General features: G+C 43.7%; 1 protein-coding gene across 1 annotated transcript; it reads right to left on the reverse strand.

Moving 5' to 3' along the window:
- Window positions 1–8,215: 8,215 nt before the first annotated feature.
- LOC139255730 (hyaluronan-binding protein 2-like) lies at window positions 8,216–52,568 on the reverse strand. The gene is made up of 11 exons (XM_070873980.1): window positions 52,446–52,568; window positions 51,636–51,696; window positions 42,225–42,341; window positions 39,119–39,343; window positions 36,120–36,291; window positions 31,752–31,846; window positions 29,724–30,003; window positions 15,769–15,911; window positions 15,529–15,663; window positions 15,221–15,363; window positions 8,216–8,842 (listed from the first exon to the last, which is right to left on the reverse strand). Exons 1-11 carry the CDS (start codon window positions 52,566–52,568, stop codon window positions 8,687–8,689), a joined length of 1,650 nt encoding a protein of 549 aa, XP_070730081.1. The 3' UTR covers window positions 8,216–8,686.
- Between the last annotated feature and the right edge of the window lie 19,521 nt (window positions 52,569–72,089).

Below are 72,089 nucleotides of genomic sequence, written 5' to 3' on the forward strand. Positions count from 1 at the left end.
GAATTTTCAGCTGCAGAATTTTATGCAGAAACAAAAGCCTGTCAATCCAGCTATGTAGGACACAGTTTTGGAGGAAAATTACTCAAAGGAATGTGAAAAAGGTTTGTTTTATTGAACCCAGGCCCTGAATATTTTGGTAATCTCTGTTGTGGACAATTGTCAGCACATTTCATGTGGGGGTGGACTTTAGCAAACATGCAAACCAGGACACTAAAGGACTGAAAGAATCAATGCTGTGTCAATGACTCACAGAGCCCGGTGATGGGTTCAAAAGAAGTTGCACAAATGAAAGAAGAACACAACAATAAGCTATGAATATTATTGTAAAGTAACATCAGAGATACATGTGGACACGTAGAAAAGTAACAGAAATACATATGCAAAAGACAGTGAAATACTAAAAAGTAATAACTATTACAATTTGAGTCATCTGCCAACACTCTTTACTTGTGATCACTGCCAATGGTATCTTCCATAGACACCTGTGAACTGGAAATTTAAGCATGTAATGCAATGTGCCTCAGGACTAATGGTGTATCCTTTTATTGCTAGGTTATAAGGGAAATAATACGGGATGCCCAACATATACTCCTGACTTTTCTAGTTGGTGGAACAACGGCAGGTTGATTGACCATGGGACCTCAATTCAGCCTCCCGAAAAGGTCCCTTACCGTTGAAAAGCGGTGGCCAAGTGACGGAGTCGAGTAGCCGCCAATTTGCGGTCGAATGGCTGCCACCAGCGAAATTCACCTAATTGATTTTTCCGGCGGTCCCCATTTCCACCCCGTTGCTGCCAACCCCTCCTAAGTGCATCTTCAAAGAGCACATCGCCGATCTCCCGCACCTCCATCGAAATTCAGCTACAAAAATCTTCGGGCTGCTGACAGCTTTTTCTGTCGGTGCATTGTGTTTTCAGTGTGTGCAACACAGCTGTGCGGCGGCCATTCAAGGGGAGGGCTCACTTCGGCGGCCGCCATTTTTTATTTTTTTGTCAGCTGACTGCCAAGTCGGCCCAACATTTATGCCCACAGGTTCGGCTGGGTCACCAACAGGCAACCTGGCACCCCCTCTTGGGTGCCAGACTGCTGGCCCAGCTGAAACCCTCCATAGTGGCCCAGTACACCTAACTAAAATAATCGCAGAGCTCGCAGCGGCTCTCCCCTTTAAGTAAATGGTGATGCATACACGTCATGATGTCATCAGCACTAGGCTGATGACTGACCGCGGCGGAGACTCCGTCCTGCCTCCACTTCCGCCCCTCTAGAATGCTCACCACTGTACTTCCACCCCAATTATGACCGACTTCTGGCTCGCTCCCCAAAAAATGCTAAAGTGCTAAATTTCGCGCAGGAGACCGCCTCATCCAAAGCGGCGGTGAAAACACATCAGAAGCGGTAGGGCCAACCTGTTTCAGGTAGCGCTGAATTTCTACCCCCATGTATTTCAGGCTAAACTATAAATTGATATTAATGGTAATTTATAAAATTAAGCAGAAGCAAAGATAAATTAGCAGATAAAATAACAATACGGTACTTTATTTACACTGTTACTTAAACTGTTTCCGAGAGCAAAATAACAAAGGATTTCAGAATGTTTATGGAGTTTTTTTCTCAGGGATCTTATAACTCTAATCTGGAAATATATAACATGGGGCCTTCATATTCCATGGAGTTCTATCTTGCTGCAGTGACATAAACATGTGATTCAAACAAGCAAACTAAAGAAACTAAGGTTGCAGTTCAGACATACCTGCTCCAGAGAAATTCTTGCACTTCAGACCATGGACAAGTTCTTCCATAGCAATTACATCATTTTAGTGGTATCAATGAGGCAGACATGGGTGGGAGGTAATCGGCTGGAAATCTGTTCTGCCATTTCTCTCACATGCATGTTACCCACCCAAGTATGGGCAAGCACATTCAAAGTAGGTGGTAATGATGTCATATGCCACATTTCCCATCATTACTGCCATAGCAACAGTGAACGCAAGTAATGTCAGCACGTTACAGGTGGCCAGTGTTATTAATGTTATAAAATTTAAATCCCTGCGGGAGTGGAGATGATCGTGGGGCAATTGAATCACTCTGGGCCCCACGAACTGTAATTTTATTTTAAATGACCCCCCTCTGGCAATATTGTTGGTCCTGCAGCAGCCGTTTCAGGCCTGAAGCACCCATATTGGATCCCCATCTATGGTGGGCTCCTCATTGCATGTGGGAATATCACGAGAAACCTGCCTGCAATATGTTAATGAGACTGACCACGTGAAATTCACCAGTGTCAGTTGCAGAGAGAGCGCCCTGCTGCAAAGCCCACCATGACAGCCTTTGAGTCCCACTCCAGAGTCTAGGGGAATCAAGGGATATGGTGATCAGGCGGGAATGTGGAGTTGAGGTTGATGATCAGCCATGATTTTATTGAATGGCGGAGCAGGCTCGAGGGGCCATATGGCCTACTCCTGCTCCTATTTCTTATGTTCTTATGTTCTTCTTAACCCAAACACCCATCAAAGGAGAAAATCCCTCTCAAAGAGACTTTTTCTTACTATGCAAGTTTCTTGGATGAAACCTCAGATTATTCACAACAGGCAAGAAAACACTTTTTAAAATTATGGCATAAAAATTATACTTTGACTGCTCCTGATGTGTGCTAGAAGTGCAGCAAAATCTTTACCCCTACATTCCAAGTAGATACAGCAGGCAAGTATCACCTCGCCCCTCCATCTGCTTAATTACTGGATCGGTTGCTCTGGCCTGTTTTCCCATAAGCAGCCTGACTAGTGTATCAAATATTGATCAAGCGTGTCTGCATTTATGATTTTAGAGACAAGAGGCTAGAAATTTGGGTATTAGCGATTTCGCCCGTTTTTGGGGCGATAATCATGGAGTTATTTTTTTTAGCGCCGGGGTAGCGTTATCGCTGGGTGTCGCAAAATTAATCTAACGGTGACCACGACAGCGATAGCACTAAATCCGGCCTTGCATGATAAAATTTGTGTATCGGAGCCGAAATTTGCGGGAAAAAATGGACCTCCTTTGCATGCGCAAATTTTTTTTCTCCGATTTTTTTCTTCTTCCCGCGATTCTGGTCAGCTGTCAGGGTGTGCCCGCACATGTGCAGTACATCCAGGGCTGAAGCATATATTTTTGACAGACCAAGCAGCCACCATGGACAGGGGCTCCAGCAGGTAGAGAGCTCAAAAGCAAATGAGGCCCTGATTGCAACTGTGCAAACCAGATGGGAGGAATTTAATAGGAGGGGTGCTGGTAAACCTCTCCCAGCTGTGCGAAGGCGATTGTGGACCAGCGTGGCTGAGGAGGTTACCTCAGTCGATAATACCAAGAGGGATCATCACCAATGTAGGAAAAAGTTCAATGGCCATTGCAGGATCGTGAGAGTAAGTAATATCTTTTTCATGCACTCCTTCATTACTTAAATTGTAAATCTGACACATGTTGGTATAGGTAGGCTTAGTGTTACACCTTATTTGCCATGAATGATCATTACACATTAGTAAGACTGCATTTTGACATCTTAAATGGTATTTTTGCACTTCGATGTCTTCCTCATGAACCACGTGCAACTTCCAGGGACATTAAACAGAGGACTGTATTAAATGCACACAGTATGGTATAAGTGCTTTGATGCCTATTTGTGTGTGCCACAAGAGCAGAAGGGCACTCTGGTAACCATTCCAATTGTCTCATAACCGCCGGGAGCAGCGGCGCACAGGCGACGGTCCACCCCAGACACTGCCGTTAACGGACCTGGAGGAGCGAGTGACAGCTCAGATTGGTGCCTCAGGGAGGTCAACTACCTGTGGGGGGTGCTGACCCCTTGTTCAAAACTGAGGGTAAGTCCTGCAAAATCCCTGGGCGGCGTTGGGGCAATGTACTGTAGTGTCTGTGGACTAGGGTTGGGGCAATGTGATGCAGTGTTTGTGGACTAGGATTGGGGAAATGTAATGTAGTGTCTTTGGGTTAGGGTTGGGACAATGTCATGCGGTGTCTGTGGGATAGGGTTGGGGCAATGTGATGCAGTGTCTGTGGGTTACATATAATGCAATAGCGCCGATCCTTCAAATGAGCCTGTGTTATGTGACCCTCCTCATGTCACCCTGTCCCCTCCCCCGTTGCTAACCACTCATCTGTTGTTTCCTATTTCTAGATGAGGAGGCGCCAAATCCGCCAATGGAAGCCTCCACCTCAGCCCATCATGTGGGGGTGGAGGAAGGGGACCACGAGGATACTGAGGATAAGGAACCTCCATGGGAGGAGGAAACTCAGAAAGCTATTCCGGGGGGTTGGGGGGCTGATGCAATTGACGCTTCTTTTAGCTGCGGCCAGTAGCTCTGACCAGGAAGACACATTCTCGGGCTTTAGCCAATCCGAGGCCCCGGGTCCAAGTGGTGTGCAGCCACGCACTCCCAGGGTTGAATTCCATATATCATCTCTCCGCCTCTGAGTCAGAAGGTTGTGGGTTTGAGTCCCACTCCAGATTCTTGAGCACAAATCTAGTCTGACTCTCCAGTGTAGTACTGAGGGAATGCTGCTGCACTTTTGGAGGCTCCATCTTTTGGTTGAGACATTAAACCAAAACCCCAGGTGGACGTAAAAGATTCTGTGGCACTATTTCGAAGAAGAGCAGGAGGAGTTTTCCTCAATCTCCCGGCCAATATTCATCACTCACCCAACATCACCAAAAGAGATTATCTGGTCATTATCTTGTCCTTGCTGTTTGTGGGAGCTTGATACTCCTGCTACAAGAAGAACTGACAAAGACATTTTTCATTTGAAACGAGATGGATCCAGGTTTCCACAGCAGTAGCAAACAAGGTCATAGAAGTTCATTACGCAAATTACATTATGGATGCTATGATGGGACTGCATGAAGGAATCTCTATGGGCCAAATCACTCTGTCTAAATATCTAATGCTTGAAGGCTAACTTGTATATAATTAGAAGTCACAACACAGAGCAAGTGGTAAATCTGATGGAACAACTCAATCCTTGTGAGAAATCTATTGGGGAGGGTGAGCTTGGAAGGTGTGGACTCCTGAAGGATAGGGCAGAACCTGTGGTATGTACAATATTATTAAAATATTGTATGATTTGCACAAGATGTTATAACCATCTGTCTATACACAGTGGTTGCTCACAAGCATGTAATAGTGTATGCAATGACAATGTAGCACTCAAAAGGATCATTTAAAAAGTTTAACTTACCTCATTTTAAGCAGTCTGCAGTGGTCCCTTTAAGGACCATTGGTTAGGCCACTCAATGCATTACCATTGGGCAGGGTATGGGTGGCCCGCAGCTTAGAGGGAACGTTGCTCTTTGCCCATTGATACATGGGTAATATTGACATCATAGGAACTTGAGTTGCATGGGTTAGTGAGGTGTCGCCTTTTTTTGGTGGGCATTTGGGCCGCCCATTTATAAACTCCAGCCATAATGGCAGACATCAGCAGGAATGGGGTAGTAAGTTTTGAGCGCTAGCTTTCCTGTATTACCACCTTGTTCCCACCCAAAAATGGATGAAAATCGGCCCCATATAAATGATATTGCACAGATGGAGGGCATTTGGCCTGTTGTGTCTGCTAGCCCTCTCACGGGCTATGCATTTCGTCCTATTTCCCTGCTCTTTCTGTTTTAAATGTTTTCTTTTTCAAATATTTATTCGCTTCCCTTTTAAAAGCTATTATGGATTCTGTTTCCAACACTGTTTCCGATTGAGCATTCCATGTCCGAATAGCTCTTTGCGTAAAAAGAAATCTCCTAACCTCTCTCTTCATTCTTTTGATGATTATCCTAAATTTATGTCCTCTAGTTATTGACTGACCTACCAATGGAAATCATTTTCCTGATTTACTTCATCAAAACCTCACAAAACTTTGAACATCGCTATTAGATTTCCTTTCAACCTTGTTTGTTCTAATGAAAAGAGCCACAGTTTCTCTAACCTCTCTTCATAACTAAAGTTTTCATCCCAGATATTATCTTCAGCACGATCTCCCTGGCCTTGATAACTTCCCTAATGTAAGGTGCCCAAAGCTGGACATTATACTGGACCAAGCAGGAGCAACTCAAAGAAATGCATACCATATGAGGTAAACACATTGGCAAATACATTAAAATGAAACATCGTTATTTTTGTACAAGCAAATGAAATTAATTCACTTTTACTGTATCATGTAGTCTGTGGTTGTGCAGAAATTAAAGCATCATAAAAACCACTCAAACAAATCACAACCAGCAGTTATTGCAGCGGAGATGCTGATTCCGAATGAACTTGTAGCTCACATTTAAGTCAATTAACAACTTGACATGGCACCTTTTATATTACTAACAAGCTACTTTATTCAGCTACAATGGCAACATTTTATAGCACAGTTATCAACCTGATCATCATAAGCGTAACAATAAAACCCAACCTTCAGAATTACAGTGGCACAGATTTAGATATGGTCAATTTAATGTAACATAAAATGACAGAATCTAGGCTCTGTAGTCAGAGCAAAGCATACAACTATCACTATTAACACTGTAAGTCATAACACAAAAGCATACAATCTCTTTAAATTAAATGCTATAATTTAATGGTCAATGTAGTTCTGGCCTATTCTAGCAGCAATGAATGATTGATATGGTATGGCACAAATTCAAAAATCATTTCTGTCTCTTTGTAATTCAAACCAAGTTGTGTGGCTGTTACCGCTACGAGTCTGTATTCTCTTCCAAACAATCACGTTTCAATGCATTGGGTCTGGTTTAGTCTCCTTCTCCAAGGTTTCAAAAGGAGAGGTAGATCAGGTGTAGCACGATTTGTCTTCAGGCTGTCATTTCAGAAGTAACATCAGATGGTATAGCCAACTATGGATCCGAGTATCTACTTTTATACCTTTCCTACAATAACAAAAGTTGTTAAAGGCTATCTGGAGATCACAATTACCACGTTCTCTGGATATATTTCTGAGAAAACACTTTGCTTGCACTAAAAGAAATGAATCTCTTTACTTTGCTTCATTTCCACATAGTTGACAGAAACTGTGTTGCCAGAACAACTGGGAAAAAGATAAAATTAACTCCTTATATATCTTTTCGGACATAATACTGATTTTACAACTCAACTCTTGGGCTAAATTTCCGTAAACAAGTATATTTTCTCTCTTTTTCTACTTATAATGAAAATGTTGGTATGAGTATAAAGCGGTGTTGCAACAGTGCTGACTGGCATTTGCCTATCCTACTTTAGTTTTATACAATGTTCACTTGTCACTGATTAAACCAACAATTTGATTCCTTCTTCTACAGACTGTGGTGAACTTTGAACAAAAACTTCTGGACCTCCATTTCACATCCTTTATCGGGTTGCACCATAAATAATCAAAGTTCTTGAAGACTCAGAGGTAGATTTTCACCTTCATCACCTCGAGAGTGGATCACTTGCCATTTTTAGACTCCACCTGACTTTCAGTATATTGATATCAATAGAAAATGGGGCGAGTTCTATAAATGCCAGGGTGCCAGCAGTGACAAACGCAGATGTTGACCAGCGGTGGCACAAAGGTCATGTCTGGCGTTTTGGGTCTAACCTCTCTGCCTACCCACATAGGCCAATTCTGCCACTGACTTCAATGCAACTGAAAATTGAGAGAGATGTATAACAGTAGGCTGAATCGCGGAGGAATTCACGCACAGGCATCTTCCACCCTTTAAAAAGGTCTGGAAAGTCAGGACAGAGACTGTAGACCCTGCATTGGTCTCATCAATCACCTGATAACTCATATTAGTGTGGAAGCAAATCATCCTTGACACCGAGGGAATGCCTAAGAGAGAGAGAGGCTGTATCGATATCGCCCGATTTACGCTGTCACCCAAAATCAGAATTACCCCCAGTTATGCTATTGCACTATAAATTAAATAACCAGCTTGCATCCACATTGTTCATACCTTTCAGTACTTTAACATTTTGGATCATATAAATGTTTATAAATGGTGTACTTACCAAATCTACTGACCATGTGCATCACAGAATGTGTTATGGCTTAGGGAATTATAAATATATATTTTTAAACTAACTAACCTAACCTAAAAGCTAAATTTTGAACCAAGAAGTTAATGTTCCCAGACTTATATCTGATTTACTAACTATCATCTATGATAATCATAGTTGTTAACTAACTCATCTTTGAAATAATTTTAAAAGTAGCCATTTGAGGATCAACAAAACAGATAATTGTATTTAATCAATTATATATACTCAAATTGTACATTACCACGTACACAGGTTACAAAGACATTATTGTATGTAAGAAAGTCTGTAGTTCTGATTTGTTGATTAAAATATGAAGCAACAGGAATGGCATTCAGCTTGGTGAGGGTTGTGGACCAGAATTATTATCATGGAAGTTCAAAACCAAAGGCACGTTACAAATGCAATCAGTAAGTACGCGACACAGTTATACTTCTCATTGAAGAATGATATTACAGGAATAAAAAATGAATGATAATCAAAATCAAAATCAGAATTGATATTAAGATGGTGTAAGTGTCATTAAAGTTGAGGTAATGATATATTTGAAAATCCTTAATGTGGTTTTCTAGAAATAATGGATATGTTAAATATTAATGTCAAGCATCCTTTTTATATTCCACAACAATCCCATATGTTAAAACGCTGCACTTAAGTGGCTCGTGTTTTAATCCATTTAAGGAATGTAGTGACACGGACATAAACACCAGGTTTATTCTTCAGTCCGCAACGATCACCCCAGCTCACTACTCCATAGATCTGGTAACGTCCCTCTTTCACACAAGTCAGTGGTCCTCCAGAATCACCCTGAATGTAAAACAAAAGATGCAATTTTAGAACATATTTCATTCAAACCTTTGGCTGTGAAAAGGTTGCAATTGGGACATTTCTTTCGTGTACCCTTCCACTGAGTAATGCTTGTTCACATAGAATCATAGAATGATACAGCCCATTGTGCCTTTTGGTAGAGCTATTCGTCCAACTCCCTGCTTTTTCCTGGTAGGCCTGTAATATTTTTCCCTTCAAGTATTTACCCAATTCCCTTATTGAATCTGCTTCCATCTCCTTTCAAATAGTGCAACCCAGATCAAAACAACTTGCAGCATAAAAATGTTTTCCTCATGTCGGGTCTGCTCCTTTTGCTATTCACCTTAAATCTGTGTCCTCTGGTTACTGGTTCTTCTGCCACTAGAAACAAATTCTCCTTATTTACTCTATCAAAACCCTTCATGATTTTGAAAACCTCCAGCAAATCTCCCTTTAACCTTCTCTGCTCCAAGGAGAACAATCCCAGCTTCTACAGTCTCTCCACATAACTGATATCCCTCATACCTGATACCATTCTAGTAAATCTCTTCTGTACCCTCTCTAAGGCCTTGACATCCTTCCTAAAGTGTGGTGCCCAGAACTGAACACAATACTGCAGCTGAGGCCTAACCAGTATTGTATAAAGGTTTAGCATGATTTCTGGGCTTTTGTAATCTATGCCTCTATTAATAAAGCCAAGCATCACAAAAGCTTTGAGCAGCCTTTGCAGCTTGTTCTGCCACCTTCAAAGACCTCCAGGTCTCTCTGTTCCTGCATCCCCTTTAAAATTGTACCATTTAGTTTATATTGCCTCGCCTCATTCTTCCTACCAAAATGTATCACTTTACACTTCTCTGAGTTAAATTTCATCTGCCATGTGTCTGCCCATTTCACTAGTCTGCCTGTGTCCTCCTGAAGCCTGTTACTGTCCTCCTCAGTGTTTACTACATTTCTGAGTTTTGTGTCATCAGCAAACTTTGAAATTGTACCCTGTATACCCAAGTCCAGGGGGTAGAAATTGGCCTCTGCCTGAAACGGGACGCACCTACCGTTTTTAAAAAGTTGTCTCCGCCACAGTCCATGGGGCGGAGATACCGGAGAAATTCAGCACTTTGTTTTTTTTCCCCGTGGTGCGGTGTTCCGGACGGATGCGGGGCGGAAGTGTCCTCGCAGTGGGTCTGCCATCCCAACCAGTCATCAACGCGACACCAACATCTCTCCCCTTCAGTTAAAGGGGAGAGCTGCTGCAAACTCTGAAGCCACTTCAGTGGCACCCATTGGGCCACCAGGGAGGGTCGCGGCCATGCCAGCGACTTGGCACCCAAGAGGGGGTAACAGGCTGCCTGTTGGCGGCCTGGTCGAACCCGAGGGAATAAGTGTCGGGCCAACAAAAAAAACATAACATGGCGGCTGTGGCAGTGCGCCCTCCCCTTTAAGGGCGGCCGTGCCGCCATTCCACAGAGACGGCACCAACAGCAAAATCTGCCGGGGGCCACCGGCCGGTGGTGGGGCCGCTCCCGCAGGGTAATTTCGGGTAAGGGCAATTTCAGTAAGGCAATTTCGCAAAGAGGTCTCCACCAGCTGGTAATGGTTGGCGTTTGCACGTTGCGGTGGGAAAACGAGCGGAGTGGTCCCTCCGCTCCTGAGGAAGGGTAATTTCTAAAATGGCGGCCCCTCCACGGAGAGTCGGTGGTCATTCCGTGCCGCCGCTTCCTGCCGGTCAGAGGCCCAATGTAAAGGGACAATTTCAGCCTTCAGGTCATTAATATATATCAAAAAGAGATGTGGTCCCAATACTGAGCCCTGGGGAACATCGTTGTATACTTCCCATAGTCTGGAAAACAACAGTTAACCACTACTCTTGTTTTCTGTTCTTTAGCCAAATTCCTATCCACATGGGCTTTAATTTTGGACTTCACTGCTATATGGGCTTTAATTTTGTTAACACGTCTATTATGTGGTACTTTATCAAACACTTTTTGAAAGTTCATATGCATAACAACCGCACTACGCACATCACCCTCTCCGTTACTTTATCATCTCACAAATCTGTGCTGATTTTCAATTATTAGCCCACAATTTTTCAAGTGCTAATTAATTTTGTCCCAGATTATTAGGCCCAAGTTTCGAGCCACGCCTAGAACAGTGCAGTCCCGAACTGGACGCCCGTTTTTCGCGCCACAAAGTGCGCCTAAAAAAACCCTCTGTATTCTCCACCTCCCTGCAGGTCCTCTGGCCCTCGGCGCGGCGCAGCAGGAGCTGTAGGGGGGGCGGAGCCAGGTCCCTGCACTGAAAACAGTGCCGGACCTCTGCACATGCGCGCTGCAGTGGGCACGCAAGTGCAGTAGCTCCAGGCGCTCGAAACTATGTGGGAGAGGCCCGAAGCACGCAGCCCCTAGCCCTGGCCGAATGGCCTCACTGGGGCTGCGTGAATAAGGCTCCTCCCACAGCCAGCTCCTGCTTCCTCCCGACTCCCGCTCCTCCTTTCCCCCCCGCGCCCCCCCCCCCCCCGGACCGGACCCGACCCGCCTGTCGCTGCCGCTCCTGCTCCCCCCCCCAACCCCCGGACCCGACCCGACCCGTCTGCGTCTGCCGCTCCCACCCGACTCGACCAGACTCTACTCCCGCCCCCGCCCCCGGACTGGATCCGACCTGACCTCCCCCCGCCTCCCCTCCCCGACCTGACCTCCCTCCCTCTCTCTCCCTCTCTTCCTCCCTCCCCCTCCCCCCCGCCGACCCGAACCGAACCTCTCTCCCCGACCCGACCCAACGCCACCTACCTCTGGTGCTGGGGACAGGCCCTGCCCGAAATCTTGGCCCGGCCCGTTCAGCCTTCGGTCCCGACGGCAAACCACTTCCTAAAGGCCTGCGTGAAGAACTTTCACACAGGTAGGAACATGGTTTATTTAATCTTTTCTTTGCTTATAAATTTTTATTCAGGTTGGATTTATTTGTATAATATTTCTATAAGTATAACTAAGGATTTATTGTAGAATTTAATGACTCCCCCCCCCCCCTCCTCATTCCCGACGCCTAATTTGTAACCTGCCCCTGATTTTTTAATGTGTAGAACAGGTTTTTTCAGTTCTACAAAAATCTTCACTTGCTCCATTCTAAGTTAGTTTGGAGTACGTTTTCACTGTGGAAACTTTGAAATCAGGCGTCAGTGGCCGGACACGCCTCCTTTTGAAGAAAAAATTCTGTTCCAAAGTGGAACTGTTCTACCTGACCAGAACTGCAGAAAAAAAAATGTAGAGAATTGCAATTTCTAAGATAGTCCGTTCTCCACCAGTTGCTCCTAAAAATCAGGCACAAATCATGTGGAAACTTGGGCCCATTGTCTCTAAAAGTTCCCCATCACTGACATTATGCTGACTACCTTGTAATTGTCGGGTTCATCCATCTCCCCTTTTTTTTGAACAGGGGTGTAACATTTGCAATCATCGAGTCCTCTCGCACTACCATGATATCTAAAGAGGATTGGAAGATTGTGTCCAAAGCCTCTGTAATTTCCACCCTTACTTCCCTCAGTAATCTAGGATGCATCCCATCTGGACCGGGTGACTTTTCTATTTGAGTACTGCCAACATTTTAAGTACCTCCTCTTTGTCTATTTTTATCCTATCCGATATTTCCACTGCCTCCTCCTTTACTGCTACATTGGCAGCATCCTCTTCTCTAGTGAAAACAGATGCAAAGCAGTCGTTTGGTTCCTCAGCCACAACCTCTGCCTCTACAAGAGTATTTCCTTTCAGGTCCCTTTTATGTCAGCCCTAATCTATTCTCATAATCTCTCTTTGCTCCTCTTATTCCATTTTTTTAGATCTCCTCTGTACTTTCTGTATTCAGCTTGGTTTCCTACTGTATTATCAATGTTACATTTGTCACATGTCTCCTTTTTCTGTTTCATTTTATTCTCTATAGCTTTAGTCATCCAGGGAGCTCCAGCTTTGGATTCCCTTCTTTTTTCCCTTGTGGGAATATGTCTACTCTGTACCCCAACCATCTCTTCCTTGAAGGCCTCTCATTGTTCAATTACTGTTTTGCTGCCAATTTTTGATTCCAATCCACCTGGGGCAGATCCCTTTTTAACTCACTGCAATTAGCCCTCCTCCAGTTAAGAATTTTTATTCTTGATTATTCCTTGTCCTTTTCTAAAACTATTCCAAGCCTGATATTATGATCACTGTTCCCTAATGCTCTGCCATTGAAACATACTCCACTTGGCCCACTTCATTCTCCAGAAGTAGATCTAGCACCTCTTCCTTCCTTGTTGGGCTGCGAACACACTGATCAAGAAAAGTTCTCTTGTACACATTTTGGGAATTTCTCCCCCTCTTTGCCCTTTACACTGTTATTATCCCAGTCTATATTAGGATAATTGAAGTTCCCCATTATCACAACTCTATAGTTTTTGCATCTTTCTGTAATTTGCCTTCAAATTTGCTCCTCTATCTCCTTCCCACTAAGTGGTGGTCTATAGTATAAACCCAGTAGCATAATAGCTCCTCTATTTTTCCTTAATTCTAACCAAATAGATTTGCCTTTGACCCCTCAACTACATCATCCCTTTCCAGTGCTATAATAGTTTCTTCGATCAATACTATCTCTCCCCCCTCCTTATCTTCCTTCCCTATCTTTTCTGAATACTTTGTAGCCAGGAAAACTGAGGAGAATTGTAATGCCCAAGAACAGGTGGGTTTGGGTGGGATGGGATGCGAAAGTTTTAAAAATCTCAAACCTGCTCCCAACCTGCCTTGAACCTGCCCACTTCCGGTTTTAATGGAGGTGGGATGGGGGATCGGCAATTAACCCACTTCTTGGAGACGGGTTGCTCATTTAAATGTTTTAATGAGGCTGCGTCGCTCATTTTTTATCTCTCTTCCAGGTTTAACCCTGGCTGGCTGGTTTGCCCAGGCTTCGGGACCCTTGGCACTTAAAGAGAGACGAGGACTTCTGCGAGTAATAGGTAAGTGCTTTTCCAGCACTTCTTGTGGGCAGGGAGGAGCAGGAGTCCATCCTCCTGGCACCCCCCACAAACAAATGTGTTCTTCTCTCCCCGCAATTGTAATCCCCCATGCATGATCACCGAGCCCCCCCCGCAATCAACGATCCACCTGTGAACGGACCCCCCACCCCCCTGCGATCACTGATTCCACCCGCCCTCCTCCCCCACAATCAGACCCCACTGTAGTGACTGAGTTCCCACCACGATCCAACTCCCCCAATCCCCCATCTCTGCCCGACCCCCTGTGATCACCCTCCCCTGCGTCCGCCATCGACCCTCCAAGCCATGCTGCACCACATCAACGCACCCCACCTGCCCCCACTCGCCATTTCTACTCCAGCAGCAGGAAACCTACCTGCTCCTGGGCTGTGACCTCTACTGCACCATTCCCTGTCCGTCAGGGAGCCAAGCCTGTCAATCAGGCTGACTTCTGCGCGGAGATCCGGCTGGAAAAAAACACCCACGCCACATCGTTCGGGGACCAGAGCTCCTCCACTGCGCTTGAAAATCCTGCCGCAGTAAAGATTGGGGTCATTGTGTTCCCAATAATCACCTTTTTTTAGCCAGGTCTTTGTTCTTCCAACTATATCATATTCCCATCTGGTGTCATGTTCCTGCAGTTCACCAGCCTTATTTACCGCGCTACGTGCAATTCCGCACATACATTGAAACCCATCTTAGACTGCTTCGTAGTTGCCCCCTTTCTGATCCCTCCTATTTCTGAACTATTCTTTATTCTAGTGGAACTATTTTTCTAACTTTATTCTAACTATTCATCTCTCCCAGTCCTCTGTGCATCTTGTTTCCCCTCTCTAATATTTTATCCCCCTGCAAAATTAGTTTAAATCCTCCCTTACAGCACTGGTTAACCTCCCTGCGAGGATATTGGTCCCAGCTCTGTTGGGGTGCAATCCGTCCATCTTGAACAGATCCTCCTGCCCTGGAACTTGTCCCAATGCCCCAAGAATCTGAAGCCCTCCCTCCTGCACCATTTCTCTAGCTACACGTTAACCTGAGATGAGGAGCAATTTCTTCTCTCAGAGGCTTGTAAATCTATGGAATTCTCTGCCCCAGAGAGCTGTGGAGGCTGGGTCATTGAATATATTTAAGGTGGAGATAGACAGATCTTTGAGCAATAAGGGAGTAAAGGGTTATTGGGAGCAGGCAGGGAAGTGGAGCTGAGTCCATGATCAGATCAGCCATGATCTTATTGAATGGCGGAGTAGGCTTGAGGGGCCAAAAGGCCTACTCCTGCTCCTATTTCTTATGTTCTTATGTTCTTATTAGCCTGTCCATTGACTTTGACCTAAGTCACAAATCATCAAGTAGTGGAAGCAAGTTCCATAATCCAAAGAATAGTTATTGCAAACCTGACATGAATCCACACTTCCATCTAGGTTTCCTGCACAAAACATGCTTTCATCGATAGCGGTTCCATAGGAGCGAGGGTCCTTACAGCGCTGATGAGATATCAGTCTCACATTTGTATGCAACAACTGATTGGATGATGCCTCTGTACAATCATCAATAAACAGAAAATTATATTACATTTTGCCTATATCCAATCTAACTTTATTCTAACTATTTATCTCTCCCAGTCCTCTGTGCATCTTGTTCCCGCTCTCTAACAAGTTTAAGAAAAATGTATAAAAATTATCCAAAATAATGGATGGAGTACCTGTCTCTGTCTGGCCCCATCCTGAAATGTGACATTGAGTGCCAGGCTGAAAATCAGCCTCTGGCAAACATGCAGTTTTTACATACTTAGTTTCCTGGGCACAGTGACCATTGGCTTGTTTAATCTTCACCAAAGCTGAAATGCAAATGTTGATTTCCATTAGAATTTGCTATGATGCCAAAAGATTAATAAAGGCAATAAATTAGACATTTAAAAGCTAAAGTATCTCGGATCCCTTACCAATATCATTGTGTAATCCCACAGAGCTCTCGTGATAATTTTCATGGACAATAATACTTTCAACGTCATAGTTTTGTTCATGTGATTCCTGTCTTTGAAGGTCTTGTTTACCAAGTTGTACGCGGAAATCTCTAGGCTGTGCCCTATGTATTGGTTTAAAAAATATAAAGAATGTTTCTAACTACAAAGGATTAGCAACTGGTTTTAAAATTAGTGACAATAATGTAAAATTTATATTTCAGTCAAAAACTAACAATTAGCCTGATATATTAAATCCTTCCTAAACATTATAATCATCCTAGTCATGAATAGTCCCATGAATTATAATGTCTGATTCAGACTTAGGCCGGCCCCCACCAAAAAAAATAAATGGTTCAAATCTTCATGGAAAGCATTTTTTTTTCCATTCACTCACCGGACGTGGATGTCACTGGCAAGGCCAGCATTTATTGCCCATCCCTAATTGCCCTTAATGGAATGGCTTGTTAGGCCATGTCAGAGGGCTGTTAAGAGTCAACCACATTGCTGTGGGTCCGGAGTCATATATAGGTCAGACCGGGTAAGGACAGTGGATTTCCTGCCCTAAAATACATTAGATGGATTTTTATGACAATCCAGTAGTTTCATGGTCACCATTACTGATACTAGCTTTTTATTCCAGATTTATTTAATTTACTGAATTTAAATTCCCCAGCTGCTATGGTGGAATTTGAAATCACATCCCCAGATCTCTCCCTAGTCCAGGGCTCTGGATTACTAGTCGAGTAACATAACCACTATGCTACTGTACCCCATTGTAAATGCTTCTTTACACGACTAAACTCACTAAGTGAGCAGATAACTTGGATAAATACTTTATTAATCAATGCAGTAACGTGGACCTCACTTGGATGTATAATTCCAATGAAACATTTGTGATTTGTAGGTTACCAAGGTACTCAGAGAGACATATAACCAATATACAAGTTAATGCGAGTGATCCATGATGACACCTACCCTTATAGGTCCCATTTATGATATGGATCATAGTCTTCTCTTTTTGATAATCTGTAATGTATTACATTTGGTATGTGGGGTTCCATTGAACCGCCACATCAAGCTGCTCTTATAAAAGTGTCCACAATTTCCTGTAATTATCTGTTACACCTGTAGATGCCATTGTGATAGGTCTTTGAAAGTAGGAGTTGTCATACCTTCTGTCACAAAATGTCCCTGTCAGATAAGACTAACTGCATTATTCAGATAGAACAATGTGTCTGGATTGCAGCTTGGAGACCAGGAATACCTCTTGCAACCATGGCTGATGACCCCATTTCAGCAACCTAGACCAGTTGCATACAACAGTTACAACAAAGTACTCAGATCTACACTCATCATCATTGAACAAATAATTGGGATTTTGAAATTGTGCTGTGCTGGCATCAGAAAGGGGTAGAAGAATTGAACCACAGTAACACTATCCTTTCCCCATAAGTTACACAAAAGGCTTTCTGATAACATTTTCACTACCAATTTTTTTCTCAATAACTGAAATGTTCATGTCTAAAATAAAGGTTTAAATAAAATTTTAAAATTAAAATTGAAATGAAAATCGGACATGTTCTATAAAGGGCGGGTGATCCACGCCACCATTTACTGCTCAAGTGTAAGCTGAAAATTACCCTCAGCGTCTTTCTTCAGACTAATGCTGGTTCAATTTTCCAAATTAAAGTTCCCGCTGAATTTTGAAGGCAACTAATTATCTCACCAGTGTTTTACTCACAGCTGGAAAAGGTAATTGCTAAATGCTTCTGGCTGTGAGATGGAAGTTCTAATTGCTAACACCTATGAGATAGAGCAATCTGTTAAACCTACGCCACCTCCAGGCCAGATCCAAGATCACCCCAACCTCTGTCGTTGAGCTGCAGTATGCAGACGACACCTGCGGCTGTGCACATTCAGAAGCTGAATTCCAGGATATAGTCAATGTATTCACTGAGGCATATGAAAGCATGGGCCTTACGCTTAACATCAGTAAGAAAAGGTCCTCCACCAGCCTGTCACCGCCGCACAGCACTGCCCTTCAATCAGCAAAATCCACGGCGCGGCCCTGGACAACGTGGACCATTTCCCATATTTCGGGAGCCTCTTATCAACAAAGGCAGAAATTGATGTGGAGATTCAGCATCACCTCCAGTGCGCCAGCGCAGCCTTCAACCGTCTGAGGAAAAGAATGTTTGAAGACCAGGCCCTCAAATCTACCACCAAACTCATGGTCTACAGGGCTGTAGTAATACCTGCCCTCCTGTATGGATCTGAGGCATGGACGATGTATAGAAGGCACCTCAAGTCGCTGGAGATATATCACCAACGATGTCTCCGCAAGATCCTGCAAATCCCCTGGGAGGGCAGGCGCACCAATATCAGTGTCCTCGACCAGGCTAAGATCCCCAGTATTGAAGCACTGACCACACTCGATCAGCTTCGCTGGGCAGGTCACATAGTACGCATGCCAGATACGAGACTCCCTAAGTAAATGCTTTTTGCAGAGCTCCTTTGTGGTAAATGAGCCAAAGGAGGACAGCGGAAACATTATAAGGACACCCTCAAAGCCTCGCTGGTAAAGTGCGACATCACCACTGGCACCTGGGAGACCCTGGCCGAAGACTGCCTGAGGTGGAGAAAGTCCATCCGGGAGGGCATTGAGCTCTTCGAGTCTCAACGCAAAGAGCGTGAAGAGGCCAAGCGCAGGCAGCGGAAGGAGCTCGCGGCAAACCAGCCCCACCCACCCCTTCCCTCGATGAATGTCTGTCCCACCTGTAACAGGGTCTGTGGCTCTCATATCGGACTGTTCAGCCATCAAAGAGCTCACTTTGGGAGTGGAAGCAAGTCCTCCTCGATTCCGAGGGACTGCCTATGATGATGAGATCAATCTGGAATAATACTTTAAATTAAACTGTGGGAACAGGACAAGGGGCACAGGTTCAAAGTAGTAAAAGGTAACTTGAGGATTGGTAGCAGGAGGTTCTTCTTCATACTGTGAGTGTTCAACACCTGAACTATGGGTTTAAGGAGTCGTCGAGGCAATCTGAAGTCTTGAAGGCTTGGTAAGATTCTACAATTATTCGCCCTTCTCGGACAATTTCAGCACTCAGAGCTTCATGGTATCTGATCTCCAAACTTGGAAGGCTGATGCATGTAAATACTGGTAGGCGGGCATCCTATTATATTCCTGCTGCCCCATCCCTAATTCCCCCGCCATTACATAGTTGGCATTTTCAAGAGCAGTATAGTGTCTCAGTTGGGAAAAGATGGTAGAGGCTGTTGCTGAAGCATTGTGTGGAATCTGCAGTTTATTTCAAGACAGAAACAGACTAAAGTTTATAAAGCCCGGTATAAGATCTTAGTCTGTGAAGTTTATTTACCACATTTTAGTGGGTAGTTTTGGGAAGTTGTGGATTTCCCTTTAGGAATTCTTCTTTACTATGTTTTGAGGAAGAATACTATACGAGGATATGGATGAAGAGATGATGGAAGTTAGAAGAGTCCAGCATCGTTGATACTGTCAAAATCATACCCATACATTCCACCTCCAGAGATTATACAAACCAAGGAGTTTACTTTGATTTCTCACACAGTGAGAAAACACTGCAAATCCAATCAAGGACCTGATATCATGGAGAATTATGCCACCTATTGGCATTTGTAGCTCTAGAAGGAATGGTTTCCATCTGCATCTTTTTTGTACTTGCAAAGATAGCATGGGTCCTGGCACAAACCTTCCTCATCTACTGGCATCAGAAGTGGCCAGAAGAAAGAAAGCACAGTGCCACTAACATGAGAGGCAGCAGCATTTTGAGTTACCATTCCTGGGAAAAAACAGATAGAATAGTCCCAATTACATCTTGGAAACCCTGAGCAATTGTGCTATCAAGGTTGTCTTGCAAGGCATCAATGGAAGCAATTGTAGCTGCCATGACTGTCCTTAGACTCTCCTCATGGTGCCTTTTAACCACAGATCTCTTGTGGACTGCTGCAGGCTTAGAGTGGTCTGCATGGTCTCGCAAACTTCCATCAATGTGTTGCACACATGCGTTGTGGACTAATCCAACTCATTCACCATTTGCAGCACATTCATGAAGACCATCTCTACTACCTGCACATGGGTTTGATGCTCCTGTATCATTTTATTTTGAATATCTGATATCATGGTCCCTCAGCCAAGGGCATTGCTTTCTCTACCCTCTGGGATCCAATCTCAGCACAACTATCTTCAGCTGCTTCATCAAAAGGTTAGCAGTGCAGCTGTCCGCTGTATTCAACCCCATTCATTACTTCTCCAATAATGCTTCTCCTGTTTACTGATGCTCTGTGTGTCACCCTGAGATGTTAATTGTGGCTTGCAAAGAAAAGTGGAGCTATCTGGGCTGGTGCTTGACTAAATAAGATGCAATGGTGGAGTTGATGTGGCAGGTGCATGAGTTACTGAAGTAGAGGAGCCAGGCTGCTTTTCAATGCAACCATCAGCATCTTAGTGAGCTTCACCTGGGAGGGTTAAAAAGGGAAGACTTTAGGAATGGGGACTCTCACAAGTGACTTTGAAAATGTAACTGAGAGGTGTAAAATCTTACAATAATGTTGAACATCTGAACACTAACTATTTGCTGAACTGCAAATGATCCCTTCCAATATCAACCTGTTCCTGCAGCTCGCTGTCTACTTTCTTATCTGATCACCGTCCCTCCAGCATGTTTCCGAAGAGTTGAAGAGCTTCCTCCTCATGTACACTTAGAAATCACAGTGTAGCCATTGTGACTGTTCTTTGTCGACAATTGTGGGCAACCCTTTCCTTTGCGAGGAAAATACAGAGTGAGAAAAGTCCACTGGTGGTATAACATTACATTTCTACTAATTGCCTCCATCCATTGCAGATGGTCAAGCTTTCAGGTGTAGGCTAACAGTAATAACCTGTCGTTTGATCCTCACACTACCATCCTTGGTCTTAGTGACTTGGAGAAGTACAGTGGTATGATGGAAAAGGAATGTGTGCGGGGGTCGTGAGATGCCTAGCTGTACACTATGGGGGCATGGTGAGTATGAAGGTGAGTTATGCTTCTACCATTATGTAGAATGTGCATAGGTAGTCGCACCTTCACTTACCTTGGTCAACTTTGTATGGCCATTAAACCTTTTCCAGCACTACATGATCATGCATGGAGTGGTGGTGGAGACACTTCCTGCCTGTGCCATTTTGCTCTTTGATGCCTGTAATACCCTGTTCCATGGCTTTTCTGTCCTGTCTACCTAGCGGACATTCTCTTCCTGTTCTTATTTCTGCCAACAGGACGTCCGCATAGCCTGGAAGCTCGGAAACCCCTGAGGCCGTTCCTTCTTCCAACATTCTTCAATATACCTGCTGCTGTCTCTGTTTTTAATCAAGTTTAAACAGCCGCATCATTTTATACACTGTCTCAGTGGCAGTAAGCCAGTGAGGCGCAGGGATATCGCTCCAAACCCATGCTGAATAAAATATCAGGTCTGTTCCAATAAAATGAAATGGGGTTATGGTACTGTTGTATAGGTGGCCAGAAGTCTTGCTCCTCCACACTTCCAGCAGAGAGAGGAAAATCCAGCCCACATGTCGAGGAACTAGTGATAAGGGCCAGGACGTTCAGTGGGCCTTTTGACACATTCTTGCGGTAAGTTGCTCAGGAGTGCAGCAGATTCTCAGGTATAATGACTCTATGTTATATCAAGGGTTTGACTGCCTCTCATATAACTTAACAGTGGCTTACTGCACTCAAAGTAATTCTTGACCACGAAAAGCAGGACTGCAACTATGGATTTGAATACAGCTCCTTCTGGGAAAATTGGGCTTATTTTTTTATATTAATCTCTTTACCACATAAATTGTACACTTCTTGGCTTAATGAACTTTATGATTTGTATTCCAGTTGAGCCATTTGTTAAGATGCTTGAGAAGAGTTGCTGATATTTTGTCACTGGCTGCTACTTTTCATTACCATTAAAAAAATTGCATTCTCAGGAAGCACACATTTTGAAAAAATGCATTACCACAATTTTGTTAGTGGCCCATTAATCACAAAATGGAACTTTTAACCTGTTAATCAAGAAAATAGGAAAATAAGATCCAATATTTGTCTCTCAGTACCAACCAAAAATTCCTTATTAAATTCATCCCTTATCTTTTCCATCTACATCTTCCTCTGTCCATCTCTTTCACTCAATCTCTCTGGTTTTACTTATTTTTTTTCCCTGAATGCACTTACACTATATACCTGTATGTCAGTGAGAAGCAGTATTTTAAACTGTGGGAAGCAATCCATTAAAAGGAATGGATGGAAAGTCAGGAGCAGTGCACTCGTGCTTTTTTCACATGGCATCACTATTTGAATGGCCCTGACCACTACTAGCACCTAACGTCACAAAATTTATCCAACTGTTTCAATGCAGCTGGAATCCGGAATCAGGAATGAGTTCTGGTGAAAAGTCATCGTCCTGAAACGTTAACTCTGTTTCTCCCTCCACAGATGCTGCCTGACCTGCTGAGTATTTTCAGCATTTTCTGTTTTTATTCCAGAATCAGAAACCTACCTGAAACTGGAGCAAAGAGGTGTGAGATTCCTGAGAGGACAGAGTATCACCCCACTTATAATTCAGGCCTAGAAATTTGATTTATAATCCACATCTCCGAAATTCTGGGGTTCGGAAAGGCTGTAAGTCTGCCCTCGATGGGTCTGGAATATGATTTCACCAGAATTGCATCTTGTTTAGACCTTTAAATTCCAGTTGCTGGGGGATTGATGGCCAGGTCCTGCATCTGATCCTGCCACAAGAAGACGGTGTGCTGGGAGAAGTCCCTGAGAAGGTGGTGATGGTGTCTTCTTCTTGAACCGTTACATTCCTTGTGGTGATGATGCTCCCATGATGCTGTTACGTATGGAGTTCCAGGGTATGAAGCAGTTTTTAAACTGTGCAAAGCAGTGCATTAAAAGGAATGGATGGAAAGATGAATGAAGAGCAGTAAATGTCCATGTCTGGATAGTGTGTGACTTGGAGGGGAACTTGCATGTGATGGTGCGCTCACGACATTGCTACTCTTGTCGTTCTTGGTGTTATCGAGATCACAATGAGAGGGAGATGCTGTTGAAGTAACCTTGGTGAGTTACTGCAGTTCTTCCTGTAAATCTAAAATATTGCAACCACAGGTGTGACTGGAATAGAGGGTAGTGGATATTGAAGCTGGTGCCAGGGACACCAATCAAGTGAATTGCTCTGCCTTGGATGGTGTTGAGCACTTGAGTGTTGTTACAACTGCACTCATCCAGGCCAGTGGTGAGTATTCCATCACATTCCTCCCTTGAGCTTTGTATATGGTAGTTTGGCATTAAGGAGTCAGGAGATGAGCCACTTGTCACAGAGTCCCCAGCCTCTTGTAGCTATGTTGATAATATGGCTGGTGCAGTTAAGCTTCTGTCAGTGGTGATCCTAAAATTGTTAATGATGGACTCAGTGAAGGTGGTGCCATTGAAGGTCAAGTGGAGATGGCTGGGCTTTCTCTTGTTTAAGATGAATATTGCCCAACACATATGTGGGTGAACGTTATCTGCCACTTCTTAGCTCAGGCTTGGTTGTTATCTAGGTGCTGCTGTAGGCTGGCATGTGACCCTTCTTTATTAGAGTGACTGGCGTTGAATACTGTGGAGTCATCAGAAGAACTGCACTTCGAACCTTTTTACGGAGGGAAGGTCATTGATGAAGCAACTGAAGATGGTTGGGCTGAGTTTGTTTCTGTGAGGAAGTCCTGTAGTGATATCCTAGGACGTGATGATTGGTCTCCGACAATCACAATAATCTTCCTTTGTATCAGGTCGCTGTATGGTATTCCCTTTCATTCCCATTAACCTCAGGTTTGCTATGCCTCCTTGTTGCCATACTCGGTTGAATGTGGTCTTGATGTTGAGTGCATGAACTCACACCTGTCTTCTGATATTCATCTCTGGATCAAGGCTGTGATGAACTCTGGAGGCAGGTGGTTTTAGCCAAACTATTTAACTGTATTTATCTTGTTTTTCTCTTTTCAACTTCTCAGAGTCTCTTTTTCAGTGCTCTTTAATTTTCTTCCTATTTTGTTCTTTATTTTCATTTGCATTTTAGATATTACTATGTTTCCTACTTTCTATTCCTTCTCTCTGCTTTCTGTTTTTTTTATCTGTTCCAGTGATCCCTTGACTGTTTTTATGCCACTCCAGGCTCCAGCTTGCTGAGCAGTAGATCCCAGCAATGCAGACTTATACAAATTGACAGCAACTGGTAGTCTTGCCATCACTCCGGTACTGTTTGACAGTTATTAAAATATACATATTTAAACATGTTATAACAACTGTGATGTACCAAAATTAGCCCCTTTTCAAGTCAGTGATTCACTGAGTTATTGAAATTAATAAGAACATAAGAACGTAAGAAATAGGAGCAGGAGTAGGCCATTTGGCCCCTTGAGCCTCCTCCGCCATTCAATAAGATCATGGCTGATCTGATCATGGACTCAGCTCCACTTCCCCGCCCGCTTCCCATAACCCCTTATCCCCTTATTGCTCAAAAATGATTGCTGCCAGGATACCGGGCAGTCATCTGCATGATGTGCTGCCTATGATCACACACCAGCAGTACATCCAGGGAGTGGAATCTCTTTCGCTACAGGAAAATGGCAGAGTTCACATGAGGCGCACGTCAGGCAATGTGCATGCAGTCAATGGTATCCAGCTCCATGGGGAAGCCTGCAATCCAAGCAAACCTTCATGCTCGCTCTGCCTGGTTGCCTCTGGCAAGAGGGAATGAGATGAACTGTCTCTCTTTGTAAGGAGAGCCTCATTGACCTCCCATATTCAACAGCACACTGCAAACTGTGAGATGTTGCCTTTATCTCCAGCGGCAGCCTGGAAGGAGCATAAAAGTTTAGAGTCACAGTCACCTTGACAGCCACATGCAATGCAGTCCTTATCATACTTCGAGGTTGCAGTTGTGGCTGCAGCAGTTGGCAGATTCCAGTCGCCAGCTCTTCAGTGAAACGAAGTCGTCACATGCATTGGTTCTCGCTGAAGTCCTCATAAGGGAATTACTCCCCAAAGACCCAGGTCAGATATGGCCTTCTGCTGAGAGCCCTTCTCGCCCTCCTCCTCTTCCCTCTTTCAGCAGCTTGTCCAGCTCTGCATGGCCTCTGTTCATTGTCCAAGTAATGCTCAATTCCAAGAGGAAGAACATAAGAACATAAGAAATAGGAGCAGGAGTAGGCCATTTGGCCCATCGAGCCTGCTTCACCATTCAATAAGATCATGGCTGATCTGATCATGAACTCAGCTCCACTTCCCTGCCCGCTCCCCATAACCCTTTACTCCCTTATCGCTCAAAAATCTCTCTATCTCTGCCTTAAATATATTCAACGACCCAGCCTCCACAGCTCTCTGGGGCAGAGAATTCCAATGATTTACAACTCTCTGAGAGAAGAAATTTCTCCTCATCTCAGTTTTAAATGGGCGGCCCTTTATTCTAAGACTATGTCCCCTAGTTTTAGTTTCCCCTATGAATGGAAATATCCTCTCTGTATCCACCTTGTCGAGCCCCCTCATTATCTTATAAGTTTCAATAAGATCACCGCTCATTCTTCTGAACTCCAATGAGTATAGGCCCAACCTATTCAACCTAACCTCCTAAGTCAACCCCCTCATCTCCGGAATCAACCTAGTGAACCTTCTCTGAACAGCCTCCAATGCAAGAATATCCTTCCTTAAATACGGAGACCAAAACTGTACGCAGTACTCCAGGTGTGACCTCACCAATACCCTGTACAGTTGTAGTAGGACTTCTCTGCTTTTATACTCTATCCCCCTTGCAATAAAGGCCAACATTCCATTTGCCTTCCTGATTACTTGCTGTACCTGCATACTAACTTTTTGTGTTTCATGCACAAGGACCCCCAGGTCTCTCTGTACTGCAGCACTTTGCAATTTTTCTCCATTTAAATTATAATTTACTTTTCTATTATATCTACCAAAATGGATAACCTCACATTTTCCCACAGTATACTCCATCTGCCAAATTTTTGCCCACTCACTTAGCCTGTCTACATCCCTTTGCAGATTTTTTTGTGTCCTCCTCACAATTTGCTTTCCCATCCATCTTTGTATGCAAACTTGGCTACATTACACTCAGTCCCTTCATCCAAGTCATTGATATAGATTGTAAATAGTTGAGGACCCAGCACCGATCTCTGCGGCACCCCACTAGTCACTGTTTGAAAATGACCCATTTATCCCGACTCTCTGTTTCTGTTAGTTAGTCAATCCTCTATCCATGCTAATATATTACCCCCAACCCCGTGAGCTTTTTTCTTGTGCAGTAATCTCTCATGTAGCACCTTATCGAATGCCTTCTGGAAATCCAAATACACCACATCCACTGGTTCCCCCTTATCCATCCTGCTTGCTACATCCTCAAAGAACTCCAACAAATTTGTCGAACGTGATTTCCCTTTCATAAAACCATGCTGACTGCTTGATTGAATCATGCTTTTCCAAATGTCCTGCTACTGCTTCCTTAATAATGGACTCCAGCATTTTCCTAACAACAGATGTGAGGTTAACTGGTCTATAGTTTCCTACTTTTTGTCTGCCTCCTTTTTTAAACAGGGGCATTACATTTGCTGTTTTCCAATCCACTGGGACGGCCCCAGAATCCAGGGAATTTTGGTAGATTATAACCAATGTATCCACTATCTCTGCAGCCACTTCTCTTAAGACCCTAGGATGTAAGCCATCAGGTCCAGGGGACTTGTCCGCCTTTACCGAGTACTACTTCATTAGTGATAGTGATTGTATTAAGTTCCTCCCTCCCTATAGCCCCTTGATTACCCACTATTGGGATGTTTATAATGTTTTCTACCGTGAAAACCGATACAAAATATTTGTTCAATGTTTCTGCCATTTCCCTGTTCTCCATTATTAATTTCCCAGTCTCATCCCCGAGGGGACCAACATTTACTTTAGCCGCTCTTTTCCTTTTTATGTACCTGTAGAAACTCTTATTATCCGTTTTTATATTTCATGCTCGTTTATTTTCATAATCCAGCTTCCCTCTTTTAATCATATTTTTAGTCGTTCTCTGCTGGCTTTTAAAAATTTCCCAATCCTTTGGCCTCCCACTAGTCTTGGCCATATTGTATGCCTTTGTTTTCAATTTGATACCCTCCCTTATTACCTTAATTAGCCATGGATAGTTATCCCTTCTCTTACAGTCTTTTCTTCTGATTGGGATATATTTTTGTTGTGAATTATGAAATATGAAATATAAAATGTCTGCCGCTGCTCATCAACCGTCCCATACTTTAATAATAGAGGCGGACAAAGCAATCCTAATAGTATGTTTTAGAACCTCATTTAAATAACTACTTTCCTTTTGTCTGTCATTCCCTTCTAGCCACTGACATCAATTCAGGCGTGTGCTGCCCAGAGTTTTAGAAACATAAACATAGAAAATAGGTGCAGGAGTAGGCCATTCAGCCCTTCGAGATTGCACCACCATTCAATATGATCATTTTTGCAACTTTAGTACCCCATTCCCCCATTCCTGCTTCCCCTCCATACCCTTGATCCCTTTAGCTGTAAGGGCCATATCTAACTCCCTTTTGAATATATCTAAACGAACTGGCCTCAACAACTTTCTATGGTAGAGAATTCCACAGGTTCACAATTCTCTGAGTGAAGCAGTTTCTCCTCATCTCAGTCCTAAATGGCTTACCCCTTACCCTTAGACTGTGACCCCTGGTTCTGGACTTCCCCAACATCGGGAACATTCTTCCTGCATCTAACCTGTCCAATCCCGTCAGAATTTTATATGTTTCTATGAGATCCCCTCTCATTCTTCTAAATTCCATTGAATATAAGCCTAGTCGATCCAGTCTTTCTTCATATGTCAGTCCTGCCATCCCAGGAATCAGTCTGGTGAACCTTCGCTGCACTCCTTCAATAGCAAGAATGTCCTTCCTCAGATTAGGAGACTAAAACCGTACACAATATTCAAGGTGTGGCCTCACCAAGGCCCTGTACAACTGCAGTAAGACCTCCCTGCTCCTATACTCAAATCCTCTCACTATGAAGGCCAACATGCCATTTGCCTTCTTCACTGCCTGCTGTACCTGCATGCCAACTTTCAATGACTGATGTACCATGACACCCAGGTCTCATTGCACCACCCCTTTTCCAAATCTGTCACCATTCAGATAATATTCTGCCTTCCTGTTTTTGCCACCAAAGTGGATAACCTCACATTTATCCACATTATACTGCATCTGCCATACATTTGCCCATTCACCTAACCTGTCCAAGTCACCTTGCAGCCTCTTAGCGTCCTCCTCACAGCTCACACTGCCGCCCAGCTTAGTGTCATCTGCAAACTTGGAGATATTACATTCAATTCCTTCGTCTAAATCATTAATGTATATTGTAAACAGCTGGGGTCCCAGCACTGAACCTTGCAGTACGCCACAAGTCACTGCCTGCCATTCTGAAAAGGACCCGTTTATTCCTACTCTTTGCTTGTCTGCCAACCAGTTCTCTATCCACGTCAATACATTACCCCCAATACCATGTGCTTTAATTTTGCACACTAATCTCTTGTGTGGGACCTTGTCAGAAGCCTTTTGAAAGTCCAAATACACCACATCCACTGGTTTTCCCTTGTCCACTCTACTAGTTACATCCTCAAAAATTTCTAGATTTGTCCCTTTCATAAATCCATGCTGACTTGGACCGATACTGTCACTGCTTTCCAAATGTGCTGCATTACATCTTTAATAATTGATTCCAACATTTTCCCCACTACTGATGTCAGGCTAACCGGTCTATAATTCCCTCTGTTCTCTCTCCCTCCTTTTTTAAAAAGTGGGGTTACGTTAGCTACCCTCCAATCCATAGGAACTGATCCAGAGTCTATAGAATGTTGGAAATTGACCACCAATGCATCCACTATTTCTATGGCCACTTCCTTAAATACGCTGGGATGCAGACTATCAGACCCTGGGGATTTATCGGCCTTCAGTCCCATCAATTTCCCTAACACAATTTCCTGACTAATAAGGATTTCCTTCAGTTCCTCCTTCTTGCTAGACCCTCGGTCCCTGCAAGGTTATTTGTGTCTTCCTTAGTGAAGACAGAACCAAAGTATTTGTTCAATTGGTCTGCCTTTTCTTTGTTCCCCATTATAAATTCACCTGATTCTGACTGCAAGGGACCTACATTTGTCTTCACTAATCTTTTTCTCTTCACAAATCTATAGAAGTTTTTGCAGTCAGTTTTTATGTTCCCTGCAAGTTTACTCTCATACTCTATTTTCCCCCTCCTAATTAAACCCTTTGTCCTCCTCTGTTGAATTCTAAATTTCTCCCAGTCCTCAGGTTTGTTGCTTTTTCTGGCCAATTTATATGCCTCTTCCTTGGATTTAACACTATCCCTAATTTCCCATGTTAGACACGGTTGAGCCACCTTCCCCGTTTTAGTTTTACGCCAGACAGGGATGTACAATTGTTGAAGTTCATCCATGTGATCTTTAAATGTCTGCCATTGCCTATCCACCATCAACCCTTTAAGTATCATTCGCCAGTCTTCTGACCATTAATGGGTGGAATATCACGAGCAGGGTGTGCCTGGACTTTCAATCTGTGCTGTCGGTGTATGAGGCTCCCCGCGGATAGTACGGACTTGTAAAATTACTTCATTAATATCACTTTATAATGAAAGTGTTCACTCCAGCATTTGTAAGAAACTATTGTAAATGATGTAGGTAACTGCAATAGAAAGTAAATATATAATAGGTATGTTACAAAATGCAGAAAGGTGCTTCTGTGGAAGAGAATTGCGGAAATAAGATAACTCAAGGCAACTTGTAAACATGCTAATACCTACTGTGCGACAATGCAGTGGGCAGCAGTGAGAACCCAACATGGTCTAATCAATGTTCCTCCACACAGATGTCCTGTTTTATAAAGTCCAATGCGATTTTTCAGCTGTAGAGATACCTGCCATGGATATTTTCCTGGTACTGTCCTTTTTCCACCAAAGATTTTGCCTGTGACTTCTGCAACCTCTGGCACCCCACACACAAAGGCTGCAATGGTAGGAGTAAGGACAGTGGATCGGATCACAGGTCTGGCCGTAGGTTCCCGTGGATTTTTCGGTTTAGATACTACGATGGAGAAGCAGTACAAAGTCAAAACCTATTCTATGGATTAGTACTAATTAATTTTGATTGTTTTTTTTTTGTAATTGTGGTATTTGATAGCATTCTCAGAATGGAGTTATTCTCGAGGACCAAATATTAAGGGCTAGAATTTCCGTAGCGCCCTGCTTGTTGCGCTAACTTTTGAAAAGTAGATAAAGTAGTGGCAGATGCTAATGATTTTCTCCCGCTGGGAAATTCAGCTATAGCACTCCAAGAGGGAAGTAGAGTGCTAAAGCAAGCGCTAACCACTTCTCTTAAGTGTGATAAAGTTCGAGAGCGGGACAGTAGTAGCAGAGCGCTTAAAGGGAAGGGCTAATAATGGTACACAAGCTACTTGTGACAGTTCAGCGTTGCAAGGCGACCTGCATGATTGCCATTACAGCCCCAAACACTGCCATAAAGTGGAGGACTTGGACATCTTGCAGCAATGAACCATCAAAAACTTTGAGCAGGCACCAGACTGGTGCAAATGATAAAGTTTGGCCTGCTTGAAAACCATTCCCTTTAATTAGCGCTCCCCAAGCGGCCAGCCGAGTTGACAACATCTCCTCTTCCTGCCGTTGTTCATGCCCGCCGATACAGCAGGTGGCGGGAGACAATTTCACATCCAGGGTGGTAACGGGGCAGTGCACACTTTATAACGACACAATCTGCGAGGCGCTAGAACCCAGGCGGTAACCGGCACTGAAGTTCACGGACACCGCTGTATTCGCCGCGCCCAATCACAAACCCCTTAGCACCCCATTAGCGCAACCCCGTTCCCCAGCGCTAATGAGAGACGCTAAGCAGACAAATTTCTACCCTTAGGTCTCAAGTTCAAAACAGTAATCCAAATTATGTTGACGTAGATTTACTTTGAAAGATCCAAATTTAGCTCAGTTCAGGCCACTTTGGATTTAGATGCAAACCTATATCCAATTGCCTTGGCATCTGCATTCTCTGAGAAAGTTACATATTCAGTTCAATTACTCACGAGATACAATACCAGGCAAAATGCCTTCCCCGTTGACAACACCAAAAATGTCCTGCTCTAGCAAGAAAAGTCACTGCATTTCTGGAATGGGAGATTAAACATGTCATTAGATGACTCGTTTATTCTGAGGAGAAATTGATGACCATATAGCAGGTTGTTGTAATTGAGATATGAAGCCAAGTTGTTACAATTGTTTGTCATTTACTTTCCTTTTCAAGACATGATTAACAGGAGAGAAACAGATCTGCAGTTCCCAGGGTATAAACTTGATCAAGCAGGTGGTTTCTACTCAAGTGGAATGTTACCAGTTGACGGGGACAGTTGAAATAAATAAACAATGGAGCAGGCAGTCCCTCAGATTGCTCTTTGTGAACCTGAAAATCGGAGGCACTTGGTTGTTGCCAATAAAAGGAAGCAAAATAAATTCCTTTCCCCTGGCTGTGTCTCCAAGCGAAATTGAAAGGGATTTGATAAAATCCCCTGCTCTTCTACTGCCTCAATATATGGATCTGATAAGGGGAAATTACAAGGATTTTAATTTAATTCTATCTCTTTATTTAAAGTAGTTAGCAGTGTACTCTTAGCACTTCACCAGTAAAGCATTTATTACACCAATTAGTGTGATATTGCTCTGTAGTTACTGTTTATTATGTAAGGCAGGGCTAATACCCATTTGAATTACTTAACTAGTGGAACAAATTAAGTGTTGTAAAATGAAATGAATACAGATAATACATACCTGTAGGGCAGGGAGAAATATCACAATGGTTCCAATTTAATCTATCTTGTTTATCCTTAAAATAGCACCAAGGCTTTTCATCACCATCAGGATTTCTGGAAATAAATAGTTTAGTTGAATTTTTATTGTTGTCACTTATCTTTAAAACAAGCACTATATATATCAAAGTAACTATTTGTACTGTACTTTTTTGACAGACAGCTGTCCGTCCAGCACCCCCCCGCCCCCCGCCCGTACTGCACTTTTTTTGACCGACAGGCGACAAGCCCCGCTCCCTGTCCAGCCCCACCCCCCCCATCCCGGGCCAGCAATCATTGCCTCCACGTGGTGCCTAGAAGCAGGACCTGAGGCCCGAGACTCTGCTGAGACCTTGACTCTCTTCTGCCGCTGATTCCCCGAGGACCCGCCCTCGCTAGGCCCCGACACTCTTTCCCCCCTCCAGGACTCGCTAGGCACCGACTCGCTCCCTCGCCGACTCTCTTCCTCCCACCCTCCAGGACTCGCTAGGTCCCAACTTGCTCCCTCGCCGATAGCGGCAGTCCTGGGCCCGAGAACGGCCGGGGGGGGGTGAGCAGCGGGCCTGGGCCCGATGGGGGAAGAGAGAGCGGCTGGGGGGTAAGAGAGGGGCTGGGGGGAGAGAGAGGGAGAGAGAGAGGCTGGGGGGAGAGAAAGAGGCTGAGGGAAGAGAGGGGCTGGGGGAGAGCGAGAGGCTGGGGGAGAGAGAGGCTGGGGGGAGAGAAATGCTGGGGGGAAAGAGAGGCTGCGGGGAGAGAGAGAGAGAGAGAGGCTGGGGGGAGAGAGAAAGAGGCTGCGGGGAGAGAGATAGAGGCTGCGGGGAGAGAGAGAGAGGCTGCGGGGAGAGAGAAGTTGGGGGGAGAGAGAAAGAGGCTGCGAGGAGAGAGTGAGGCTGGGGGGGCGAGAGAGAGACACGGGTGGTGAGGAGAGTCACTGGTGGGGAGAGACACTGGTGGTGGGGGGGGGAAGATGGATCACATTCTTCTAACTCCCTATAAAGGACATCATTGGAGTGGATGACATCAGAAGTCATGACACTGTCACTATTCACTTCATTCCCAATAAACCTGTTAACAATACGTAGACAATACCTGCCCCATCTATGGTGGGGTGGGGTGGAGAAGATGCACTTGCTCTGGGGTAAGGCACATTGGCTGGGGGAGGCATGTACTTGGACTGGCGTAACGCACTTTGGCTGAGGGGGGATGTACTTGGACTGGGGTAACGCACTTTGGCTGAGCGGGGGATATATTTGGAGTGGGGTAAGACACTTTGGCTGGGGGAGGGATGTACTTGGACTGGGGTACAGGACTTTGGCTGGCCCTTGCTGTTTTCTGTCCTCTGTCGCTTTAGGAAGTCAAAGTGGATCGAGTTACAATTTGCAAAGTCAATGAAACCTTGGGATGGGCAGTTCCAGTTATACATTCCAGTGAAACTTCAGGGTGTGGATTATCCTCCATAGATAATTATATATACATACAATGTTTTCATTGAAAAGGATGTAATGATGATTTTCTAAAATATTGTTTTCAAAAAGTGTATTTGATTGCAGGGGTCGGCAACCTCCAGCTGCTAATATGGGCGGAAGGGTCAAGAACCAGTGGGCACAGATTTAAGGTGATTGGCAAAAGAGACACAAGAAAAAACATTTTTTACACAGCGAGTGGTTAGGATCTGGAATGCACGGCCTGAAAGGGTGGTGGAGGCAGATTCAATTGTGCCTTTCAAAAGGGAGTTGGATAAGTACCTGAAGGAAAATAAATTTGCAGGGCTATGGGGAAAGGGCGGGAGAGTGGGACTAGCTGCAAGTGCTCTTGCAGAGAGCTGGCACGGGTTCGACGGGCCGAATGGCTTTCTTCCATGCTGTAACCATTCTATGATTCTATTGGATGAGGAATGTGTACACTGTGGAGTTCACATTCTGTGAGAGCCAAGGTTAGAGGAGGTTCGTGAAAGAAAGCTTCAGAAATATGTAAAGTTTGTGGCCAAGTGTGGAGCCCCAGAGTAGAAACATGAGGGTTGTGCAATGGAGGTGGGGTGTCAGGGATCATGAGAGCATAGAAGAGATTTTTAAGGTGTTTGAGAGTGCACTGGAGGGGCATTAGGATAGACTGACCCAAGCAATACCACCATTTAGCATTCCCTCCCAAGTAAATTTTCACCCCCTATATATTTTCTTTCTGTGGGCTGGATCTACCGGTCCTGTCTGCCTCTGTTTTTGCACCGGAACGGTGACAATGGCGGTGATGAGTACTTCTGGGCGGGGGGGGGCCAGCTTCCATTGCCCCGCCGGGGTTTTCGGGGCCGGTCTCGGTGGGGCGCGGAGCATCACCGCCCGGAGGAGGCGAACCGGTGTGCAACGCCCCTGGTTGCGACACCGGCTCGATTTTTGAGTCCTGCCCGACCCACAGCGCCATGTCGCCGCCCGTGAAAACAGGCGGTCCGACCTATACCGGCTGCAGTGAGGCAAGTAATGTCCACCTCAGGTAAGTATGATTGTTATTTCTTTTATTTTTTTTGCGATTTATGTTGTGGTGGTGTGGACTATGTATTGGGAATATTTTTGATGGGTTTTTTTCAGGCCTTTTTTTTTTTCTCCCCAGGCCTCTTTTAGAGCACTCCCAGACTCGGTTGCTTAGCTCGGGAGTTTCGCATGCTCAGCCGGCCAGGTGTGCAACGCCTCCCTTAGAGCTCCACCCCACACTCAGGACCCAGCTGTCCTATTTTGCTGACTGAGGCGCAAACTATTCCCGGACTCAAACATTACCACCCAGCCGCCACTACTGCACCGAAATGAGCAAAGCCGAAAATCCAGTCTATATATGTCTGCCTTCCTATACCTCAGCTGTGGCTCAGTTGGTGGCACCCTTGCCTGAGTCAGAAAGTAGTGGTTCAAATCCTACTCCAGAGACTTGAGCACAGAAATCTAGGTTGACACTCCAGTGCAGTGCTGAGGGAGTGCATTTATGCATGAAAGACAGTTAGAAAGGGGAAAGGCACAGAGTTAGAGAAAGATTAGAAAGAAAGATTTGTATAGCACCCTGATGACCATTGGATGTCTCAAAGCGCTTTACAGCCAATTAATTACTTTTGGAGTGTAGTCACTGTTGTAATGTAGGAAATGTGGCAGCCAATTTGCACACAGCAAGCTTCCACAAACAGCAATGTTATAACAACCAGATTAGTGCTGAGGGAGTGCTATACTGTTGGAGATGCTGTCTTTCGGATGAGATGTTAAACTGAGATTACGCCTGCTCTCTCAAGTGGATGTAAAAGATCCCATGGCACCATTTTGAAGAAGAGCAGGGGAGTTATCCCTGGTGTCCTGGCCAATATTTATCCCACAATCAGCATCACTAAAAACAGATTATCTGGTCGTTATCACATTGCTGTATATAGGAGCTTGCTTTGTGCAAATTGGCTGCCACGTTTCCAACATTACAACAGTGACTACACTCCAAAAGTACTTTATTGGCTGTAAAGCGCTTTGAGACATCCGGTGGTCATGAGGGTGCGATACAAATACAAGTCTTTCATTCTATCTAATCTTTTTCTAACTCTGTGCCTTTCCCCTCTCCAACTGTCTTTCATGCATAAATGCAGTTTGTGTCTTTCTCTGTCCCTCTCATATTTATCTTAGGCAGGAAAAGAACAGAATACAACCTTTTAGGGTGTCATGGTTAAAACTGACTTTCTGAACTTAATGCTGAGCCATTTTGCAATATTGCGTACTCCACAGTTCCATTAACAAACTGGCATTTATGTTGGTAAACTGACTCGTTTAATGGTTCAGAAAAAACGCTCAATTCTGATTTGTTAATGGAGTGAAAAATTTGGATTTAACCTGTTTTTGATAAAAATGAAAATTACAACCCTATGTAACTGCACACTACTAAAAGCCTCATTCTGTCAGCTTGCAATAAAACTGGTGCAATCATATAAAGGTGACTTTATTCTGCAAATGATTTTATCTACATAATAGTGTATTCTATGTACATAAAATGCTCAAGCGTTAGAAAACCAATTGTAGCTAATTTGGAGAACTGAGGTGCCATTCTGTAAATATTATAAACAAAAGGATATTGTCTCTGAAGATCTCCAGATTCTAATCCCGTTCTCCTCCTGATAGCTGTTAAAAAAAACAATGAATACTGACAAGCCCACCATTTCAATAACCAGTAAATGTGCAACTCCCCCCAATCTAGTATTTGATTTGTGAGTCTATGTTCTGATAGACCAAGGGTTCAAAACTTTGAAGTATGAAGTTAAGCATAAGTTATAAATTTAAAAAACTATCACTCAGCTGGATGGTGCAGCTCACCTGAGTAAATCAACGTTCTAAAGCTGTGGTACCTGCAATAGTTGTGGTCACCAATGCCATATTTGCTGGGAGTCTCCATATGAGTACCAATGGCTTCCTTTAGCAGCAAGTTAGAGCTCCAGGACAAACACTTCTTCCCCTTTTCAGTTTGTTTCACAAGACCTCTATATGATGAGCCGTTACCCTGGTAACAATCATTTGGCGCTATGAAAAGAAATGCACAAAAGAGCTTCTCTGAGTTTAAATATGATTGTTGGTTTCGATCATTTTGGAAAATAATGATGCGAACAGCATTGTTCATTTTATTTCTTATTATCTCGCATTACTTCAGAATGGAGCCCTTGTTAAATTCAACCGAGACAGATGTGTCATGAATTTGATCCTAGTAGTTACTAGAAGCACTGAAAGGTTTGAAGAAATTGCATTAGATTGCCAACACAGAGATTTCCTATTGCCTGGTTCATAAAGTAATGGTTAAATCTGCATGTAAGGAGCAGCGTTCCAGGTGAAAGCGCTGTGAAGGCAGAATAAGCAGTGTTTACAGCTGTGAACTTTTGGAATGGTTGTGTGTTTAGAAATTACTGCTGACAGTATTAGGTGGCTAAATGCTTAACATGTTTGTTTGACATTTCTTTCGTCTGTTATTTTAACACAGCCCTTAATCTGTGAACATTTGCACATTATGGCCCTGAATTTGCAGCCCCTATGGGCATGTACGAGGTGCGCAGGTGCCCATAGGGTCCCCGCAACTTCTAGGATTAGGCTTGCGAAGCGCGTGCGCCTAAACCTGGGACTTGCGATCTGTCAAGAATCCTGACAGATCGCACGCATCTGGATGTAAAGGGCTTCCGCGGACAGAGAGTTGGGCTATTTGCTCAACTTCTGCCCAGCAAGTGCCCTTGAAATTCTTACGACTAATAAAAGCTGGCGTAAGCCCTGCTTTTATCAGCGCGACTTTTAAAGGACAGAAAAACACATTATTTTCAATAACTGAAACATCTGAAATCCTGTTAGACCCTTTAAAATCTTAGACCCTTTAAAATATCTAAATTTATTTTTCAAAAAATAATTTTTTTGGTTCAATTAATTAAACTTCATTTTGATTCATTTTAAATATACGATGTTTTTAAAAATATATTTTAAGTTTTGTGTGTTTTTTGGAGTATTCCCATTCATACTTATGGTGATTCCATGCGGAACTCACCACAAATATGAATGGTAATACTCCGACTTTGATTGGTTGGGCCGACCCACATGATCCCAGGGATGTGTGCGAAGGTATCCGCCTGCAATTTCTGGGCCATTAAGTGTTTGTCCACTAAGACGGCTGCCAAACTAAAGAATGTTGTGATGAAACTATAGCAGCTTTTATGTTCCCAATATGTATCTGGGTTAACTGGCCCTGAAAAGCAATGAGCCAGAGATCCTGGCACTTACACTTGGATTGTGGCCACTCAGAACTCCACTGCTTGTCCAACAACAACAACAACAACTTGTATTTATATAGCGCCTTTAATGTCCCAAGGCGCTTCATGGGAGTATTATAACACAAAGATTTTGACACCAAGCCACATAAGGAGAAACTAGGGCCGGTGACAAAAAGCTTGGTCAAAGGGGTAGGTTTTAAGGAGCGTCTTAAAGGAGGAGAGAGAGGTAGAGAGGTAGAGGGAAGGAATTCCAGAGCTTAGGGCTTTGGTAACAGAAGGCATGGCCACCAATGATTGAGCGATTATAATCAGGGATTCTCAAGAGGATAGAATTAGAGGAGTGCAGATATCTCGGGGGGACGGAGGGGAGGGGCGTTGTGGGGTTGGAGGAGATTACAGAGCTAGGGAGGAGCGAGGCATGGAGGGATTTGAAAACAAGGATGAGAATTTTGAAATCGAGGCGTTGCTTAACCAGGAGCCAATTTAGGTCAGCGAGCACAGGAGTGATGGGTGACTGGGACTTGGTGCGAGTTAGGACACGGGTAGCCGAGTTTTGGATGACCTCAAGTATACGTAGGGTAGAATGTGGGAGGCCAGCCAGGAGTGTGTTGGAATAGTCAAGTCTAGAGGTAACAAGTCTAGAGGTAACAAAAGCATGGATGAGAATTTTAGCAGGTAAACCTTATGAGATTCTCTAATTTGTTTGAAAATGGTGAGTGTCCATGTCACTAGGGATGTATCTAGAGTTTAGGTGCCTGGGTCAGGGGTTTCACGGACCCTTCGTAGAAGCTCCTCACATCCGCCACTAGGTCAGCCAGTGCACTTGGTCTAATTATCTGCACTGACCATACACTGGATACCAATGAAAGTCTGGGGTATGGCAAAACTAACAAGCTTCGAAGCACCTGTCCCCAGCCCCAACCCCACAAATCCCCCCTATTGACTCTGTTTCATGCCCAAGTCCATTCAACTGCAGATTTAGGGGCCATTAGGTGGCACTTTCTCCGGTCACAATCTCATAGAGAACTGACAGTACTCAGATGTGGGTAGACTATCAATGTCCATTTCTCTGAAACCTGCCAAACAGAGTGCAATATTGCAAGATAGGGAGGGTATACATTTTTTAATATAATGAAAATTTAACTGTGACATGTTGGACTAATTTTTAAAGGATTCCAACTTTCTTCTAGCTTTTCCAACCATCTTTGTGACTTGTTTGACCCAGTCTAACTCAGACCACAAAATTGAAAATGACCCTCATATCTCTAATTGTTTACCAAAGTTAGAGAAGGAATTCCAGAGCATGGAGGCTATGCAACTGAAGTCCAGACACTAATGGTGAGACTACTGAATTTTGGAGTCCTATCATATAATTTCTACTCACCAAAGCTAATTCTCTACTAACAATTTTATCATCCATGGTTTCAAAACACATTTATATGTTAAACGGCCGGCGATACTTTGGAAAGCTATGTACTGTGAGTCAATGGATGACGGCTTTTACTGTGGATGAAGGTTACTGTAAGGGAAATGGTTCACTGTGAACAAACGAATACATTTATATTAAAGACATCAGTCACAGCTAGAACGAACAGTAATATTACCTATTTCACATAGTTCTCCTCTGAATGATCCCGAGCAGTTGCAGCTGAAGGTTCCTTTCTTCTTCCCAGCCCTGCATGTTGCTCCATTTTTACAAGGATTAGGTCTACATGGTGCAGTTGCTTGAAAGACACAATTGTCAAAAATAATTAATTGAGAGAGAAAAAAATTACAAATGCTGGAAATCTGAAATAAAAGCTGGAAATACACAGCAGGTCCACCAACATCTGTGAAGGGAAACATAAATATTAGCGACATAGACCATCTGTCGAACTAACACCTGGAAGTATAAGCAAACACTTTAATAGGACTGAACAAAATGAAATGGGGAGGGAGAACAATGGATGAAAGTCAACAGTCTGGTGTTTAACCATTATCACAAAGAAACAGTCAATGGGCTGGATTTTAGGCTTTTCTGTTTTCGGGGCGAAAACGGAGACGGGGTGAGGAAGTTACCAGCCGGGAATAGTTTGCGCTTTGGTAAGGACGTTTCAGCATCTGGGCCCTGGGTCAGGGGGTGCAGTGCGAAGGGAGGCGTTGTACACTTTTCGTGGCGCAAAAATGGGAAACTCGCGAACTAAAGTGCCGGGATGTGTGCGCTCCGAGAGAGGCCTTGGGGTGGGGGGGGGGGAAACTTAAAAAAAACCCACAAAAACATTCCCAAAACATTGCCTATGCCACCACGACACAAAGCGCTGAAACGATTAAAAGAACAAACACTTGCACTTTCCTTTGGAGTACTTTAACTTCCTCACCGCTGCCGGCATGGCTGCAGTGCACTGATTTCCCAGACGGTCATTGAGGGCGCAGTTCCGGTTGGATGGATCAGGCAAAAGTCCAAACTCCTGTCGGTGCCGCAACCAGAGGCGTTGCACACCCGGCACAGCTCTTCCCGGCAGTGCTGCTGAGCGGGCCGGAGGAGCGCAGGAGACCTGAACGCCGCCTTTCACGCCGCTCCGAGGCGAAACCCCAAGTGCCAAGGACCGGAAAATCCAGCCCAATCGGTTTAACAGTCCTTAAACAGGTTTTAAAAATGCTGGAAGGAGGTGAAGATGTGTTGGATGATGGACGGAGATCAGCGCGGTCAAACATTAGAAATCAAAAAGGAGGTTGAAGGCAGCTCAGTCATACAGTAAAAAAGGTATTAGAAGGACAAAAATATTAAAAACAGTTCCAGGAAGTATGGTAATGAAATGGAAGATGGACGGGAGAAGCACACAGGAAAATGGGAGAGACTGTTCAGGTTTTAAATTGCGCAAGTCATTGGTCAGACCAGAAGGAGGAAACTCCCTTTTAAAATTATTTATGGAATCAGTTTCCACCACCTTTCCAGGTAGAACATTCCAGATCCTGCTAATTCTCCGATTGCAAAATGTTTTCCTCATCCTCCCTCTAGATCTTTTACCAATGATTTTGAATGTATGACCTCTGGTTACTGACCCACTCACCAGAGGGAATAATTTTTCTCTATCTACTCTATCAAAACCTCTCATTGTCATGAAAACCTCCATTAGGTCACCTCTTAACCTTCTATTTTCCAAGGAGAACAGTCCTAACTTTTCTAGCCTCTCCTCATAACTGAAATCACTCCTCCCTGGTATCATCCTGGTAAGCCTCCTCTGTACCTGTTTAATGCCTTTACATCTTTCTTGAAGTGTGGTGCTCAGAACTGTCCACAATACTCCAGCTGAGGCCTAACCAGTGACTTATAAAGTTCTAGCATCATCTCTTTTCTTTTATATTCTGTTCCTCTATTTATAAAACCAAGTAACCCACATGCTTTTTTAACCACCTTCGCAACTTGCCCTGCCACATTTAAGGATGTGTCTATATGGACACCAAGGTCTCTCTGCTCATCTACACTTTTCAAAATCATGCTATTTATAGTATATTGTCCTTCCAGATTAGTCCTCTCAAAGTGCATCACTTCACAGTTCTCTGCACTGAACTCAATCTCCCATGCTTCTGTCCATTTCATCATCCTGTCTATGTTATCAAGAAGCCTATAACTATCCTCATCACAATCTACTACTTTGCCAAGTTTTGAAAAACTGAAAACTTTATAATGCTGCTCCCTAGACCCAGTCTAGGTCGTTTATAAAAATTGAAAAGAGTAATGGACCCAAAACTTGGGAAACACCACTGCAAAACACTTCACTGTCTGAATAACATCCATCCTCCACAACCCTTTGCATCCTGACACTAAGCCAAGTTTGTATCCAGACCACCATTTACCCCTTAATGTCATGGGTTTCCATCTTCTTAATAAGCCTCCTGTGTGGGACTATGTCGAATGCCTTCCGAAAGTCTGTATATACATCGACTGTACTACCTTGATCAACCATCTCTGTTACCTCAGCAAAGAATTCATTCAGGTTAGTCAGATACGATTTGCCATTAACAGATCCAACCTGGTGCTCCTTGTTTAACCCATGTCTTTCCAAATGAAAGGTTATTTTGTCCCTGATAATGATTTCCAGTAACTTCCCCACCACCGAAGTTAGGCTCACTGGCCTGTAGTTTCCTGGCTTATCCTTCTCTCCTTTCTTGAATAGTGGTGTAACGTTAGTAACCCTTCAGTCCTCTGCACTACTCCTGTATCCAATGTGAATTGAAAGATTGTGACCAATGCCTTTGCTATTTTTACCTTTATCCTTAATGTTCTTTCCTGCTTTTAGTCTATTTTGTTCTTGCTTTTAAAACAAGAATGCTCTTCTAAGTAAACAGATAAGAGAATTAAATATAGAGAGAATATTTAGTATAATGAATATATAGTAATAAACTTCAATGTATGCTACAAAATCAACCTGTAACAGGAACATAATTACACCCAAGGCCAGACAAACTACGCGAGTTGATTTGTCACTTTTACTATTGGGCGGATAATGGGCGGTAGTGGATTTTGCGCTTTGTCCTTTCCATTGACTTCAGCTGGGTAGTGTGTATAACAGGCTGACAACCTGCTGCTGCCCATTTTCTACCCATAAAAACTCACCCCCGCATAGCCATGACAAACTGCGAATGGGAGATATTAGATCAAGTATTTTGTCATTTACTTCGAAATATCTAAAGATTATATGACTCATAATAAATAGCAGTGGGTCTTACCTCTTTTGCATAATGGTGATACATATGGGTGTTTGCATTTACATTTATAATATGGTGGGTTGGACTGGATAACACACTCTCCATTTTTGCATGTGTTTTTCTTACAAGGATCATTCACTGTAACAAAAAAAATCAAGATTAATGGTAACATTCTGCAGTCAATTATTACTCATTCATCTTGTGGATTTAAATCATCACATGAAAGACTAAATCGATTACTTTGTGATTATTTTTTGACTATTGCTACCCTAGTAGTAAATTATTACAAATAGTACAATCTATATTAATGACTTGAAAGAAGGGACAGAGTGTAACGTAGCCAAGTTTGCTAACGATACAAAGATGGGAGAAAAAGCAATGTGTAAGGAGGACACAAAAAAATCTGCAAAAGGACATAGACAGGCTAAGTGAGTGGACAAAAATTTGGCAGATGGAGTATAATGTTGGAAAGTGTGAGGTCATGCACTTTGGCAGAAAAAAATCAAAGAGCAAGTTATTATTTACATGGAGAAAGATTGCAAAGTGCTGCAGTACAGCGGGACCTGGGGGTATTTGTGCATGAAACACAAAAGGATAGTATGCAGGTACGACAAGTGATCAGGAAGGCCAATGGAATCTTGGCCTTTATTGCAAAGGAGATGGAGTATAAAAGCAAGGAAGTCTTGCTACAGTTATACAGGGTATTGATGAGGCCACACCTGGAATACTGCATGCAGTTTTGGTTTCCATATTTACAAAAGGATATACTTGCTTTGGAGGCAGTTCAGAGAAGGTTCACTAGGTTGATTCCGGAGATGAGAGGATTGCCTTATGAGGAAAGGTTGAGTAGATTGGGTCTCTACTCATTGAAATTCAGAAGAATGAGAGGGGATCTTATCGAAACGTATAGGATTATGAGGGGACTTGACAAGGTTTATGCAGAGAGGATGTTTCCAATGATAGGGGAGACTAGAACTAGAGGGCATAATCTTAGAATAAGGGGCCACCCATTTAAAACTGAGATGAGGAGAAATTTCTTCTCTCAGAGGGTTGTAAATCTGTGGAATTTGCTGCCTCAGGGAGCTGTGGAAGCTGGGAAATTGAATAAATTTGACAGAAATAGACAGTTTCTTAAACAATAAGGGATTAAGAGGTTATGGAGAGCGGACAGGGAAGTGGACCTGAGTCCATGATCGGATCAGCCATGATCGTATTAAATGGCGGAGCAGGCTTGAGGGGCCGTATGGCCGACTCTTGCTCCTATTTCTTATGTTCTTATTGTTATATATGTGGACTTGTATTTACTCTGTACAGCCACCAGAGGGCTCATCCCCTGGAGTCCCAAGGGATCTGATAATCCCTTAGGAGCACAGGTATTTAAGGACGCTTCACAGGTTGGAGAGGCACTCTGGAGACCTGCAAAAAAAGACTAAGGTCACACTTTTCTTTGAGCTCACACTCTTCAGTCTGACTCTTTCTCCATACACAACAACTGGCAATGAGGTACAGATAGCGAACCCAAAGATGCAGAGAATAGTGGGCATCCTGGAGAAATTTTCGGTGGGAGATGATTGGGAAACTTTTGTGGAGTGACTCGACCAATACTTCGTGGCCAACGAACTACATGGGGAAGAGAATGCTGCCAAACGAAGGGCGATCCTCCTCACCACCTGTGGGGCACCAACATATGGCCTCATGAAGAATCTGCTCACTCCAGCGAAACCCACGGAGAAATCATACGGCGATTTATGCACACTGGTCCGAGAGCATTTGAACCCGAAGGAAAGCGTTCTGATGGTGAGGTAACGGTTCTACACCTTCAAAAGGTCTGAAGGCCAGGAAGTGGCGAGTTATGTCGCCGAGCTAAGGCGCCTTGCAGGACATTGCGAATTTGAAGGACATTTGGAGCACAAGCTCAGAGACTGTTTTGTACTTGGCATTGCCCACGAAACCATACTTCGCAAACATTTGACTGTAGAGACCCCAACCTTGAGTAAGACCATAGTGATAGCGCAGGCATTCATTGCCACCAGTGACAATACGAAGCAAATCATTAACATCTTGTTGGCGCTGTGGGGGTGATCATCATTTCCATTCATGGCGATTCAAAGAGTACGTTTGCGAGGGCTGTGGAACAATGGGACACCTCCAACAAATGTGCAGGCGAGCGGAAAAGCCTGTTAAACCTGCAAACCACCACATTGCAGAGGAGGACAGATCCATGGAGGGTCATGGCGAACCAGAGCCTCAGACCAAAGAGGCAGAGGTACATGGGGTGCACACATCCACCACGAATTGTCCCCGATAATGCTGAATGTTGAACTAAATGGACTCCCAGTGTCAATGGAGCTGGACACGGGCGCAAGCCAGTCCATCATGGGCAAAAAGACTTTCGAAAGGTTGTGGTGCAACAAGGCCTCAAGGTCAGTCTTAACTCCAGTTCGCACAAAACTAAGAACTTACGCGAAAGAACTGATTTCTGTAATCGGCAGTGCTACCGTAAAGGTCTCCTACGATGGAGCGGTGCACGAACTACCACTCTGGGTGGTACAGGGTGATGGTCCCACGCTGCTCGGCAGGAGCTGGCTGGGAAAGATATGCTGGAACTGGGACGACATCCGAGCGCTATCACCCACTGATGACACTTCGTGTGCCCAGGTCTTAAACAAATTTCCTTCGCTGTTCGAACCAGGCATCTGGAAATTCCAAGGAGCAAAAGTGCAAATCCACCTAATTCCGGGGGCGCGACCCATCCATCACAAGTCGAGAGCAGTACCATACATGATGACAGAAAGGGTAGAGATCGAGCGAGACCGGCTGCAAAGAGAGGGCATGAATTCACCGATTGAGTTCAGCGAGTGGGCCAATCCTATTGTCCCAGTCCTCAAAGGAGACGGCACCATCAGAATCTGTGGCGATTCCAAAGTAACTTTCAATCGTTTCTCCCTGTAGGACCAATACCCACTACCAAAGGCCGACGACCTCTTTGCAACGCTGGCGGGAGGAAAGACGTTCATGACGCTGGATCTGACTTCAGCCTACATGATGCAGGAACTGGAGGAATCATTGAAGGCCCTCACTTGCATCAACACGCACAAAGGTATTTTTGTTTATAACAGATGCCCGTTTGGAATCCGATCAGCGGCGGCGATATTCCAGAGAAACATGTACTGAAGTCATTCCCCCACCCTGTGGTCTTCCAGGATGACAGCTTGATCACAGGTCGGAACACAGTCGAGCACCTGCAGAACCTGGAGGTGGTTCTTAGTCGACCCAACCGCGTGGGGCTCAGGTTAAAATGCTCAAAGTGCGTTTTCCTGGCACCTGAAGTGGAGTTCTTGGGAAGGAGGATTGCGGTAGATGGCATCTGGCCACCAACGCGAAGACGGAGGCAATTGAGAACGCACCGAGGGCACAGAACGTGACGGAGTTGCGGTCGTTTCTGGGACTCTTGAACTACTTTGGTAACTTCTTACCGGGTCTCAGCACACTGCTAGAAGCACTTCAGGTCTTACTACGAAAAGGGGACGAATGGGTTTGGGGCAGAAGCCAAGAAAATGCCTTTGTAAATGCGAGAAAATTGTTATGCTCAAACAAATAGCTTGTGTTGTATGATCCATGTCAGCGTTTGGTACTAGAATGTGATGCTTCGTCATATGGTGTCGGGTGTGTATTGCAACAAGCTAATGATTTCGGGAAATTGCAACCGGTTGCTTATGCATCCAGGAGTCTGTCTAAGGCTGAGAGAGCCTACAACATGATTGAAAAAGAAGCATTAGCGTGTGTCTATGGGGTAAAGAAAATGCATCAATACCTGTTTGGGCTAAAATTCGAATTCGAAACTGACTATAGAAACATAGAAACATAGAAAATAGGTGCAGGAGCAGGCCATTCAGCCCTTCTAGCCTGCACCGCCATTCAATGAGTTCATGGCTGAACATGAAACTTCAGTACCCCCTTCCTGCTTTCTCGCCATAACCCTTGATCCCCCGAGTAGTAAGGACTTCATCTAACTCCCTTTTGAATATATTTAGTGAATTGGCCTCAACTACTTTCTGTGGTAGAGAATTCCACAGGTTCACCACTCTCTGGGTGAAGAAGTTTCTCCTCATCTCGGTCCTAAATGGCTTACCCCTTATCCTCAGACTGTGACCCCTGGTTCTGATTATCCCTGTTTTCCGAGAGTAAAGAGATAAACACCTCGGCCCGCATCCAGAGATGGGCACTCACGTTGTCCGCATACAACAATGCCATCCACCACAGGCCAGGCACAGAAAACTGCGTTGATGCTCTCAGTAGGCTGCCATTGCCCACCACGGGGGTGGAAATGGCGCAGCCCAAGATCTAGCCATGGTTATGGAAGCTTTTGAGAGTGAGCAATCACCCGTCACTGCCCGGCAGATCAAAACTTGGACAAGCCAGGACCCCTTATCTCTAGTCAAAAGCTGTGTGCTTCACGGGAGCTGGTCCATGTAGGAAGAGATAAAGCCATTCCAGCGACGCAAAGATGAAATGTCTATAGAGGCAGACTGCTTTCTGTGGCGCAATCGAGTAGTGATCCCCAAGAAGGGCAGAGACACCTTCACCAATGACCTTCATAGTACCCACCCAGGCATCGTAATGATGAAAGCGATAGCTAGATCCCACGTGTGGTGGCCCGGTAGCGATGCGGACTTAGAGTCCTGCGTTCACAGATGTAATACATGCTCGCAGTTAAGCAATGTACCCAGGGAGGCGCCACTAAGTTTATGGTCTTGGCCCTCCAAACCGTGGTCTAGGGTACATGTCGTCTATGCAGGCCCGTTCTTGGGTAAAATGTTCCTTGTGGTTGTAGAAGCATACTCCAAGTGGATTGAATGTGAGATAATGTCGGCTAGCACGTCCGCTGCCACTACTAAAAGCCTGCGGGCCATGTTTGCCACTCACGGCTTACCCGCTGTCCTGGTGAGCGACAACGGGCCATGTTTTACCAGTGCTGTGTTCAAAGAATTCATGACCCGTAACGGGATCAAACATGTCACATCTGCCCTGTTTAAACCAACGTCCAATGGTCAGGCAGAGAGAACAATGCAAACCATCAAGCAAGGCTTGAAGAGGGTAACTGAAGGCTCACTGCAGACTCGCCTATCCTGAGTCCTGCTTAGCTACCGCACGGGACCCCACTCACTCACTGGGACCCCCCTGCAGAACTGCTCGTGAAAAGAGCACTCGAGACAAGGCTCTCGTTAGTTCACCCTGATCTACATGAACCGGTAGAGAGCAGGCGGCATCAACAAAGTGCATATCATGATAGCGCGAATGTGTGACGCGAGATTGAAATCAATGATCCTGTATTTGGATTAAATTATAGACAAGATCCCAAGTGGCTTCCCAGCACTATCGTGGCCAAAGGGGAGCAGGGTGTTTCGGGTCAAACTTTCAAATGGACTCATTCATCTGAAACACTTGGACTAAATCAAACTCAGATTCACGGATTATCCTGAGCAACCCACCTTGGACCCGATTTTTTTTGATCCCCCAACACACACACCAGTTGCAACTAGCACCACGGTTGACCACGAAGCAGAACCTATCATCCACAGCAGCCCTGCAGGGCCCAACATACCAGGCAGCCCAGCAAGGCCAGCTGCACAGCAGCCCAGCGAGGGCCCAACAAATGATTCAACAACACCTGCTTTCACACCGAGACAATCAACCAAGGCAAGAAGGGCCCCAGATCGACTCACATTGTAAATAGTTACACTATTGACTTTGCGGGGGGAGTGTTGTTATATATGTGGACTTGTATTTACTCTGTACAGCCACAAGAGGGCTCATCCCCTGGAGTCCCAAGGGATCCCATAATCCCTTGGGAGCATAGGTATTTAAGGAGGCTTCACAGGTTGGAGAGGCACTCTGGAGACCTGTAATAAAAGACCAAGGTCACACTTTTCTTTGAGCTCACAGTGTTCAGTCTGACTCTTTCTCCATACACAACACTTATGTTCTTATAATATCTTACAGAATCATATAATCTTAGAATGGTTACAGCACTGAAGAAGGCCATTCGGCCTAACGAGCCCATGCCAGCTCTCTGCAAGAGCACCTCAGCTAGTCCCACTCCCCCCGCACTTTCCCCATATCCTGTAATTTTTTAAATTTCAGGTACTTATCGAACTCCCTTTTGAAAGCCGTGATTGTAGATATTTGAATTCTATACATTAAAAACATGTAAATACATTAAAAAAACATTTGATTTAATTTTAGAAAATTTGAAAAGTAATGTTTAAAAAAATGTCTATCAATAATTAAGCATTACATCTGTTTATCAATGTTGGACAGCAGTGGAGACTCCTTGCCGGAGAGCACAGGGTGATCCAAGCTCTGCTCAGCTGCATGATGAGTTCGACGAAAGATCAGAAGTCTCCGCTTCTGGCACCATGTATTTATATTCTCTTGAACAACTCTTAAGTTCAATTAAACTCTCTTTATTCTGGAGCTCAGTCAGCCATGTGCAGTTAAAATGGTGATCCTCATGCACATCGAGGCGATATACCTCCTAATAGAGGGCCCTATACATTCTATCGTTACAGAGGGGAAAAACTGCAAACACTTGGACAATCGAGAAAGAGAATGACTTTGGAGGGGCAGCAACAATTGCAGCAACTTTTGCAGCCGCGGTGTGTGTGAATGTACAGAGAATGGAGGAGTCATATCCAACATGGGCACCACCAGCTCGCAGGCAATGGTGACGATGTGCTGTTCCGTGGAAAGGATGGCCATCGGCATGGAGCAGCACATGCGTCAGTCACACAAGAACATGCTTGCTTTGGAGAACAAATGGCAGACGCTCATTGATCTCATCTCAAGGAGGGATATAAATGTAAACTTGGGCCTTCATCGCCCCACTGATGTGCAACAATGTGTTCTCCAACTCCTTGCTATATCCCTCCTTGCTACTATGCAAGGGAGATGACTGGGTATGGGGGAAATCACAAGAGGCTGCTTTTGAGAAAGCCAGAAATCTGTTATGTTCCATGTTTGCTTGTTCTGCGTAACCCATGTAAATGATTAGTGCTAGCTTGCGATGCATCTTCATACGGGGTCGGGTGTGTGGTTCAACAAGCTAACGAATTGGGAACATTGCAACCGGTCACCTATGCATCTAGGAGTTTGTCCAAGGCCGAAAGGGCTTACAGCATGATTGAAAAAGAAGCTCTGGCATGCGTTTACGGGGTGAAAAAAATGCACCAGTATGTGTTTGGTCTCAAGTTTGAGCTAGAAACTGACCATAAGCCGCTCATATCGCTATTCTCAGACAGCAAAGGGATTAACACCAATGCCTCTGCCCGCATCCAAAGATGGGTGCTCACGCTGTCTGCATACAACTATGTAATCCGCCACGGACCAGGCACAGAGAACTGCGCTGATGCTCTCAGTCGGCTACCATTGCCCACCACCGGGGTGGAAATGGCACAGCCTGCAGACTTGCTCTTGCTGATGGATGCATTTGAAACGAAAAGTCACCCGTCATGGCCTGCCAGATCAGGACCTGGACCAGCCAGGATCCTTTACTGTCCCTGGTAAAAAAACTGTGTCCTCCATAGGAGCTGGTCCAGCGTCCCAGCGGAGGTGCATGAAGAGATCAAGCCGTTCCAATGGTGCAGACAAAATGTCCATACAGGCGGATTGTCTTTTGTGGGGTAAGCGCGTGGTTTGCCTAAGAAAGGCAGGGAAACATTCATACGCGACCTACACAGTACCTACCCAGGCATAGTAATGATGAAAGCTATAGCCAAATCCCATGTGTGGTGGCCCGGCATCGAATCAGACGTAGAGTCAAGCGTGCGCCAATGCAACACTTGCTCTCAACTGAGCAATGCACTCAGAGAGGCACCGCTAAGCTTGTGGTCATGGCCCTCCAAACTGTGGCCTCGGATCCACGTTGACTATGCAGGCCCATTTCTAGGCAAAATGTTTTTGGTTGTTGTGGATGCTTATTCAAAATGGATTGAATGTGTAATAATGTCTGTAAGCACGTCCACTGCCACCATCGAAAGCCTACGAACCATGTTTGCCATGCACGGCCTGCCTGATGTCCTTGTCAGCAACAATGGGCCATGCTTCAACAGTGCTGAATTCAAGGAATTCATGACCCACAACGGGATCAAGCATGTCACATCTGCCCCGTTCAAGCCCACATCCAACAGCCAGGCAGAACGGGCAGTCCAAGCCATCAAGCAAAGCTTGAAACGTGTGTCGGAAGGCTCCCAGCAGACCCACCTGTCCCCTGTCCTGCTCAGCTACCGCACCAGACCCCACTCGCTCACCGGAGTTCCCCCAGCCGAACTGCTCATGAAAAGGGCGCTCAAAACAAGGCTCTCTCTTGTCCACTCTGATCTCCATCCCCGTCGAGGGCAGGCGGCATCAACAAAGCATGTACCATGATCGCGCAAACTTGTCATGCGATATTGAAGTCAATGACCCTGTATTTGTACTCAACTATGGACATGGTCCCAAATGACTTGCTGGCACTGTCATAGCCAAAGAAGGGAGTCGGGTGTTTCAGGTCAAACTTGCCAATGGACTAATGTGCAGAAAGCATTTGAACCAAACCAAACTGTGATTCACAAACATCCACGAGCAACCCGAAGAGGACACCACCAACTTTGACCCTCCGACACACACACAAGTGGCAACCGACATCACGGTTGACCACGAAGCTGAACTCACCATTCCCAGCAGCCCGGCAAGGCCAGCTGCCCAGCAGCCCAACGAAGAACCAACCAACTCACCCACACCTGCATTTGTACCAAGACGATCGACATGGGAGTGAAAAGCCCCAGATCGTCTCACCCTGTAAATAAGTGTACAATTGACTTTGGGAGGGAGTGATGTTATGTATATAACCCTAGGTAACCTGTATCACACCACCATTAGAGGGCATATCTGTTGGAGTCCCAAGGGATCCCAGCATCCCTTGGGAGCACGGTATATAAGCAGGCCTCCCATGCTGCACCGGCACTCTGAAATTTGAATAAAGGAGCTAAGGTCACACTTACTCATTGTCTACAGTACTCAGTTACATTACTTTATTATGAGCATAACACCTCCTTTAAAAGGAAGAGCCAATGTTGGGTTAAATGAATCTTCAGGCTGTCTCTGTTGGGCCCCGGCACCTGCGCTACGTGCATTTCAGTGATTTTGCCACGCCTGGCCGGTAACCCCATAGTGCCCCATTATCGCCCCCCCCCCCCCGTAACAGGTGGCACTAACCAGGCCAATTTCGTCCCCTAAATGCTTGTGTCTTGGTAAATTTCACATTATAAATGGATGAAATGGACTCCATGTAAGAGTTGTTTTGCCATTGTCTGTGGTTATATTGAATCTCACATTAGCAGATTATCACCCACGGTTACCATAGCTACTGTTGTATTGCCTTGCTTAATGTACCTTGGTTCCATTCTAGTTGCACTCCGTTTATTTGGATTATCTTGTTTGATATTTGTTTCTGCTGCAATTGAATCAAGATGTTTGTGATCAACTGTAGCCAAAGAAAATCAGGAGAGGGTTCTCGCCTCCGTTGGGGAATTCACTTTGGGCGAGAAGGAAGAAAAAAATGGCTGCAGTAGGGCATGGAAGCCTCAGTATTGCATTGCCAATGTCTTCTGGAGCTGGGAAAAGCATTGTCAAGGGGGACAAAGTCTATGTACTCCATCATTTCCAATGGAAAATCTCAGAAGTGATGGGGACTGCCTGTTCAATTCTCCATCCCTGCCTACTTGAGTTACACAGGTGAGCTGACATAACTCCAACAGAACATTCTGGCTGTAATGCTGAGGGCATATGAGGGTTGAATTTTCTATGGTATTTGAGGGTTGGGCTGGAATGGGGTAGCACATTATTTGCACCCATGAGAAAAGAAGATGCCTTGTCAATCAAATCATCCATGGTCATCACTATTTGCATATTTATAGTGAGCTCCCAGCATTCATATCACCTATCATTGGGAGATTGCTGTTTGTGAGAAGGAAGGACAAAAGAGAACACCCAAGGACATTTTGCACGTAGTACTTCATTGGTTCGAAAACTCTTTGGAATGTCTTGAGGTCAATGAAGGTGCTATATTAATGCCAGTTCTTTATTACCTTACACGAAGTAGCTTGGCAAATGCTCCATGCCATAAATGATTTCCTTCCCTGCACACTATCTTACAGTTCATTGGGGTAGAATTTGGCCAGTACAGATTTCTGGCGCACTCACCAGAGGTGCACCGTTTTTGTCCGCCTTGAAGTGCTCCAAAAATCTTCGGGCTGAGTTTGGCTGCTCCCCAGCCTCTCCTCGATGATGACGTAGTGTGGCCACTGGATTCGGGGGTGGAGCCATGTCCTGGCGCTGAAATCAGTGCCGGGACCTCTGCACATGCGCGTTAGAGTGTGTGCGCATGCGCAGTAGCTCCTCGCCCCCAGAATCTGTGAGAGTGTGCTGAAGGCTGTGTGGGAGGGGCCGAAACGCACCGCCTCTAGCCCTGGCCGAATGGGTTCCCTCATCGGCGGCCCATTGCCTTCCCAGGCCGTGTTTTGGTAGGACATCTATATTTTATTTGTTATTGATTGATTGATTGCTTATTACTTTGGTCTTGGTGCTTTAGGTGCAGGGTTCCTTCTATTTTTTATTTGTTAATTAATTGCTTATTTTTTGTGCTTTGTTTTGTGCTTTGTAAGTCTTGGTGCTAGGTGCAGGTCCTCACGGCTTCCTTGTATTTTTTATTAGTTATTGAATGCTTATTTTTGTGCTTTGTTTAGTGCTTGGTGCTTTAGAATGTACTTACCTGCGCTGATTTCTTAACTCTTCACAAAGGTTTTCTGTGCTGGCCTAATTTAGTTTGAAGCAACTATTAGCTGTCCAAACTGTCTTAAATGGCCAAAACAGGCATAGATGGCTGGTAACGCCCCTTTTGGAAAAAAAAACTAAAAAAAATCCTAACTAACTCACTTGCACTGGTGCAAATTAAATGTGCAGAATGGGGATTTTTAAGATACTCCAGAAAAATCAAGTGGCTCCAAAAAAACAGAGTAATTCCTGGCCATATTTGGGCCCATTGTGTGGCAATTCTGCAGCAGGGCATACTACTCAGCACTAACTTATATCTGCAACTCTTCCTGCACAATATCCTTAAAGGGCTTCCCACCATAAATCTTGCCATCTAAATCTTGTCACGTGATCCATATGCATATAATTACGTCCAGTCAGGATGCAGGATGGTCACTTGAATCTCACTATGTGTGCTCCAGACACGTCTAACTTCTCAATTCTTCTTCTCTACTTGCAGGTTAAGACATTGCATAACAGAAGGTAGCAGACGTGGACTGGAGGAAGCTCTCAAAACATAAGTGCTCGAGTGCATTTGAAGATGTCACCTTTAAGATCATTGGACCAAAGGGCATAGAGAGAGAGGGGGAAGCCGACAGTAAAAGCCTCTTCAAAGCTCAGGATGAATACCATCCTTCTTGTGTCCTTCTTCCTCATCCTATTCATCCATTCATGCAAAGCCCCACTCAAGCACAAACCACCCACACAATTCATTCTCATGCAGTGAACATGTGAAGGGGTGTCATGCAGCAGGTATTCTAACCTATGCTCATCTTCTATAGGTGCATCACAGGAAGTACGGCCAGGTCTCAATGTCTCCCCAGAAGATAGAAGTTCAAAGCATCCGACATCGATCACTTCTTCTTGTGCAAACAGCATAATACGTATATCCACTCAGCGAGACTTAGAAAATGAGTTGCAGAATGGTATCCAGGTGACACACAAAGCACAAAGAGCTGATGCTGGTGACAATGAAAGATCAGGAACCTGTTGCTGCAGAGCCAGCTCATCGATTTCCTCAGCTGCTGAGTATTCGGATTCTGACCTCATGAACAAGAATTTAGAAAGGATGCTATTAGAGCACAACACTTTTCTGTAGTGATTACAGTGTGCACCATGGTCTGAAGGCAGGTACTGGATTTTCCTTCACTATCCTGCCCGAAACTAGGTAGGGTAATGGTGGAAAACAAGGCAAAATCAAGCAGTTGGGCCTTCTGCACCATCATTGCTCTGGCATAAATTTATCTCAACTCCAACGTGTATACTGTTTGCTTTTCCTGAAGTGAACTGAATGAGTGCATCTCCAACAACATGCAAGAAGCTCGACACCATCCAGGACAAAGCAGCCCGCTTGACTGGCACCCAATCCACCACTTTAAAACATTCACTCCCACCACCATCGGCATACACCGTGGCTGCAGTGTGTACCATCTAAAAGATGCACTGCAGCAACGCACCAAGGCTTCTTTAGAAGTACCTCCCAAACCCGTGACCTCTACCACCTAGGAGGACAAGGGCAGCAGGCACATGGCAACACTACCATCTCCACGTTCCCCTCCAAGTCACACACCATCCTGACTTGGAAATATATCGCCGTTTCTTCATTGTCGCTGGGTCAAAATCCTGGCACTCCTTTCCTAACAGCACTGTGGGAATACCTTCATCACACGGACTGCAGCGGTTCAAGAAGGTGGCTCACTACCATCTTCTCAAGGGTAATTAGGGATGGGAAATAAATGCTGGCCTTGCCACTGACGCCCACATCCCATGAACGATTAAACAAAAAAGCCAAGGCATATTAATTTCTTCTTCAGATATGTTGATCTTTTTGTAGAACATACTCTTCTGTTGCAAAACAGTCCTCCATAGTTTTAGTTGACCATCCAATACAGATTAAGAACTGAATTGAGAGACTCATCCACAAGTAGATCTACCCTCAGCGAGGATTCCATCTGCTCTCACATAATTATGGTTTAATCTTCAGTAACTCTTGCAGAAAAAGAAAAATATTGATCCAACGTTTCATAATGGGGTGCTTTGGGTGCAATTGGTGATCCGGGTGTCGAAATTTGTGCCAGTTTTGTGAAGTGCTTTTTTTTCTCGAGTTTCCGCTCAAACTCATTTGCATATCGACGAACGGAAAATCTACTATGAACCAACGCAATCAGGCAGCTTTTTAAAGTGTAATTTTTTCTTTAAAGAAATATTCTTCGTAATATTTAAGATTGATAACTTGTTCCTTTAAAGAAATATTCTTTGTAATATTTAAGATTGGTAACTTGGTGCAGTTTGATTAATAGAGCTGAACATGGGTTTATCACAAAATTTCAGCATTTTAAATCACAGTGTCAATCCACCCTCTGTGAGTAACCCGATTTTAAATTACTGAAATGACTAGTAAAACATAATACAGAACCATTTGCTAGTTATATTGGGGTACAGTAGTCAGTTTCTTAGTAAATTTTTAAAAAAGATACATTCAAACTTTTTTTAAAACATACCTATTAGTATCCTTACGCCCAAAAGTTCCAGCTTAATTTTTGGAGCCTTCTCGTAGGCCTGTTTACGAATGCAATTAGTGGAAACTCCCAATGGTGAATAATTCAATCTGGGGGAGAGACTCGTTTTGTGGGGCCGGCTTCTAGCGTAATGTTTTTTAAACTATCGCAAAAATCGTGGAAACTCGATTTGCGCTGCACGTAATTTGCGCTTAAAATTCCGCGATCTTTTGCATGGGTTACGCGATTTCGGGCAAATTGCACTAAAAAAACAGTTCAACCGTGTGGAGACTCTACCCCAAAACATACTTGAATTGGTTGTAAATCATTCACTAAGCTGATCACACTAATGAAATGAATTTTATCAAATGGTTCCGTCAACTAGCAATGGCATTGAGCTGCTTTCACTGCATGTACTTTGATGTGCATTAACAGTTGCAGCAAAAACACGAGCCTACTTAAGGCTTGATATGCTTACGATCTCAGTGGGTGGTGCAGTGACAAATAAGATTGGAGCACTAATAAGCTGCAATGTAGCTTTAAGGCATAGAGGCTTAATCCTCCAAATTGCTGAGTTCGCTATCCCAACCATGTTTCTGCGTTAAGGTGGGGGCAAGCACAGAGAAAGCACAGTAATCTATACAAATACTATTCATCCATTAAATGTAACTTGGTAAATATCAACATTTTCGAGGCATTTATTTAGAACATTCATTAATAAGAAGATTACCTTTTTGGCAGCGTTTTCCATTAAATGGACGAGGACATCGGCATTGGAAACCTGAAGCAGTTGTTTCACAGGTTCCCTGGTTGTGGCAGGGATTTGAAAGACAAGGATCTAGAAGAATGTTGCCTTTGTTAATACAGCGTATAATCATCATAAACGTTAGTCAGCTTTTCTTAGTTGCTACTGGACAATTAGTTGAAATTATGTCAGTTGGTAAACATTGGTCAATAAAGAATGTCGTTATGCTGTGCACCGATAGTGTTGTTGGAGGATAAAGAATTTGACCAGTTTTGGATTTAGTAACACTATTCTGCATTGTGTGTATATTACTAGATAGCAGCCATTTTAGACTCTGCATTATTCACCTGTGACAATATATATTATTTAGTCTGATAACCAAAGAAACATAGGCCCGGAATTTGTGATGGGTAATAGCAGCGAACAAACAGCATTCGCTGTTATTACCACTTTGAATCTGACCGCAACTGCGTGTGCGCATCCTAACGCGGAAATCCTGCAGTTGCGGTCAGTCAGTCACTGCTCCGACACTGACTGCGCTGTGACTGCCCCTCCCCCCCGACCACAAAGCCGGGAATTAGTGTAATCAGGGTAATCAGTGAAACTGATGAAAACTTGGACTTTTCAACAGTAATACTGTTGTTAAATATCCCATTTCGAGTTCAACAATTTCAGACCATAATCTCTGCCTACATTTTTTTTTCACGTGGCAGTTGTTGATGGTTCTGCCATTTCCATTTACATCTCATCTAGTCTCATCTTTTGTTTCCTAATTTGTCCCATTGCCATCTCTTGCGTTGCACCACCATCCCTTTTGTCTCTTAATCTCTCCTGCCTTCCAACCTATCACAGACCTTCCCTTTCATTCTTTCCTTCCCTCCCCACTTTCCCTGCCCCTACACTTGCTTAAAAATGTGTCCCATCTCTAACTTTTTCGAGTTCTGACGAAGAGTCATCGACCTGAAACGTTAACTCTGTTTCTCGCTCCACAGATGCTGCCTGACCTGCTGAATATTTTCAGCATTTTCTGTTTTTATTGAAATTAGACCTTGTTGGATTTGGTGTAACTGGAGTTTTAAACAGCATATTGACTGCCAAACAAATGTTATGGCCCTAAAAAACAGATTTTATTTTTGTGGAGTGTCAAATTTCTCCATTGTAATAACATTTTCAATTAAAAAAAAAACTTTGAAAAAAGATTTATATATATTTTTTTAAGTTTATTCATATTTACTTCAGGTTTACCTTTTCCCCATATGAGAGCTCCAATCTTTGTTTTATTCTCTATAACATTTTTTAAAAGTCAGAACCCACCTGAACAGGATGTTTGAGGAATATTACACTACATGCAGATTCTCAGATCGTTTTCTGAAGACAAGTTCTCACTTGCGGCAACATCAGGAAAGCTTTTTCTTTGTTGCTGACATAAATGGAACATGTGGCAGCTTCTTTGGAATCTGCAGTAGATCCCCACCTAAGAAGCAGCAAGGGACCAATAGGAGCTTCCTCTTCCACATCGGCACATACTGTAGCTTGAGTAGCAAAAGACAACAGGACAGATAGTACCCTATGTATCAGGTTCCAGACGCTGGTGCCCAGGATGCAGACTGTTTTCTGTCAGACCCTTTAGGATTGGATTGTCAATCTTGCATCAGTGGTCATACTCTCGCCTGTGAGTAAGACAGTCGTGGGTTCAAGCCCCAGATAATTTGAGTACATAATGTAGCCAGATCTTTCACCACCACACTGTGTCTTCCCTCTCAGGTGGGTGTAAAAGATTCCACGGCACGATTTACGGACAGGGAAGTTGTCCTGGTATGGTGAACAATATTTATCCCTTAACCAACATCACAGTTAGATGATCTGGTCATTTATCTCATAACTGGTTGTGCGATCTTGTGGTGCTCAAATTGATTGCCATGGTGTAACAACAGTAACTACACTTCAAAGGTTATCCATTGGTCATCATAGAATCATAGAATCATAGAAATTTACAGCATGGAAGGAGGACATTTCGGTCCATCATGTCCGTGCCGGCCGACAAAGAGCTATCCAGCCTAATCCCACTTTCCAGCTCTTGGTCCATAGCCTTGTCGGTTACGACACTTCAAGTGGACATCCAAGTACTTTTTAAATGTGGGAGGGTTTCTGCATCTCACTCTACCATCCTTTCAGACCCCCACACCCTCTGGATGAAAACATTTCTCCTCAAATTCCCTCTAAATCTCCTACCACTTACATTAAATCTATGCCCCCTGGTTGTTGACCCCTCTGCTAAGGGAAATAAATCCTTCCTATCCACCCTATCTAGGCCCCTCATAATTTTATACGCCTCAATCAGGTTTCCGCTCAGCCTCGTCTGTTCCAAAGAAAACAAATCCAGCCTATCCAATCTTTCCTCAGGGCTAAAATTCCCCAGTCCAGGCGACATCCTCGTAAATCTCCTCTGTACACTCTCTCGTGCAATCACATATTTCCTGTTATGTGATGATCAGAACTGCACACAGTACTCTAGCTATGGCCTAACTCGTGTTTTATACAGTTCAAGCATAACATCCCTGCTCTTGTATTGTATGCCTCGGCTAATAAAGGCAAGTATTCCGTATGCCTTCTTAACAACCTTATCTAGCTGGCCTGCTACCTTCTGGGATCTGTGGACATGCACTCCAAGGTCCCTTTGTTCCTCTACATTTCTCAGTGTCCTACCATTTAATGTGTATTCCCTTGACTTGTTCGCCCTCCCCAAATGCATTACCTCACACTTCTCAGGATTGAATTCCATTTGCTCTGCCCACCTGACCAGTTCATTGATATCTTCCTGCAGTCTACATGCTTTCTTCTTCATTATCAACCACGCAGCCTATTTTTGTATCATTTTCAAAATCATACCCCCTACATTCAAGTGTAAATCATTGATATATAGTTATACCTGTAGCAATATAAAGTTATCCACTTTGGTAAGAGAAATAGAAAAGCAAAGTATTTTTTAATTGGTGAGAGATTGGGAAGTGTTTCTGTTGATAAGGACCTGGGTCTCCTTGTACATGAATCACTGAAAGTTAACATGAAGGTACAGCAGGCAATTAAGAAAGAAAATGACCTTTATTACAAGATGATTTGAGTATGAGTAAAGACGTCTTACTGCAATTATCTAGGGCCTTGGTGAGACCTCATCTGGAGTATTGTGTACAGTTTTGGTCTTCTTACTGAAGGAAGGATATGCTTGCCATTGAGTGATTCTTGGGGTGGGGGGATTGTCCTATGAGGAGAGATTGAGTAGACTCGGCCTATATCCTCTCGAGTTTTCACTGAGAGGGTGATGAATCTCTGGAATTCTCTACCCCAGACGGCTGTAGTGGCTCGGTCTTTGAATATATTGAAGACAGACAATGATAGATTTTTGAATATTAAAGGAATCAAGGGATATGAGGATAGTGCTGGAAAGTCGAGTTGAGATAGAAGATCAGCCATGATCTCATTGAATGGCGGAGCAGGCTCGAAGGGCCTAAAGGCCTACTCCTGCTCCTAATTCTTATGTTCTTATGTTCTTATACCACAAAAAGCAAGAGACCTAGTACTGAGCCCTATAGAACCCCACTGGAAACCGCCTTCCAGTCACAAAAACACCCACCAACCATTACCCTTTGTTTCCTGCCTCTGAGCCAATTTTGGATCCAACTTGCCACTTTGCCTTGGATCCCATGGGCTTTTACTTTTGTGACCAGTCTGCCCTGTGAGACTTTATCTAAAGCCTTGCTAAAATCCATGTACACTACATCAAATGCACTACCCTCATTGACGCTCCCTGTTACCTCCTCAAAAAATTCAATCAAGTTAGTCAGACACGATCTTCCCATAACAAATCCATGCTGACTGTCTTTGATTAATCCATGTCTTTCTAAATGAAGATTTATCCTGTCCCTCAGAATTTTTTCCAATAATTTTTCCACCACCGAGGTTAGGCTGACTGGCCTGTAATTCCTCAGTCTATCCCTTTCTCCCTTTTTAAACAAAGGTACAAAGTTTACAGTCCTCCGGCACCAGACCTGTAGCCAGAGAGGATTGGAAAATTATGGTCAGAGCCTCTGCTCTTTTCTCTTTTGCTTCTCTTTACAGCCTAGGATACATTTCATCCGGGCCTGGGATTTATCCACTTGCAAAGATGCCAAACCCCTTAATACTTCCTCCCACACTATGTTTATTTCATCTAATATTTCACACTCCTGATTGCAATGTCTGCCTCGCCCCTCTCTTTTTTCAAAACAGATGGAAAGTTTTCATTAAGAACCATACTCACATCTTCCACCTCCACACACAGATTACCTTTATGGCCTCTAATAGGCCATACTCTTCTTATTTATCCTCTTGCTCTTGATGTATTTATAAAACATTTTTGGATTCACCTTGATTTTACTTGCCAAAATGTTTTCATCCTCTCTCTTTGCTTTCCTAATTTCCTTTTTAATTGCATCCCTGCACTTTCTATACTTCTCTCGGGTTTCTGCTGTATTGAGCCCACAGTATCTCTCAAAAGCCTCCCTTTTTATCTTTATCCTACCCTGTATGCCCCTTGACATCCAGGGGGCTCTAGATTTGTTAGTCCCACCTTTTTTCTTTAAGGGTGTAATGTCTGTAAGCTTGTAATGTTGTAGCTCCACACTGTGGATGTTGATGTATTGTGTTACTGCAATTAAAAGTGGATAAGTGAGTCAGCTGACCAGAAGCTTCCGGAACTTCTGAGATGCTGTCTGTCATTATAGAAAGCTGTGTGTGCTGTGCTCTGTGAATATATCACATGTGGCGATGAGATGGGATTTTCGGATGATTTAAAGCTGCAATTTTGTTGGTGAAGGATTCGGCCAGCTGACAGAGAGACATTGGAAGCTTCTCTGTCTTTGGAAACAGCTACAAAATCCGAGGTAAAAAATGAGCACACTAGTTTAAACTGCAAAGTCAAAATGGCTGCACCCATAGCAGTGATGGGTCATTTAGATGAATATAAACGCGACCGGGAAAGGTTCAAAGCATATGTGGATCGTCTAGAAATGTATTTCACTGCAAATAACATAATCAAAGTTCCAGACAATGCTGAGCAGAACCGTGCGGTGTTGGAATGGAAGAGAGCTATCTTCTTATTGGAAGCGGGTCCTGAGTTGTATGAAACCCTGATAAATCTGCTTGTGCCTGACGAGCCAAAGGACACAATGCTTAAAGAGATTTTAACAAAGCTGGAGCAGCACTACAACCCAATACCATTAGAAATTGCTGAAAGCTATCGTTTCGGTATATGAAATCAAAAGGCTGAATAAAATATCGGTGAGTACATTGTAGCATTAAAAATGCTACAATGTAGCTGTAATTTCGGAACTTTTCAAAACCAAGCATTGCGGGACCATTTTGTTTGTGGGATGAAAAATGATGCGATCAGAAGAAAGTTATTGACAATGCCTGACTTGACTTTTGATATCGCTCGTCCGACATGGTCAACCAATATTCCCAAGAATTTCATAATAATTACAGTCTTCAGACAACCGAGGTGAATCACCTGCAGATTCAAAGTAAAAGGCGGTGGGAGCCCAAAGTCTCAGAAACTGTAAATTCTAACAGAGCATCAAAGTTGTGCTATAGATGCCTGGGACAACACACTGTTCAAAGTTGTCCATATGTGAAGGCAGAGAGTTTCTTTTACATAATGACTGGGCATCTTGCGAAGGCATGCCGACTGAAGGATAAACCAGCTTTTAAAGACATCCCCAGAGACTACCATAGCATGGAAGAACAATAAAAGGACGTGGAGATGTTAGAGATCAGGAGCATGAGGTTAACGGACAGCAATTCAAAAAGTATCAAAATCCACATAGATGCTGCGGGCTTCAAGATACCAATGGAAATCGACACGGAAATCTGTGAGTGTAGTACCGGAGTTGCTATACCTCGACAAATTGCGTGATTTCCCATTGGAGAAATCCAAGATGGAGCTGCGAGGTTACTTGGGAGAGAACATTCCTGTGGTAGGTCGTATCACCGTACCGGTGAAACACAAAGATCAATTTCAGAACTTGCCTCTAATAGTAGTGAAAGGAGACAAGCCTGCCTTACTAGGAAGAAATTGGTTGAGATCACTGAAGCTGGATTGGAGTGAGATTTTTCGTGTTAAAATGAGATTTGCATCAACGGATGATGTTATCAAGAGTTATCCGAAGGTGTTCTGCGAAACGGGCAGTCCGATCCAAGACTTCAAGGCGAGTGTCAGGGTACAGAAGGACGCTAGATCGGTTTACTTGCAAGCCACGTTCCATACCATATGCACTCGAGGAGAAAGTTGAGCAAGAATTCAAAAGACTAGAGACTGAGAACATTATTTGTAAGATAGATCGACGTAATTGGGCTACACCCATTGTTGTTGTACCTAAGTCCGATGGTAAGGTAAGATTGTGTGGAGGTTATAAAGTAACCGTAAATCAGGTCCTAGAGGGTAATGTCGCCAATACATTGCCAAATATAGAAGATTTGTTCACAACACTGACAGGTGGTCAGATCTTCTCAAAACTGGATCTTACGAATGCCTACTTATAGCTTGAACTGGATGAGAAGTCCAAGTCATGCTTGACTATAAATACTCATCTAGGCCTATATCAATTTAATAGGCTACCATTTGGAGTGTCTTCTGCCTCTTCCATGTTCCAAGGGGTGATGAACCAGATTTTGCAAGGTATTGAAGGGGTAGTATGTTATTTGGATGACATACTAATTTCAGCACCAAATAGGCAAATACATAATAACATATTGAATGAAGTCCTCAAACGGCTAGAAAAGCACGGAGTACGAGTGTCTGCTCATGTGTGAGTTATTTCAAAACTCAGTGGAGAACTTAGGGTACAGAGTAGACAAAGATGGTTTACATCCAAATGGAAAAATTGGATGCAATTAGAAATGCACCCACTCCCAGGAATGTCACTGAACTTCGTTCATTCGTGCGTCTTTTGAACTTTTATGGGAAGTTCCTACCAAATTTGGCGACAGTATTACATCTACTGAATGAACTATTGAAAAAACAGGTCCATTGGAAGTGGTCAAAAGAATGCGATACAGCATTCAAGGAGTTTAAAAGCAAATTGGTAGAGAGCACCATGTTAGTTCACTATGACATATCTAAGGAGATTAAGCTAGCATGTGATGCCTCTCCATATGGAGTTGGGGCAGTAATCTCTCATGTATTATGTAGTGGGGAGGAGAGACCAATTGCTTTTGCTTCATGCACTCTCAGTGTCAGTGAGAAAAATTATGCACAAATTGAAAGGAAAGCTTTGGCATTAATTTTTGGGGTTAAGAAGTTTCACAAATACTTGTATGATCGTAAGTTTATCATCGTTATGGACCATAAGCCCCTGATAGCAATTCTCCATCCAAAGTCCCCAGTTCCAACATTAGCTGCAGCCCAAATGCAGAGGTGGGCTTTGATTTTGTCAGCATATACATATGATATTGAGTACAGACGATCAGCTGATCACAGTAATGCTGATGCAATGTCTAGATTGCCTTCCCCATCACGAGTTACACCCAATGGGGAAGAAGTGTTCTATTTTTCATACATTGATGAACTGAGAGTTACAGCTGAAGAGATTGGTAGAGCAACCAAACGTGACCCAGTGATGTCAAAGGTGTATGATTATATTGCAAATGGATGGCCAAACCAGGTAACAGACAAAGATATTCATCCATTTTTCATTCGTAGGAATAAATTATCAGTCGATAAAGATTGTATCATGTGGGGTGCAAGAGTGGTTCTACCAAATAAATTCAGGTCCAAATTATTAGGAGACATCCATGACCAGCACCTGGGAATGTGCTTGATCAGGAGTTTTGCACGCAGTTATTTATGGTGGCCAGGTCTTGATAAAGATATCGAGTACATCGTGAGTCAGTGTACGACATGTCAATCGGTAAGCAAACAACCAGCATCAGTACCATTACAGCCATGGAAATGGCCTTCCAGGGTGTGGCAAAGGCAACATATTGATTTTGCTGAGCTAGAAGGACAACAATTGTTCATTGTGATTGATAACCATTCGAAGTGGGTCGAGGTGTTTCCAATGTGGAAAATAACAACGTAAAACATTCGACATTTTGCAAAGTTTATTTTCTTCATTTGGCCTCCCAGAAAGAAATTGTTTCGGATAATGGACCACAATTCCGTTCAGAAGAATTTGCACAGTTCACGAGCAAAATGGGGTGAAACATACCAAGGTTCCACCATACCACCGTGCTTCGAATGGTGCAGCAGAGCGCACTGTACAAATTGTAAAATGTGCCCTCATCAAACAAATGTTGGATCCAAATCCAAAGAAATGAGAGTTGTCATTGGACCACAAATTGGCTAATTTTCTAATAAAGTATCGTAATACTCCTCACACAACTACTGGTAGAACACCAGCAGAGTTGTTTCTCAAACGACAGCCACGAACCAGATTCTTGTTGTTAAAACCAAATTTGGCACAGTCCATAGAAGAGACACAATTAAGTTAGAAAGGGAATCATGATAGAGGTAGAGTAAAGGAGAGAAGTGTGACATTAAATCAGAAGGTGAGAGTGAAGATTCATCACCATAAATGGGTAACGTGGTTACTAGGAAGTGTGGTGAAGATATGTGGCCCTCGCACATATTTGTTAAGATGTTTGATAATGGACAGGTTAGGTTTGTTCACATTGATCATCTTTTACCATGGAAGGAGTTGAAGGTGGGAATGATTCAATTATTTCTGACTCATCAGATAGTTTTGATACACCAGTAGCATATCCTACATCTAATGTACTGGAAACAAATCCAAGAGAAAATCAGAATTTAAGTCTTAGTCCGAGTCAGGAAAACAAAGAGTCTGAAATTATAGTGAGTTCAAATGAAAATCAAGGGAATCCCTTAGAGGAAAACTTTCCCCAGGATCAGCCTCGATTGAGTTTAAATTCGACACCATGTTTGGAAGGTTCTGTTCGAGAGCGAAGGTATCCTTTTCGAAACAGAAAACAAGTGGTTAAGTTAAATTTGTAAATATGGCAAAATAAATCCACATCCTTTGTTATTTATAAACATGCAAATTATGTATGATGTTTGTTATAATAACTTCTTCATTAAGGACGGAGAAGTGTAATGTCTGTAAGTTTGTAATGTTGTAGCCCCATACTATGGATGTGGATGTATTGTGTTACTGCAACTAAAGGTGAATAAATGAGTCAGCTGACCAGAAGCTTCCAGAACTTCTGAGAAGCTGTCTACCATTATAGAAAGCTGTGTGTGCTGTGCTCTGCGAATATATCACAGGGAACATACTTGCTCTGAACCCTCAGGATTTCCACCTTGAATGCCTTCCACTGCTCTGACACTGATATCTTCAAGTTGCTGTTTCGAATCCACTGTGGCTAAATCACATCTTAGCTTAGTAAAATTGGCTTTCCTTCAAATAGAGAACTTGTATCCTGGTCTATCTTTGTCCTTTTCCATAACTACCCTAAATCTAACTGAATTCTGATCACTAGCACCAAAATGCTCTCCTACTGATACCCCTTCAACCTGCTCAGCTTCATTCCCTAAAACGAAGTCCAGAACCGACCCCTCCCTTGTTGGGCTTGCTAGATACTGGCTAAAAAAGTTCTCCTGAATGCATTTGGGGAATTCTGCACCATCTATACTTTTCACACTAATTTTTCCCAGTTAATATTCTGGTAGTTGAAATTCCCGACTATTACTGCGCTATAGTTTTTGCACTTCACAGAAATTTGCCTACATATTTGCTTTTCTATCTCCCTCTGATTGTTTGGGAATCTATAGTACATTCCCAGCAATGTGATTGCCCCTTTTCTGTTCTTCAATTCAATCCATATGACCTCATTTGATGAACCCTTCTAACATATCCTCCCTCCTCACAGCTGTAATTGTTTCTTTAATCAATATTGCAACTACCCCCTTTTTTATCCCCCTCTCTATATCCCATCTGAAAACCCTGTAATGAGAGATGTTGAGCTGCCATACCTGCCCTTCTTTCAGCCATGTCTCAGTAATAGCTGTAATATCATACTCCCAAGTGTCTATCTGTGCTCTCAGTTCATCTGCCTTATTCCCTAGACTCCTTGCAATGAAGTATATACCATTTAGCACTGCCAACCTCCCTTGTTGTCTATTTCTAGCCTTTGCTTCCTCTGCCTTCCAAATTCACTTTCTAATTTTCTGTTATCCAATTCAGCTTTTCTTCTCTCCCTTCTGAATCCACTCGCAGGTTCCCATCCCCTGCCAAGCTTGTTTAAACCCTCCCCAACAGCACAAGCAACCCCCCCCTCCACCCCTGCGAGGATATTGGTCCCGGCTCTGTTGAGGTGTTACCAGTCTGGCTTGTACAGGTCCCACCTCCCCCGGAAACTGTCTCAATGCCTCAGGAATCTAAAGCCCTCCCTCCTGCACCATCTCTCCAGCCATGCATTCATCTGCTCTATCCTCCTATTTCTGTACTCACTAGCACGTGGCACCGGGAGTAATCCTGAGATTACTACCTCAGAAACCCTGCTTTTTAAATCTCTCTCCTAGCTCCATAAAATCTGCCTGCAGGACCTCATCCCTCTTTCTACCTATGTCATTGGTACCGATATGGACCACGGCCTCTGGCTGTTCATCCTCCCCTCTCAGAATGTCCTGCAGCCGCTCAGTGACACCTTTGACCCTTTCACCAAGGAGGCAACATACCATCCTGGAGTATGAAAAGCTTTGGACTGTCCTGCGGTCATGTAAGGCACTATATAAATGCAAGTTCTTTCTTTGATTAATAACTGCCATCAGAGCAACCATCCTTATGATCAGCAATCCAAGGTGCAGTAGAATAGCGATGGCTGGAAGAAACCTGTCTGATGCTGCTGTATCTCAGAATAGCAGTAAATGTCAGGCCTTCAAAGATGCCACCATGCCAATAGCAGGTGACAACAGGCTGCCCGGGCACAAGCTTCAGAGATGTAGCCAGCAGCGGTTCTCTTCCGGGATCAAGCTTCCCCAAGAGGCGTCCCATATCTGTTTCATTAGCCATTTATAGCACAGCAACCAACCATTTCTTATGATACTAGTCCTGAGGTTGCAGCTATACAGAAGTACTAAAATAGGTGAAAGAAATGCATGTTTATCCATCTGGGGAAGCATGAATAAGGAAAGAGTAAAATGGCTTCTATTCACTTCGGTATTATTTGTGGTAATTGAAATCATACAGGAAAGAGGACACCTACTTTGAACTGACTTTTTATTGGCATGGTCATGTAGTGGCAAAATGGTCCGAGGTATAATGTTCTAGGATGGGTAATAAATTAAACGATTTGTTCTTTATTTGAGGTGGGAAGATGACTAAGGCAGCAATGGCAAAGGTAGACTGTGTGAAACATAAGCAATGCCTTCAATAATCAGTTGTGCTCAGATGCTCCATGTAGTAGTCATTGAGGAGTTCTTGAGTGCAGGTTATCGTGATGCCTTGTTTCATGTACTTCTGCCTTCAAAGTAGCTAGGGCCACCCCTGCAAGAATGTCGAAGTCCTGGCTTTTTTGGATGCTGGTGTTTGCAGGGCGTATACCCTTTAAGACCCTGATGGTTCTCTCAATGACCATTCTGCTAGAGATGTGTGCCTCATTGTAGTGTTCCTCTGCTGCTGTTCACTCAACTCTTAGTGGAGTCATTATCCATTAAAGCTGGGGTTACACCTCGTCACCCCTGTGGCTACCTGCAATGACCCAGTGCCATAAAAGTTAAGTGCCGTTGTCACCTTTAATAGCCACAGACAGAGCAATGTGGGTAGATAACTATGGCTGCATGTCCTCAGGGAGTACATGGCAGAGCTCCCCATTTCCTCTTTGGTCTAGTACACATCTCTTCTCTAAGGTCCTCATAGGACCTATATTGCTTGTACATTCCTTTTGAAGAGGAGTGCGGGGGTGCAATATCTGGTGACGTTCATCCTCCGTAAATGCTATTTCATTCTTCTTTCCATGACCTCTCCTGCCCCTCCTCCATGATAATGGCATGCAAAGATATGCCAATAGGAAATGTCATATCCACTCTTGAGATGGTGGTGGAGTTAGTCAAATTCTCCCAGTGGTCTCACACTTCAGTCAGTTAGAAGGCCAACGCTGAATACAAATAAAATGCTCCAAAATGTCCTTCCCAGCTGCAAGAACTTACACCGAGCGCATTGCAAGTGTAAAACGTAGTAAATTCAGTGCAACAGAACCCCTGGCTCCATTATAAAATATGATAATTTGATGGTTCGGGAGATGGCAGGTGGATAGCAGGAAGCACCGAGAAATATGTGGAAATTTGAGGGGCGATCAATTTTGGGGCGGATAATCAGAATCAACTTCCACCTAATTTGCTGGCCATTAAAGGTACTTGTTCCAATTTTTCACTTTCGACACGCTGAAAACAATGTGAAATTTCAGGGCCTACAAGCTGGTGTGCAGTTAAGACTAAGACTAATCTTCTTGGCAACTTGACTATAGTAACAAAAATGGAAGAAATATTACACAAATTATGCATATTTTTGCTGTTCTTTTACATAACTATAACTTTGCTTACTTTTATTCAAAGTAACATGAATGAATATTCTACTACATAGAACACTTTGCAATGTAGGCTTTCTAAATAACACAAATGAATAACTACAAGATAATTTAATAAGGTTAAAAAACATTGTTCACAAACCATTATTATCGTAGGGGTAGTCTAACCAAGTGGGATAACTGTCCTCGTCCAAGCCTGACTTTTCTTCCCCTAGGATTGGATCACAGTTAAATATTACCGTCTATAAATACTGAGAGTTCAAACATATCAATAATTAGCAAAGCAATGGAAAGCTATTTCTGCCTTTATCTCCGACAATTTTTGGCCTTAAACAGCCAGCAATATTGTTTACAAAGATTTATTTTTATCAATGGTCTTGGAAGATTTGTTAAGAATTATTAGTATGCAGGCAGTTTCATTGTTGAGGTACTGCTATAAGATTGCTTTTGGTCGTGTATTTGAAAGTATTAAAGAAATGTGTTCAACATAACTCTACTTTTGTTCATTTTGCTTGGGTAAAATATTTGCAGGGTCTTGTTACAATAGGTAAACAGTATAATCCAGCTAACATGCCCATTTTATTATTCCTTGAAATCAGATTCCTTCTGTACAGAGACATCTTAAAATTATAAATCATAATGAAAGATTTCTTTTGTCCTCCATTACGAAAAAAAAACATAAGTAGCATTCGCGCCACACAAGTGCCAGGCAATGACAATCTCCAACAAGCGAGAGTCTAACAACCGCCCTTTGACATTCAACGGCATTACCATCGCTGAATCCCCTCCCCCCACCCCCTCACAATCAACATCCTGGGGGGGGTCACCATTGACCAGAAACTTAATTGGAACAGCCACATAAATACTGTGGTAACAAGAGCAGGTCAGAGACTGGGTATTCTGTGGCGAGTGTCTCACCTCCTGACTCCCCAAAGCCTTTCCACCATCTACAAGGCAAAAGTCAGGAGTGTGATGGAATATTCTCCACTTGCCTGGATGAGTGCAGCTACAACAACAATCAAGAAGCTCGACACCATCCAGGACACTTGACTGGCACCTGATCCACCACCTTAAACATTCACTCCCTCCACCAATGGTGTACCGTGAATGCAGTGTGTACCATCTACAAGTTGCACTGCAGCAACTCACTTCACAAAGGCTTCTTTGACAGCATCTCCCAAACCCACAACTTCTACCACCTAGAAGGACAAGGGTAGCAGACACATGGGAGCACCATCACCTGCAAATTCCCCTCCAAGTTACACACCATTCTGACTTGGAAATATATCGTCATTCCTTCATCGTTGCTGGGTCAAAATCCTGGAACTCCCTCCCTAACTGCACCATGCGGACTGCAGCGGTTCAAGAAAGTGGCTCACCACCACCTTCCCAAGGGCAATTAGGGATGGGCAATAAATGCTGGCCTTGCCAGTGATACTCACATCTCAGGAACACATTTTTTTTAAAGCATTTAGTAAAGATATTTACAATTTTACCACACAACACAGAGAGGAATTCTAATTCCATGGTTTATTTTTTAGATGTGTATTTAATTGCTCTGGATGTACTCATAGAATAAAATCATAGAATCATAGAATGGTTACAGCATGGAAGAAGGCCATTTGGCCTGGTGACCCCGTATCAGCTCTCAGCTCGTCGCACTCCCCTGCCCTTTCCCTGTTTTATTTCCTTCAGATACTTATCCAACTCCCTATTGAAAGATAAAATTGAGTCTGCCTCCACCACCCTTTCAGGCAATGCGTTCCAGATCTGAACCACTCGCTGCGTAAAAACGTTTTTTCTTGAGTCGCCTTTGGTTCTTTTACCAACCACCGTAAATCTGTGTCCTCTGGTTCTCGACCCCTCTGCTAATGGGAGCAGTTTCTATCTATCTACCTTGTCCAGACCCCTCATGATTTTGAACACCTCTTTCAAATCTCCTCTCAATCTTCTCTGCTCCAAGGAGAACAGCCCCAGCTTCTCCAGTCTATCAACATAGCTGAAGTCCTTCATTCCTGGAATCAATCTCATAAATCTTTTCTGCACCTTCTCTAAAGCCTTCACAACCTTCCTAAAGTCTGGTGCCCAGAATTGGACACAATTTGAAGACTGTAATAAATGTTGTGAATTCATATCATGGAAAAAAAAACATTTAAAATCAACTTTAGTCAAGACATTTTTTTAAATGCTTTTAAAGTTTCCCTTGTTTGATTTTCAAAGTTTTTATACTCTTTTTCTGGAGTAAGTGATACATGCTGGTTTTACAGTTCCACAGGTGCCAGTTGTCATCTGGTATATTGGCCAAAGTGGCTTAGACAGTCAGTGTTATTAGGCCATTCAACCACAGGAAGCCACAGCTGTGCCTAATCCTACCGTCACTTGACATTCACATGCACATAATTTCCACCAAAGGTTACTGGATAATGTTCAGGAGTTGAATTATTTTTTTCCCTCTCTATGGCCCAAGGACATTGGGACAATTATTTCAATTTTACTACTTATCCAGCTGTGATCAGCTAACTCAGCACAGACTGGGGATTGGAGTGGGGTTCATTACTTCTCTGCAACATTTTTTTATTGGGAGAAACCCTTGTGTTCTGATAAGTGGATACTTAACTGACTTCAATTTAGTTTTTTTTTGGTGGGGAAAATAAGCTTTAAACTGAACTGTTAACTCAATGACCTGAACTGGACAATTTCAGATTGAGTCACAAATAACCTTTTTTTAGAATTCTGAATGCTGTAGGCTTGAATGCATCAGTCCCTTTCATACAATGACACAACACTTGCACAAGGCAATATTGCCCCCTGCGTGTGCACAGTACTATTTTCATACATATCCTCAAATTCATGAGCGGCATTATGGCAAATGGGCACATAGATATTAAATGTCACTAGATCCAAAGCAACAGAACTAGAAGTTTGTTTATTGTTCATAATATTTTGTAATTTAAATCTAAAATAAGAAAAAAAATACTTAGTGATCTAAGATTGGCCTCCAAGGTTGGCCCGCAGGCTAGTAGGGACCATCAAATCTTTGATGGTCTGGTACTGGGTATCTGCACTCAATGGGCTGGATTTTCGTCGACTTTGTGACCGGGTTTTCACCGTGTTTTGATCCTACACGGCGAAAACCCAGTCGGTGCGATCCTCGGGCACCTTTTTGCAGCAGCGTTTCCACGTACCACCGGGGAGAGGAGCGCCAACGTGCAACAC

This window comes from Pristiophorus japonicus, chromosome 3 (assembly GCF_044704955.1).
Source record: "Pristiophorus japonicus isolate sPriJap1 chromosome 3, sPriJap1.hap1, whole genome shotgun sequence".
NCBI lineage: Eukaryota > Metazoa > Chordata > Chondrichthyes > Pristiophoridae > Pristiophorus > Pristiophorus japonicus.

Bases quoted from the DNA above. Each gene is read 5' to 3' on its own strand.
- LOC139255730 (XM_070873980.1), bottom strand. From the start codon at position 52,568: ATGGCTCCACCCCCGAATCCAGTGGCCACACTACGTCATCATCGAGGA. The intron at 15,664-15,768 runs GTAAGGGATCCG...TTTGCATTTCAG, and splicing joins GGGATTACACAATGATATTG to CTTTGGTGAAGATTAAACAA. The intron at 8,843-15,220 runs GTTTGCAATAAC...TTTTACATTCAG, and splicing joins GAAGTGTGGATTCATGTCAG to GGTGATTCTGGAGGACCACT.